We start from the raw sequence: 72,089 nt of genomic DNA, 5'->3' as shown, positions 1-72,089 counted from the left end.
TTTTCAGTCGCCCTGAAAATATCAGTGCCTGCCCAGCCTGGCTTCATCTGAATATCACTGTGAGCTGAATGCCATCAAAGTGATTGCTGAGATTGGCGGAAGCAATAGTGGCACCTGGTCAACCTCCAGCTTTAAAAATGAATGAGTAGCAGAATAATTACACTTTATTGTACCTGCTAATTTATCCTGGAAAATGCCTTAATAAATTGATTGTATGTTTCAAGTAAACCTGTAATGAGAGGATTATTTACAAAGGCCACACAGAAGCTGTTATTAAAAAGCAATCAGAAGGAGAGAGGAACAATGTCAGGAGGACTCAGTGGGGAAACCTGAATAGTGGGGGGTTTGGTATTTGATTTGTATTATCTTGCTGACATTTTAATTAAAATGTATTTCTCTCATTTCATTACTGTCTCACACTTCATCTGAATTAACTTTCACACTTGGTTAAAGAGGAAGACTTTCCTTACACATTAAGACGAGGCGGTACCAATAGCTATGCTTTCATTTCTCAGACCAGAGCCTGGAAAATCCTAATTTTCAGATCTGGATTCTGTTGACAATGAATATGAAAGTGCTGGGTGAAAGGTTTTCATCGGGGATCTGCAAACAGCAGGATCCAGCAAAGGAGCACCTCTATTGCTTGTCAAATGGATCTTGCAATACTGAAGGAAATGGAGACATCTGCAGACCCAGAGCAGTGCCTTTTAGTTGATCTAAGATGCTAACAGCATGTAGAAGGCAACCAAATTTTTCAGCCCTGTTTTGTTTTAAATACTGAAATTTTTAAAGGGTAACTGAAATAAACTTTAGGCTAAACAAAAATGGTATATTATGCCAAATTACCCTCCCCTCCCCTTCCAATTTGGAAGTAAGTTTTAAAAACAAACAAAAAATTAGTTAGCTGGAGAAATGTGAAAAAAGGATTAAATAAATTAAAGACATATAATTAGTTAGCCTATGTTTGCACTGGCCCAGTAAACCCAAGCACTGTGTAACTGCAATAGTTAGGGGGAAGGAGGTCCAAATAATAAAGATGACAGGGTTTAAGATCATCTTATCACTATATGAAGAATTTAAAATCCAAGAAGTATACAGGATATGAGAAATGTTTCCAGGAGAAAACAGCAGAAGGTCTGGAGCTCGAACCCAGTGTAGATGCCAGGCAGGCTGGAAGCTGCTTCCCCAGGCAGCTATCTCACTTTACCCTGCAGTGCTGCCACCAGATGGGCAATGATAGATTACCCTGGTCTGAATTGTAGAACTACCAAAAGGGATTTTCCGAATTCTTCTCAATTAGTATTTGTAGAATTCACTAAGAAAACTCTTACAAGACATTTTGCTATTGTTTGAGATTAGTTCCATGATGGGAGGAAGTGCCGAACAAGGAGTGTTTTAACTGTGATGCATCGTTGCATTATCTCATGGGAGCTGCAGATTAGTTGTGTCCTGTTTGTGTCCATGCACAGGGCATGCAGGTCAGATGCTTGCTAGGATAGGTCACCAAGATGAGCAATTGCCAAGTCTTCACTCAAGGAAGGAGACAACAGAACATCACAGGAAAGGTGCACAACCACCTGTGTCCACTCACAAATAGTGATCACAAGATCCACAGATACAGTCTGGGACATGATGACTTTCCTGCAGAGTATGTCAGCCTGTGTTAAGATCTCTTTCAAGACAAATAATGATATTACCTGAGTCATTTCAAAAGAGACTGGTATAGCACTCTGTTTGTCACCATCAGGACCACCATCACTCTAACAATTATCCATTTCAAAGTTTGTATCATATTGTTTGTGATGAAAAAAAAAAAAAACAAAAAAAAGTAAAGTATGAGGCCCATAAAGTGAAAGGGAGAGAGCTGATCTTGCTGTGTGTAATAAGACTACACAATAAAACTCATTCTGTGAAGCATTCTTCAACGTAACTGTTGTCTAAAATGATTTGGGATTAAAAATTGAGAGACAACAGTAAGCATAACATATAGGCTGCATTAAACCAGGCTATAAAGTGAAAAATTAACACAGCTTTCTCTTATGAGTCTAATAAGAGATTGAAGAAAATGAGAACTAGGAGGATGATTAGGCACACTCCTTGGAGAGCCTCAAAATATGATAAAGACACAGTGATGTGAAGAGAGGAGGGACCTTCTGGGCAGCAAAAAAGAGGGAGAAGCCCTGGAGGATTGCTGCAGCAAATTGCTGGAGGACAGATTTTTGCAGGAACTAACAGCAGACAAGTGCTGCTTCCCAGTCCCAAGCTCCTTTTGCAGTGCCAGATCTGAGTTATAGCAGCAAATCTGCCAGGTATTCAGAGATACAGTAGGATCAAAGCCAATCTGCAATCTTTTTGCAGCTGTTTGACAAGACTCTGGGTAGACTAAGTCTTGAGACATTAGAATCTTGGCAACAAAATAAAACTGAAGATTGAACTCAATGAAGATCACCAGCTCTGGCTCTTTTGATGCAGCTTTTCCCTACAGTATATCTGCAAGCGTATTTCCTAGTTACTTTCCTATTTTTCATTGCTATTCTTTAAGGTGAAAACAAATTTCACTCCAAGGCAAATGTCACTCCCACTTGCATGAGTTCCCTTCTCACTAACAGCAGTTTTTCCAACAGCCTATAAATCCTCAGAGAAACTCAATGTGACAAAACCTTATATTTGGCAGTTTTCTTATAAAACGTACAGGCTTCTGGCAACTAATATAGTAGGAAATGATCATCATTTCTACACTGCTTAGTTTTATGGTATGTTAAACTACTGATATACTGATTCAAAAAAAAAGCCCTCAGCACATCTCTCTGTGCTGACGGATTCTTAAAAAAGCTGATGGTACCAAGGAGCTGTAATACTGCACAGTAAGCTGTAATCTTTACTCATATTAGAATCCATTTTCTTTACTGTAGTATCTAGGCATTCTTTATCATACCAAATGCGTAGCAATTTTTCAAAGACGCGTGATCTCTATCGTTCCACACATACTATTGTATGTAAGCGTGCTAATCACTGTGAAACATCTCCTCTCCCTAAAACCTAGAGGAATGGATCGCAGGATATTAAGCCAAATCATTGTAAGTCCACACTGCTGCCTGACACTTCAAGAGAAAATCTATTTAGTGGTCAGTGCAGTTTGCTGAGCACTGATATAATCTGCTTGACACGGAAAAAGCAATTTTGATTTTTGGGGAGCTTCTATCCAGGCTAAAAGTTCCCAGTTTGTTTCAGAAGCAGCAGAAAAGTAATGAATTAGTCCATGTTTAAAATGTCAAATGTTTGGTTCTCTGGGAGATCTCCAACAGGAAACAGGGTGTTCTAGATGTTTTCTGAGCATCAAATAAAATCATTGCCCTGACAAGCCACTGATTCTTGCCTAACAAACAGCAAATGAAAGGCAGGATCATGAAACAGGTGAAGAAATGTAAGCATCCCAGCATCCCCCTCTAGACACATTGTCTTCATTAGAAGTGGCAGAACTACAAGTTTTCAGGTTTTCACGTTTTCACAACACGACTACTCCTCCTCTTCTCCATCCAGTCTGTGTATCTGTACCGACCTGGCATGCCGCACATTTGCAAGGATTTACAATCAGTTCTTTTCAAAAGAGGAGCTAATAAAACAGATACTGATGAGTAGTGTGGAAACACAGTCCATGGCACTTCTGCTAGCAAGGCTGTCCACAGCTTTGTCCACAAGGCTTTGTACTGAACACAGATCTACTGAGCCTGACCAGACTTGTAGCAAACACCTTACCTCCTTCCCTTCTACAAACACTAAGAGCCAAGCTGCCGCTCCCCTCTCCTCAGGCCTCAGAAAAGAAAGATTAGCCATTCAGGTATGCTGGAAGGATAAAATAAGTGCCAGCAGAGGAGCAAGAATCCACCCAGAATTATTTCACTGTCATCTCTTTCCTTGCTGTGACATGGGAAGCTTCAATTATTTCCCTCCACATTCATAACTAGCAAACTCAAATACCGTCTGTTGTCTCTTCTGTATTTTAAAAGACTACAAAATGGTCTTTAATCATGCCGGGTAGGTATGTATTTCAGTTTGTGGTAGTCTTCAATTCTGAATGCAACACTGCCTGTGAATTCAGCGCATATTTATTTGTTAAATAAAAATGCATGCACAGATGCAAATATATGTGTAGATACATGGATCTGGATGCGTGCATGCACTTTTGTAAGTTGCATGTATACGTACATGTCCAATCAGGAGCATATCTATTCACATAATGGTAGATTATCAAAGTGACCAGCAGTTTTGGGCTACCTCTGATAAAAGTTGCATCAGGGAAGGCTCAGGTTGGATATTAGGAAAAATTTATTCTCTGAAAGAGCAGGCTGCCCAGGGAGGTGGTGGAGTCACTCTCCCAGGAGGTGTTCAAGAACTCTTTGAAAGTGGCACTGAAGGACATGGTTAGTGGGCATGGTGGGGTGTGCTGAGGTTGGGTAAGATGATCTTAGAGGTCTTTCCAACCTTTCCAATGATTCTGTGATTCATTTGCACCCTTGTTTAAAGTACCTGGAATTTCTGGTCAATGATCCTTCAAAAAACTTCCAAAGTTGACATTTAAACAGATATAAGTAGGATATCAATATCCAAAGCATCTATCAAATGTTTTGTCTAATAAATGTTTACTCACATGCAATGATGTTTGTGTGGGTTCACATGCTAGTATATGCATATATGAATATTATTGTGTGTCTATGATACAAATAATCTAACGATATAACCTTTTAACCCAGTAGGAAGATGAATGCATTTCACTTCCCTGTTTTAATGGTAAGACAGTTGTGACTTAAAGTGCACTCAGCACAACACTGCTCAGACCTGCATCACTTGTGAGTGACTTTATAGTACAGCTAGTTGGACGTGCAAGTGAAATGATCAGTAATGAAATTTGAGGTTTACACCAGCATAGAGGAAATACACAGAAAGTCCTGGACTCAAAATGGTCAACCACTCAACTTTGTTTAAGCAGGTAACTTGCTGTAGTGTCAACACATCACAGCAGCTATGGTTACCTCTACAAAGATAACATCGCATCATTTGGGAACTGTTTTGTTTTGACTTTTTTTTTTTCTTCCCTATTCCATTTACCTGTATTAACAGTTGCTTCTTTAGGGACACCTGCAGCTTCACTCTTCTGTGATAATGCATAGGCATGTGTGGCTTTGAGAGCTATTTATGTAATATTTCCATTAACAAGCTGTAATTAAACCATCTAATTAAAAAAGCAGTAATCTATTTAACAGCATTTTAATTTTTTTTATAGAATGCCTAGCAGAACAGTGATTAAGTTCCTCTGTTAGATGAGCATTATGGCTTTTCATAAGGCTCCTAATTATTCAACACAAAATGTTAAATAAATTAAATTAAAGACATAATTTTATTTTTCTGGAAAAATAAAGAAAGAAACAAAGAAAAAAGGAACAACAAAACACACAAGAGTAAAAAGCTGCTCCAATATATCCATTAATATAGTAGGGATTATTTTTAATGTGTTGTGCATTTGAACCTAGACAAAAACTGATTAGCAATGTAAAATAAGTGAATAAAATCACAGTTACTAGACAAACAAGTAGGTAGCTGTACTTTTATTCCCAAGAAGCACCTACTAAGTGAAGCATAGGAACAGCCCTTTTGTCTTGGAGCAGTGATCCCGCAGCCCAGCACTCTGCTCCCAGCTGGGACTAAAGGAGAGGCTGTCCAGGGAGATGCATAGCCCTGGTCTCTTCCCTCTCTCTGTTTCTCTTGCATTCACCTCTACTGGATTGGGATTCTAGAATGTTCATTCCACCTACTCCCTTTAGCAGCCATTTACGGATCAGTCAGCTGGGGATTTTTCTAAGTCCCATGTTGAGCAGGATTCAGCTCTCTTCTTCTGGAGCCTGCGGGGCTAGCAGCTTCCAGAATTTCCCTATCCTCTGAGTAGAGGTGTGCTTGCTTTCTGTTTTAAAACTGTTGCCTACTAGTTTTTGGCCAGTGCTTTTTGTTTCTATTATTGCAGAATTTACTGAATAACAACACTGCATTCACCTTATCTGTGATCTCTATCTTATCATAACCCTATTAGAAATACTAATTTTCTTTCACTTCTGAAATGAAATTCTGTTACGTGCTAACATCAGCCATACACTTCTTATCTCCATTCCTTGTATTTCAAACTGAAAGACCATGAAAGGACTTCTATCTACAGCAAAAAAAGCACATCCTTTAATGTGTTTGCTCAAGTTTCATTTCCATCTCTGAATTTAAGTGAACATCCTAGAAGTGTGGGGTTGTGGTACACATAAGCAGAGGCAACAGTGTTATAAAACTGCATACACACATAAGGAAAGGTGCCAGATACACTGAATTTCTTCAGGGAACAGAAACCAAATTCTTCATGCCTTTTAAGATTTTCTAGGGACCATCACACGAACATTGCTAGCTGTTAAAAATAATAGAAAATAACAGCAACAAAAAGCTCAACAAAACAAAATTACAGCCAAAGTCCCTATAACTGTTGTAATTTAATGCAAGGGACTCACACTGACTTCTAAGTGTTACTTCTAATTCTGACAGCACTGTTTAGGATGAAGACTGTAGAATTCCTCCTGTTAAGAACACCATGCTACAGTTTCCAGTTACTTTTCCTAAACATGACCACCCTCACCAGTTTTTCCCAGGTTGATTCTCTCCACCCTCATTCATTCACTTTCACTAAGACTAAAGTTTGTGAGTGCAAAAGTCAATCAGTAAAAATGGGGTGGTATTCCAAAGAAGGAAATTATGACTTTGCTCAGGCTAAGCAGAATAAACTTGTACTCTGTGGAGACACTTCCGTACCTCCAAGTTTGGGGTTTTGGCTTCGTTTTGCAAAATTTGATAGAAATTAAATGTCATACAGGAGAGCTACCTGTCAAAATTTCTTAGTCTGGTCACATCATTCCTGATTTGGTGGAGCTAGCTGTTTTCATTTGAACAGGTTCTTACTTGGGCTGCCTCTCCCAGGAGGTCCAGCCATAGGCTTATCTGGGGCTCTGGATGCTGTGGTTAGAAGAGAGCTAAACAACAGCTAAAAGCTGTTGCAAGGCACAGTATCACAGCATACACACGGTCTGAGAGCCAACAATCTCTCCCACATTTTCCAGTCTGCCCTGCATTTGACACACAAACAGCATGGAGAAGGTGAAGGGGTAAGCCTAATCTGAGTGCAAATCAGAGGGGGGAGAAAGAAAATGGAGAAATAGGCACTAAAAAGAGGGGATTTGTGGGAGTGAAGCACAATTCCCCATTTCAAGTATATTTATAGACCTGTTTGGTTTGGACCCAAATCTTTTGCTGTGTTGTGTTTTCCTGACTGCCAAGCCCAACAATAACAAACAAATTAGGCCAAAGGAGGATATTTGCTGCTCAGTCTGAACACAGGGCAGTGATATGTAAAATGAGATTCTACGTATTTAATCTTAGCCAAATTAAACTGTCAGATGTTTGTTTCTCCAACTTGCCTCAGCATTTCATGAGAAAATTCTCCCTAAGTGTAAAGCACAAGTTAGTGAAATGAGAAAACAGGAATGAAAATATTTATCATTTTATTTGTCATTAGCATTCCTCAATCAAAAGCCAGAATGTAGCGCTTGTGCCTCCTCCATCTCTGGAAGTGGTCTGGCTCCCCTGTTGCTCTTTCCACAGGCAGGAGATGTTCGAGCCTGTCACGTGGAAGTTCTCAAGTGGTGTAGGATAGGATGCCAGGGAAATCATAAAATAATTAAGGGTGGAAAAACCAATATGTTTATCCTGCCCAATGCCTGTGACCCTTCTAGACCACGTCCTTCAGATCCACATCTACCTTTCTCTTGAAAACCTCCAGGGATGGTGACTCCACTACTTCCCTGGGCAGATTGCTCCAATACCTCACCAGAGCCTGTGACACACATCCAGACCCCCAGGAGCTGTTTCATGTGCATCACCCAGGCAGCAGGTTAGGTTGTGGATGAAAAGTTCAGCTCCCAAACAGATTTGGAGATCTTGGGCTAATCAGCAAGGGTCTGGAAAAACATCAGGCTCTTGAGTGGTTCTTTAAGACCAGCCAAAGCAAACAGCACAACAACAGATGCTTACGTACAGCTCAAACTGAAGAAGTTGAGTCTTTCAATGCTGAACTTGTTTGAGCATTTGGAATTAAGGATGCAAATGTAATTATTGACAGATATATTCTCCTTCACAAAATAACAGCACACTTTAAATAAGACTGATTCACCTGTTTGGACATAAAACCCTAGGCATAAAGTCATATTTCTCAACATGGGCTCCCTGATACCAAATGAGTGGCAGGTTAGTTTCTGGTTCATCCTAGCTCTTGATGCACGTTGCAATCTCTATAGAAAGACTTTTTCCTGGACATCTCCTGCACAAAGGGATCTCACATTTCATATATGAATAGAACCAAGGAAGCCACATGCAAAGCTTCACAACTGCTTTGTGTGAGCATTTACTTGCTCCTCCAGGGAAACAGGTTTGGTATGAAACCACAGAAGATATGGCTCACCCAGCACTGCCCTGTGCTCTGCTCCTAGACAGCACTGAATTGATTGCAGTAGGGAGTGTTCGCAAGAGGCATGGATCTGCTGTCAGCTGCTGCTTAGGCAGCTCTAACAAAATCCACTGAGAAGTGACCAGCATACCAACAATAAGGACTTCTGCAGGCAGAGCTGCCGTATCTGAAAAAGGGAATGTTTCCTTGGATTGGAAGGTCATGATCTCCAAAGTCTCCAAATTCTCTTTTATCTTTTTTATTTCCTTTTTCTTACCAGAACAAAATTAAATCATATATTTGGTGAAATAAATAAAATCAGAAACGGAGTTTACTTTTTCCTTATATATATATATATATATATATATAAAATTATATGATATATATATATATATTTAGAAGATAAACTTAGTCCAGTTTTCTGGGTTAACAAACCAACAAAAACCTAACCAAGACTACCAAATCATAATATGACAGTATCAGCTACTCCAAATTTTCCAAGATATCTCAAGGCCAAGAGTACATAGTACCTCCTTATGTCAGAGATGTGTTCATACAGCCCACACACTTACAAATGTAATCTCAGAAATTACTTGCAAGAGCAGTTCCTTGTTGTGGCATTAGCCTTATCCACGTCCCACTGAGAGATGATTGTGTTCAACGTGGTACTGCTTCCTCTAACACTACTGGAAAGATCTTAAAAGATAATGGTCTACTTCTTACCTTGTGATGATTTACATTGTTGACTTCAATTAAGTTGCTGCGGTTTAAATTGATGTGATGTGAAGTTAGGTCAGAACTGCTTCCCAATAAGGACATTTAGACACAATACAGTGAAAGGAATTGAGGTTACACACCAGGAAATAACTTTATAACAGCAAAAACACTCTATAGGAACAGCCTGCCTGTGAAGAAAGGCTGTGAAATATCCAACTGTGGAAACTTTTAAGCATGGATTAGAAAATATTTTTCATGTATAGGATAGGATAGAGATTTTGCATTGAGGCAAAAAGAGCAATTGTATTTCCAAGGTCCTTTCCAGCCCTGCTTTTTGTGATTAGCAGTTTGTGTTAACCATATTTAAATAAGTTGGGTAAAAATTTTAGGAGTATATCAAATGTCATGTTTGTCATTTGAAATTTGATTTATTACACTAGTAGGTTGATTTGCTCTAATTTTTCCTGCACTGCTTCAATGGCCTAAATCTCACAGACTTGTATACAGATCTGATTTATTAATTAATTTCTTTTCAGAATCCCAGGGAGTTATAATTTTAAGACCCAGCAGCAACATTTGATTTACTTCATGAAACTTCCTTTTTTTTTTTCTAGTAGCAGGCAATGAAAATATGTCAGCAGTTTCACATCAAAGAGAATATCAAGGGGAAAAAATGTCCATACAATTAGCTGGATCTTTCACAATCTCATTCATATACTCGGGTGAAAAAAAAAGGCCAAGGAAGGATTTTTTAGATGAAAACTAAAAGTTACATAACTCTGGAAGAAAATGAGATATAATGAAGCTTTTATGCGGTCAGACAAAGTCAGGAACCCTCATAGAAGGCAGGGATGAGTTTGGAAGTTGTAATTATATCACTATATTGCTGAATATGAAGCCTTCCTTTTCAAATATGCTGGTATTAAATGCACCGGAAACAGGAAATGAAACAGGTGGCACACAGAGAGTGAAATGGATTTGTCAGGTTTCATTGTGCAAAAATGTGAACTACAAAATGAGGAAAGGAGAAGACCTAAAATAGTAATGAAACATCAACAGCGGTAGAGAAAGAGTTTGCTTGCTCTTTTCTTTCTTTTTTTTCTTTCAGAAAATGTAATTTTTTACATTAATAGCTACATTAATAGGTGTATTAATTTTATTATACATGGTTTCAGGCTATTACTTTAGAACACTATTATTTTTGAAGACAGATTTTAAGGTAGTTTATTAAATTCCTGTGTTGTTGTTGACATTATTTCTTCAAAGGAAATTAAACCTTATACGTGAATTTCAGCTACTTGTTTAGAATAAAAACACAAGATAAAAATCAAATCAATTTTGCTCCTAGAAACTCTGGAGAAATCCAAATATGTGTTACTGTTGCAGACTTAAAATAACTGAGTGCTCTGAACATGAAAAGGGAACAGCCAACATTTTGCTTCTATCACAAAAGTTTGTGGATTACAAGATGTTTTCAGTCTGACCTAGAGACTTGAGAGAAGGGTAGAGTGAGCACTGAGTTCTGCTTGCTTGGGGAAATGAATGGAGGAAAAAAAAAAGAAAAAAAAAACAAGAAAGAAAGAAAGGGGGAGAAACTGTCAAACCTACACACTTACTTGTTTTTTGAAGAGTACTGCGTATACAAAGAATTAGACATGTAAAACCAGAGAAGACTGTATGAAGGTGCAGGAATCAGAGCAACATCTTTCTCCTTATTTTCTCAGAGCTGACACAACAGAGCTTTATGCTTGGACACTACTAAATGAAAAATCCATTTCCCCTCAGATTAATGACACAGAAAATACTTCAGGCTGGAGCCTAAAACATAAATAGGACTTTATTCTATATGCACTCAGAAAGAAAATAATTGTAACATCAGCAGCACAGCTAATAGCCACCTCACAATACTAATGCCTTCGCCTATGCAAGATCTGCATTACTGATTTTGTTGTTATTGCTTTTCTAGGATTTGAGACGCTGTAGAGAACTACAGAAGTATCTTACTTTGGTTATTTTGGAGGTGCTATATGTTTCATAAATAGCTGACGTCTGAAGCAAGGAAGCTTTGAGGGCAAGAATGATTCTTCTGCAATGTCTGCATAGGATCTGGCACAGAGGGTCCAGGGTTCAATTAGATTGCTCGGAGGTACAGAAATACTGCATAGAGTGTTAAGAATGATGTGTGAGTGACACCCACGATATTATTCAAACGCAGATTGATCACTGAGTTTCATCAGTGTTAACTGTTGCTACCTACAGAGAAAAATTTATTACCTCAAGCCAATTATCTTTTATTTACATCTTTGAAAAATAATAATGACGGAAAGTACTGAAGTAAAACACAGTAGTAAGTATGTGACTTATGTGTGTTTTCAATCACAAACTGACTGACCTCTTCCACACAAAATGACAATTGTGTCTGAAGATGACAGAAATGAAAAATTAAAAAAAAAGAAGCCTGCAACACAGAATGTACAAAATTGCGACGTTCCCCTTGCTTCATACTCCAAAATCACACTGTGCCACATTCCAGTATTTCTCCTGAGTCCATAGCTCAGCAACTTTTTTATATTCAGCTACTACAGCTGAAGCAGAAGGAAGCCTGTGATTTGAGCCTGGACATAAGTCATAGATGAGAAATACCTAGCCAATGACCTATTTATTTAAAAACATACATGGCAGGTAGCAGAAGGGCCAGTATATATATATATTTTTTTTTCCACTTGGCCAAGGAATTCCAACACACTACGATAAAACTAATTTTACTCATGACAGAGAAGTGGTTAAAAAAAAAAGTCAATTGAAAACATTCCTTATAATCTTAATGAAGTAAGAGGAGATAATAAAGAATGCATCCTTATCAGAATAACACAATTAAGCAAATTCAGCTTGCAGCAGTATGTTATTTTGCATTTCGAATTATTTTTAAACAGGCTCCTCTCCTGCCTAAGGTGAGTATGAGTTGATAAGTAAATGGTCATTTCATATGTTATTGTGAGAATAACAGAGTGAATAATGGAAAAGTTTTAGACCCTTCATTTTCTGCCTGAAAATTGGTTCCTGTCTTTGATAACTTAGTGGTCTTAGAGAGGCCTATTTTCTAGTATCGTACAATGTATCTACCATAAATTGTCAGTTCTTTGGAAGGCCCCACTACCTTCATTAAATACAAAACGTACTTCTGATGTTTCTGATTTTTCATTGCATTGGAAGTCAAGCGAAGTAACTCACTGCTTGTAAAATTTTGAGCAGTTAATCTTAGTTTTTAATAACGGTAGACAAACATGCATATTGCCTTTTTTTTTAATATATAACTATGTAGGGAGACATATATAATTATATAGGGAGACACCCATAAGGTTAGCTAAATGGAACTAGTATAAATCTGGAACATCAGCATTTCCCTGCATAAATTTACAACAAGCTCTGACTCCAAAAGGTTAACAATATGGCAGATGGATATCACAATGTGTGAAGCTCAGAAAAGACAGGGTTTGGTTCCAAAAGCAGTTAATTTTTTTTTTTATTTTTTTATTTTTTTTATTTCCACAGTCCTCTTGAGTAGGCTTTCTTACTAAAGAAAACCACCTGCTGCTTCAGTCAAGCCAAAAACATCACATATGTCTTTTGCATTACTTCTGCTCTTCATCTCATTGAGAATCTTAATGTATGAAAGCAAAAATGCACAGATGTGAGTTACTCAACTAAAACATATAATTGTCAGCCTCTGGAAAAAGTTAATGTCCAGTCTGGTTTGAGGTTTAGGCCAAGTGTTCTCTCATTTTATGCTGAGATTTTCTCTTGGAGAAACAGGTTTTCAGTACCAGAAAGACTGTATTCCAGCCTTCCTGTGCAAAAGCTTTCCTTGCATCCTCACACCTGATTTCACACTGTGCAACTTTTATTCCCATGGATGCTCTCCTTTCACATGGTCAGCCTGAACAAAATGTAGAGAACTGGAAAAATCTCAAACTAAAGAAAAATACACTTTTTTTCCTCACCTTCCTGTCTTTTTAATATTTTATATTGCTCTCATTTGAAATTATCATCAGGAAAAGCAAGAATAATTCTCTATTACCTTGGGTAAATAATTATTGTTAATATGTATACACAGCATAAAGCTATACTTTGCAGATGTCAAGGAAGATTGGAATTAATGAAAATAAGTGGTCTAGCTGTACTCCTGACCTCCATTTATCTAGGTCTTTACTTGTTCATGAAGCTGAGCAAGATTAATATCTCAAACCCTGTGGAGAAGGGAAATCTACCCTGAGAAAAGGGCTAATCCTTCTTAGACATTTACCTTTTCTACAGAGTAGGTTTATTAATACACTTAAGATTTTCCACTTCAAAAAGCAAAAAATTTCACTCCTCCTCCTCAGTATGGTGTTGTGTCTCCCTCTGATGGTATCTAGTCCACACTTTCAGGCAAATCAACAAGCTAAAGTCTCGCATAACAGAGGAGGTCTTAACTCACCACATGGATATAGATTAGAGGTCCTACATTTACAGCCTATTACTCTATCAAAACACAATAGAGTAAGACAGAGCAGTAATAATCATCACATAGTTACAATATTTAGTGGCTTAGGATCTGGTGATAAGGATGAAACAATCATTTCTTGTTACAGGTATCATCACCTGTATGTCCTCAAAAAATGAAAATAAATTAAAGGAAAACATCAGCAGGACAGTCATGGATTTCAGCAAAGGTAGTTAGTGTTTTTTTGATGTTTGAAGGAGTACTGAGCTTCAGAAAGAACAACTTACACCTGCTGTCTCTAGGCTTGAAATCCTTCCATCATATCTGAATCAGCACTATTCCTAATTAAAAAAAAAATCACCAAAAAATAAGTTATAACACAAAAGACTGATATTAGTTAGAAAAGATTGGAATGCTAGAAATGTCTCTGCAGGCATCAAGACCAGTGCCCTTTTATTCTTCCAGGAATAGTGATATAGAAATTCACAGGAAACTGTCTAATCAAAAGTAAATGGCTTTTCTGTAGAGCATTCTTTTTGTTTCTCTAAGTGATGTGCTTGTGGAAGGGTGACTGCCTGGTGCTGATGGTTAGTCCCAGGGGGCTCAGTCTCTTCATTTGTGTGCCCATACAAATTTATCAGTGAAGGCGGAGCCTGTTTTAGAAAGTTCACTTACAGATTGCTACAAGGGTCTATTAATCTACTTCTCTTTGTCAGTTTACACATGCCCCATAGAATTAGTTCATTGATTACTTTACTGAAAAGCACTCTGATGGAGAATGTTTTTTAGATTTTGCGGGTGACATAAGCTTATTTTGACCTTTCTATGAGGGATAGGAATTCTCAGAATTGTTATTCAGAGCTAGCTGTCAGCTAAGTGACTGTAGCTACCACAGAGGTTAGTGCCAGCTGGTGAAGTCTGTTGGCAACCTATGGGTCTAAGGCACTGTGTTTAAACATGGTGTCCTGACTGATACAAAGAATGGGCAGAGCAAGCCAATACTTGCCAGCAAAACATGAGAGTTATTTACTTTCATCATCCCACCACTGACTATGCGTCTTCCACTCTGGCTTCAACTAGTACTGATTTCAGCTGCCTATGAGTTAAATCCTGCAACTAGATGTTCCCAACAGCCTGATCACCTCTGCGTTTCTGGCAAATGGCACCGGTCTCTATATACAAAACTGGAGATATCTGCAGTTGGAACTGTAGATTTACCTCTTGGTTTGAGATCTCCTTCATGAAGACTATGGGTTCTTAACGGGAGAATGTTTCTTTGGCAAGGGTTAGCCCAGTGGGTCTTCACCTAAGCCAGTGGCTTTTAGTTCTGGGAATTGCATCAAAGACCTTGATTCCCTCCCTGGGTGGGCTGCCAGTTTGGACTCTTCTCAGAAATATCCGAACTTCAGCTAATGATGACAGTATTTATTCTATGGTTTAGATAAACTTTTATCCAGATATAATCCATGTTCTCCCCTCTCTATATTGAAAAGGCTTCATTTTATCTTCTGTATGGCAGGCAATAGTCATATTAACTTGTGAATGAATTTGTGGTGATCAGACACTTATATTTGGAAATGTAGGACACAGATGATGACAAGCAGTGAAAATGAGCTTGTTCTAGGAGGGCAACAATATAAGTATTTTATGTCTTCCAGTTATTTGATTTGGAAAAGGTGAAAATACAGGAGTCTCATATAGGGCATGGCTGGGGATTTCTTGAACATTAGCATTTGCCAGGTTACCAAACCCTGTCTGAAAAATATATTGCATTCAAGTTGTAAAGAGCCAAGGTACATACGGCCATGAAAAGAATAGCTGCAAAAAGCTGAGCGCCCTGGCATTTGAGATGAGCTGATTTAGTTTGGACAGACAAAAGGTTATGAAATACTGAAGCAGGTAGCTAGTGGGTGAAGGGATTGGCTAGGAACTATAGGACCAAATTTAAATGGAATATTTTGGGTCAAATTCCAGCGAACATTTTCAGACAGAGACATAGAGAATTAGCCTGCCAAACTGGATCTCAGCTCCTCTACTTACAGCACACCTTCTGATTTTAGTCAGAACGGCTTTTGCCAGAACTCAAGGGGAACGTGCATCCCCACTGGAGACCTGCAGGAGTTCACTCAGTGCACACAAATGCAAATGTACCCTGTTGCTTTCTATGCTGCCATCTCTTTTTTTCCCCACACACTCACTCACTCATAAAAGTAACACATAATTACCTCAGCTTTTGAATATAAACTGTATGATACCACAGGATAGAAATGGGTTCTGATGAACAATGTCTTTAACAGCACAGCTGGTAAGAGCAAAGAATTATTCTGCTCATGGAAGCCATTAAGCCATAGGAAGGTGCGCATATGGGGAGGACTGGGCACTTACACATTTGGAAAGAGAAATATGTACAGGCTGGCTCCAAAGTAAAAGCAAAGAAAGTAAACTCTAGAAATATAATGTGGTAACTTCCTATTGGTCCTTCAAGCCGCAGAGCCCAAGAGACCACAATTGCTATAGCATATAATGGCACTGCTGCTTTCACAAGTAACAACTGAGATGTACCCCAATCTACATAAGAAACCTTGAGTTACGGTGCATTGTCACAGCATCAGTGCCTAGCCAATCCACCCACTCACCCTTTATAGATTGTAGAGGAACAAGGAATACTTCAGTCTGTTTCAAACCCCTGAACAGTTAATCTAAATGAGGTTTTTAAGGTTTTAGCAGGTCCTTTTAATAGCTGCCATGGTAGTATACAGTTAACCTCTATTGCAGTAAGGGCCCTATTAAGAATGAGTTATGTTCATCTCCTTTAAGGAAGAAAGTATTATGCTTCCAGATGTGCTGATACGCTTGACATATGCCCCGTGATTACTGGAGCTCTCGGGCACCAAAAGAGTGTTGTTTTCACAAACCCGTAATTTTTGTTAATACCCTGCATGCACATGCTTGTAATAGTAATTTGTGTATGGCGCTCAGGAACTGAGTGATGAAACTCCATAGAGAGAGATTGACTAAGGTAGTTAGATGCACTATATGCAACTCCACATACTGAAAACCCACTCTCACAAACTTAGACTATGTAGAAGTGGTTTCCTTTTGCTTGTTTCAATCAGAATATCCATAAACATTTTCAGTTGTTGCTATCATCACATCAGTTTGAACACATAGAATAGCTTGATTTGTAAGTATATGCAATTATATTTCTAAATGAAAGCATTGAATGTGGTTCATTTGTTCAACTAGTAGATGCACATTGTGTCTTGCTGTTCACCATTCAGAAAGCAGCAAGGCAATTGCACGACTGTTGATGTTGCAGTTGTTACCACTAATAATCACTCATCCAGAAAACCATACCCAAGCCACTGTTTTTTTGGTTTTTTTTTAGCTCACTCAAGAAAAAAAAAATCATCTTTCCCTCTATGAGAGCAGTGATATTGGCTACATCTACTTTCTAGGCTGAAGAGTTTGGGAGTGACCTGAAACCCAAAGTCTTGATATCTCACCTCCTTATGTTTTCTGTAGGAAACATAAAATAAACCCAGTTTTATCTTGCTAACATATTCCACCCTGCTATGCTTCACCATTGGTTCTTGCACTTGATATCAATCACCTGACACCAACAAAGGACAGCTGAGATTTATAGTGCTGAATGAAACATGGGATACTAAGTACCATTCACCAAGGAAGAACATAGCACATACCTTGTTTCTGATGTGGTAGGACCAGAGGGAAGGCTTTCACAAGGGTTGTCACTAAATTAATTGTGAGATTCAAGTGAGTGGATATAGATTTGATCTCTTGACTGGTCTTTCCAAGTCATTTCTCTGGAACACGGCAGATGCAACCAATGGGACCTCACTGACCAATATAAAACATTACCTGGCTAATAAATAATACGTTTTGCAGACAATCTGTTCTTCAGCTGGCTACATGTCCCAGTGCAAAACAATTTTCAGACAAATAGCAAATATGCTTTCAAAAATCTGAATCAGCCCACAAACAATTCACTAAATAAAAGAAGGGGCAGGAGATAAACATGTTATGAACACATTTTTGACAATACCTGATCAGCTGAGACAAATAAGCCACACAATAAGAACAATGATGGCAGCCCTTTGTGTGAAAATTATGGTCCTCTTTCAGTACTGTATTTCTATTTATATTTCCTCCTGCTTACTTAATTTTATCTCTTCCATACTTGTACATTCTCATTTAGTTTTTAGTCTATGCAGACAGAACACCTGTGCTCCTCCAAACTGACACTGCACTACATAATAATACATGGAAAACAAGTCCTACTTGAAGTGGCAGAATCAACAGGACCTGCTGAAGGTGTGCTTCCATCAGCCTCTAATGTGCCTGAGTAAGAACATTTACCCAGCAGCCCAACCAGGTGATAATGCCATTCCTCAAGAGTTCTGGACTCTTACTTCATGCTTGACAAGGTTAGCAAAAGGGAAAAGACAACTGCGTGATAAACAGAAGAACAAAATGAATTCATGCCACCAAGGATGCCTATTGAAGAGAAAGCATGAAGAGAAATGTTTCCCCGATGTACTCAACCTTTTTCAGGTGTTCATAATTTCACTTTCGTAGTGTCAGCCTTGTTGGAACAGTAATGCAGCAAGATAGTACTGATAATATTTTATGGCGTATTTTGAAAACAAAACAACTAACTGACATCAGGAATAGCATCATAAGGCCTGCAGGTTGCCTTCACAAATCAATGACATCAATCACAACTGCTGTGCCAGGGTTTCAAACCATGCAAATGCAAAACAGCTCTGACTTAAAGGCTTTGCAGAAAGGTTATCCAGCATGTTATCCCAACTGAAAAGCTCTACTGTCTTACAAAGTACACCTATCCAGAGCAAGATCATTACCATTTCTCTGCCTAGATTTGTCTCCAGAGTACCTCTGGAGCATAAAGTTGGCTTGTAGAATCAAAGGTAAAGATCTGAAACTCAAAGTACAGTGCTGCACTGTAGAAATGCTGCACAAACAAATCACTTAGGCTGTCTGTAAGTTCTCATCAACAGGAACTAAGGACCTCTATTTTCCTCTATGCATAGGTATAAATAACTTTATGTCATTAATCATATAATAATTTCAAGCAGAAGAGACCTCTGGAGATCCCCATACGGAATCCTATTTGTCATACATACATAATTAATTAACAACTCCCACCCCCATTGTGTTTTTTGTTTTTTGTTGTTGTTGTTGTTGTTTTTTTGTTTGTTTGTTTTAAACATACAAGCTTACCAGAGACAAAAATATATTTACTACCCTGGCACATGAAAACCCAGATCTTAGTTACATTATTACTACAAGTAGTGAATAATAAGAGCAAGAAACCAGAAGGGATTCTGCTCAGAGACTGTTTTTACTTTTCCAACATATTTCCCCACCCCCAAACCCTACTAATTTTGTTTCATTTAGAAGGTTATTACATGCCAATACATTATCTGTGATTGTAGCATAGGGCAAAGATCCCCTACTTTATTGAGCCTGACCTGAGAAATCCCAACAAACTGGAAAAGGCTGAATAACACACTTCACAAATAGCAACACTTGACTGCTGTATTAACTGAGACTATGTTTGAAAATTATTACAATAGAGTTATGTTTATAACTTCTTAATACGAAGAATAAGTATTCAACATGTCATTTCACAGCAAACTTCAGAGAAAGTGCCATCCAGATGGGAAAACAAAAGGAATTGAAGGCTGTTTAATTGAAATCACCTTCTGAAATCAATGCAAAAAGCCCTCCCAATTCATTTTATTTCAAAGCAGCTAAAAGCTAGGGATTGGAACTGCAGCAGTTCTGTCATCTTCCAGTCAAAGACAAGCATTTCTCAGCTGCGATCCCTGGCCTTGCAGCAGTCCCTCCACTCAGAGGCATATAACACTAGATCTAATCCCACAAGGGATCAAAATATGTGAAAGAACACAAGGAAGTATTCAGACAAAAAAAAAAAACTATAAGAATTTAATGATTCTGCATTATACCCATGGAAAGGTCATTGGCATTTTAGTGACTCATCAAAGGATTACATATATCAATCACCAGTTGTCTAAGGAATCTGAACTCTGCTGATTACAAGATAGCTGTGAATGGTGTAAATGAGTAAAGAATACGTGCTCAGAAATGCTGTTTTTGCTTATCCTTTATTCTAAGCTTGACTTCAGATGACAGCACTGGCTGATATCCTTTGCTGTACTTTAAGTCTTGCAACATTTGTGTCTTTTTTCCCTGGAGGTCAAGAATTGTACAAAGAATAGCCCGAGTAGTTAGAGTTGTATCTGATTGTTAAATACAAAGACATCCTCTCTGCTCAAAAACTCCCTGGGACTGCAGGTCTGGGAATGCATACCAACCTTGTTTTATGATCACACTTTGCTGCATCTGCCACAGGTATCTGAAAGGTGCCACTGATGTAGATAGTTATCTAAAGATGATTTTGTTGTGGCCAAGCTCTGGATTCTGTTGGCAGTTTTGGCTGGGTCAGTTTCTCTGAAAAGTTAGAAGCAGATTTAAGTCCTACTGAGAAAGTTTTGGATCCTGATTTGAAACAATGGCTGTTAAGAACTGGCCCCATTCTGTCTCTTCCTCTCCGAACTGCGTCTGCAAGTCCTGCTTCTTCCACGGTGCCTTCCAGGGAGACCACATTAAGGTGCATCTTGATATGAGTGGCTGCCTAAAGCAGAACACAACATGCATGTGTGCCCCCTACATTTGTCTACAGCTTTTTACCACTTACGCTGTTTTTGAAACCTAAGACAGAAATCAACCACTTAAGTACTTGCAGTGTGATCAGCTGAGGCATAAAATACAGTAGCATACATACCAAGTAACTATGAATGCTAATAATTCCATCAAACTCCAGTCCAATCATTTCTCTCACTTCAGCAAGCTCTCAAGTGTCTTTCAGATGTTAGAGTGAGCATTATTGATTTGTTGAATAGAAATCAGTTTAAAGCATGTACTAATGTACTCCTGACAAATGACCATCACAGGTATTTCATATGATAGTCATGGGTGATGTTTGTTTGAGAGGTTTTTTGTGGGTTTTTGTTATTTTCTGGGGAAAAAAAAAGAAAAAAAAAGATAAAACAAGCATGGTGAAGCTCTCCCCAGAGATCAGAGATTTTGGGTAATTTTAAGTACAAACCTCACTGTTTTCATCTGAATATACTGTAATATTTTTTCCACTTCAACACAGTTATACAATATTTTGCTTTATTGTTGAGAAACTTGCTCTAATTTTTTTCTTTAATGTAGACTTTAAAATGAAAAAAGATGCTCAAAGTAAAAAGGAAAAGATATTTAGAAAATGAAGATGTATATGAAATTTCTATCCTTGCTTTTTTGTCACATGGACTTGCTGCTTATGTTGCAGCTGTCATCATGCAAGTTATTGAGATTCAAACAAATAGCATGCAGTAAAAACGCAAAGCGACTGTTGCGATCACTCACCAAGTAGTGGCTAGCTGGTGAGAAATATGCTGCCGAAACACTTGCACACCAACCATTGATTTGATCATTCCAAACAATGAGAAAAGCCTGTTTGTAAACATACTTAAAAAGAGTGCCTAATCCATCAAACAAATTGTTTGCTGCAGATGGTTCCCCACCGATATCTATAGTTGTGCAAATAAAAATAGATGACCACATAAGTATGGCATGCAGACCTACTGGGTTATCTTGTCTACACGTTTATCATCAGTCACAGTGTCCCAGCATCCACATGTGAGCCAGGAGTGCTCACTGACTTCTGATTGATTCTGGCGAGGTTTAACTTTAATCTTTTCTGCAGGGTTTTTTCTTATCCTGTGGGGTCCAGTACTTACTTATAGCCTCAGAATCTGTATCATGAAATGATAAAGTGCTAGAAAAAGTAAAAATAATGTTTTTTTTAAGATTATGGTTTCAAAAAAAGAAAAAAATGTAGGGCAGAATCTGGGAAAAAACAGTGTATCACTAGCTGACTGCAAACCATCTAATAGTAATATCCAGTACTAATCTTAAGAGACAGAATTCTAACGAATTTAAGACAAAAAAGCTCTTCAAGAAGCTGCTAAATATTGTGCTTTAGGATGCCCATGAACACAAACCCCGCAGAACTAACAACAGAATATAAACCTACTGGTAAACCTTACAAAGTCTCTAATTCCCTTATAGAAGCATATTAGCTTCAGCTGGGACAGAACTGTTTTCTTCAGAGTGTCTGGTACAATGTATTTTTGGTTCTAGAAGAAAGTGTTCATTACACACCAGCGTCTCTAGTTGCTGTTAAGCAATGAGGTACACAGCCAGGCCAGGCTTAGCAAAGGACACAAGGAGCTGGGAGGAAACAGAATTAGAACAACTGACTTACACTGGGCAAAGGGATATTCCATTCCATATGACATCACGCAGAAGGAGTTTTGAAGGGAGTGGGAGTTCATCACTCTCTCTCTCCCATTGCTTGGGGGGTTGGGAAGCTAGCTGGGCATCAATCAGTGGGTGATAAGCAATTCCTTGTGCAACACTTGTTATATACATTTTTATTTAATTCACGACTATTATCCTTTTTTCTATCTTAGTAAATAGTTTTTATTTCAACCCATAAGCTCTAGTTTTCTCTCCCCCACCCCACTGGAAAGAGGGAGAATGAATTAATGCCTGCATGGTACTTAGCCACCTGCTTGGTTAAGTCACAAAAAGTGAAATAAAAGGTGGACAATGAAAGTAAAAACCAAAGATAGGATGGCAGGATGTGGCCATTTTAAATCCTGGTGGCAGGATTTAAAAGCTGGCTGGCTTTGTATTGTTAGTGTGCGTGGTCACTGTGCTTGACGCAGCATCTTGAGGCTCTGTCAGACTAGTTATCATAGAATCCTTAGAGTTGGAAGGTACCTTTACAGGTCATCTAGATAAATGAACAGGGACGTGCACGGCTAACTCAGTTGCCCAGGCCCTGATCCAACCTCAACTTGGAAGTCTCCAAGGATGGAGTATCAACCAGATCTCTGGGCATCCTGCTCCAGTGCCTCACTGCCCTCATTATAAAAGACTTGTTTTCCTTATATCTAACCTAAATGTACCCCTATTTGAGCTTGAAACCATTTTCATTTGTTCCACCACAATAGACCCTACTAAAGAGTTTATCTCCTTCTCTCCTGTAGCTCCCCCTTAGACATTGAAAGGCCTCTGTCAGGTCTCCCCAGAGCCTTCTCCTCTCCAGGCTGCACAGCCCCAGCTGCCTCAGCCTTCCCTCAAAGGAGAGATATTCTACCCCCTGGATCATTTTTGTGGGCCTGTTGGATGTACCCCAGCAGATCTCTCTCTCTCTCTCCTATACTGACAACTCCATTTCTCGACACAGCACTCCAGATGAGACCTCACCAGCACAGAGGTAGAGGGGCAGGATCACCTTGCTTGACCTGCTGGCCACACTTCTTTTGATGCAACCCAGGATACAGGTGGCTTTCTAGGCTGCGAGGGCACATTGCTGGCTTATGTTCAGCTGGCCATCTACCAGTACCTCCAAGTCTTTTTCAGCAGGACTGCTCTCAGTTCTTTCCTCCTACAAATTATATTGGTAGTGGGGATTGATAACACTTTGAACACAGGTGTCACCAATGAAAAGGCTACAGATGTTAAAAAGAAAAAGTCCAGATACACTGCAGTAAGCCAAGGCTTTCATCATCATTGAAGAATTATAGATCTGGCCATAGGGTGCTCCAGTCTACCTACAGTCTGAAGTACCTTCCTGAAGTTCCCTTGTTTCTCTGTACATAGTCCACTAGAGCAACTGCATCCCTCAGTTAGGTATCTAAAATTAGATAGGCTAAGTGCAGGCTTCTGAGCTGAAATAAAAGAGTTAAGGCTTTGCATTAAGAAAACTTAAAACACCAAAAAACCTCAATGTTGAGATATATTCTAGCAAAATGATATATTAGTCAGAGGTAATCAGGAAGAACTTAAAAATTACACTTGGAAAATCCTTTCCAGGTTTGCTATGAGTCAAGACAATCAAGACCAATCAATCTTGAGCATCAGCCTTGCTGGCCACACAATAGAGAGCATTGGCTGCCTCCCTGTCGTTGGAACAGCGGCTTCAGAAACATGGCAATGATTGAACAGGTGAGAAAACCTTGGGGGCCAGACAGTGCAACTCCAAAAACTGTGAGGGAAAGGCAAAGCAAGTGTGTATGCTGGGGACACCATTCAAGCAGCAAATGGTCCTCAGTGACAAACAGGTACTGTGAAGAAAGGCTCTTATTTCCCTGCACACCCAGCACAACGAAAGCACCTTTTTGTGTCCACTGTGGCGATGGCACGTTTATTCAAGATGAGGGACAAGAATGATCTTAATGTTTATCCCATGCAGCTACATCTCCAAAATATTCAGTCTGCAGCCAGCACAGTATGCTGCAACCCAACAGGTTGCATAGTAGGAGCAGTTTAGACTTGCTCCATGCATTTCATTGACCTCTAGTAAGCTTCCAAGGTGACCATTTTAACCTACAAATCCATCAGTGCTTTGGGGCATTTTCTTGCTTAGAAATGCTTTTTCTGTCCACATCATATGCTGTTGTCGTCTCTCAGGGGAGATGTACCCACACGGTGTGTCAGAACCCTCCACCGTTTTTGCTATTGTTCTGTGCAAGCCATCACTTCTCTCCAAAGCTACACTGAGCAGCAGTGGATCTATTTACAGGTACACCCCTTATTTAGCCCATTACTCATAACCGATTGTTCTGTGCCCCAGGCATCTTAACAAGCTCCAACACATATTCTAAAAAGAACAGAAGATGAATAAAAGAACAGTTGTCTTCTACTTTTGCAATTAATTATCCACATGCTTACTTTCATCTCCCCCTCCCAAGCACCTATTCAAGGTCTAAGCTCTCATGTCAGATGCCAGCTATTTGTGCACAGTGTGGCACTGAGGTGCTGCACCAACACACGTTCACCTACATTCCCTTCTTCTACACCCATCATGCTCAAAAGTTGACATTAAGCACCCAGTGAAGCAGAGAGATGTTGATTCCTTCAACTGCTTTCTTAAATATCCCCAGCATGCTCCTTCTGTTCATCTAGTCTCCATATGACTTTCTGTCACTTGCCAAACTAGAATCTCTTCAGCACTTGCTTACAGGTCTCCTACGGGCTATACCATTTTTCTTTTGTTGGCAGAGTTTTTAGTGCCTCTGACCCCAGCCCAAGCTGCGAGCAAAATGATAGCCATGGAGCTGAGTGTTAGAGAGAAACTCACAAAGCCAGGTTATTTGTGCACACATTGATTTGTGGTACCACGTTAGGACCAGACTGCTTCACTATTACATGAACAGATGCCTTTTGAAAGAACAAGAAGAGGATTTAAGCCAGCAATTTAAACACCAAACCAATAGGTACTTTAGAAATGAGATAGAGGGAGAATGCTATCTTCTATAGCTGTTGTAAAGCCCAGTTCTCTCAATATTTTGAGTTTATAAGAATGGCAGGTTGATAGCTCCCTTTCCATGCATTCAGAAGTGCAGGCAGAGCTGGCAGATGCTTTGCCTTTTTGTTAGGATACAGTGTGCTGACTTTCTGTAGATCTTACTAAAGCAATCACTAGCCTGGAGACCTCCAACCAGCTGGTTATGCAGCTGTCTAATAACTATCAGATGGCTTCCTGCTAGAAGAGAAAGGGAGCTGAGGAAGATGGAGTGAGACTAATTAAAAAAGAAAAACATTGAATATGTTGCTTTTAACTTCCCGCAGCTTGGTAATTCAACTTCCTAAATTAGCACAAGATAATGGAAAAACCCAGGAAGTGATCAGGGGCAATCAGTGAAATAGCATCAGAAATCTACCCAGTGTCCATATCTTCCATACCTTTCATTGCTGTCATGATCGTTATGGTATTTTCAATCTTTCTGAAGTTAGTTCTCCTAAAACAAATGATTGGCAGTGAAAGAAACAAACAAAGTTTCTTTCTTCTTGAAGTTCCTCAGAACTCTACACAGAGTGGAGATGAAGATATATTAGAGCAGAGAGTGTGTTGGAATGAAGAGAGGAACACTTCATTAGCACTTAGAGTTGGAATGGGAGGGATTACATCTAAGTTTGTGCAGAGATGCTGAGTTTTGATCTATGGTTGAAGCAGAAAACATCTCATGGCAAGCATTTTTCTGAACATTGAAGTTACAATACTTTTTATTCCAGTGTGAAAGTATAGCATTTGGAAACACAACTGATTAAATGGAGGAGTAGCTTCAGAAAGTGAATGAAAAAAAGGCAGTGTGTAGTACAGCACAGCTGTTATGCCATTGCGCTTGAATGGGATTGAAGCACCCACTAACAGTGTTCTAAACAAGGATTTCAACCAATGTCTCCTACTCACACAAGCTTGCTTCAACCACTGAGCCGAACAACAGTCAGAAACATTGCTATTTCACTCTTGTCTTTTGAAGCCAGGGTAACACTTCTGTAAATATGCACTGGCACAGAGACAAGTAACCACATAAATAGCCTTAATTTTGTAGTTAAATCAGTTTTTCCACTTTGTTACTATTTAAGGCAGACATGAAGTAGTTCCACTTCAAGCTTCAAAAGGACAGCTCAGTTCAGAACAGACAACAGCAAGCAGTTGGGTCACTCTCCTAAGGTATAGAAGGCTTAGTAAAGAACATACATCCTCAAAGAAGCATGGAGTGCTGTGAACAAGTCTTACAACCACTACAAGCCTATCCCAATATGTTTTTAAAAGGACAAAAGAACAGATCCTCTAATGTCATTTTTGAGAATGAGGCTTAAATGCATAAAGCGTTTGTCCAAAAGTATATAATGAAATATGCCTGAATTTATTATTAATTTTATATAGACTTAGTTTTCCTTTTTTTATTTAAAAAAAAAAAAAGGAATGAGAGTTGCATACATAAGCACCAGCACATGACTCTCCACCTTCAATTATATTAAGATCCCCAGAACCAAAGAATACCAGATATATGGAAAATTGAAAATAGAGTAGAAAATAGAATTCAGGTATAGTTAAGTATCAGGATAATACCTGCTCCTAGAAAGTTTCATGTCCTGATAGAAGACCCAAATACTTTAGAACTCTAATATATCAAAGTACAGTTAAAAAAATAAATGTAGAAGGGAAAAATATAAAGGGCAATTAACTTATTTCAAGATCAGTTGATATCAGGAAATAACTGGTAAATCCACCGATTATGAAACCTCAGCAGACTAAAACTTAGCCCAGAACTTCAGTCTACTGATGTCACAGATGCCATCTCAAGCAGAAACTCCAGCCATGCACTCTGTGTAAAACCTCTTCTATACAAGAGAAAAGGGCCTGCAGGAAGCTTACTAAGGGCTTTGCATTAGGACAGCTCACTTGCTACTTATGTAGGAGGAGGAAAATAAGGACCAGAGGCAAGTAAGGACCAGACCAATATCACAGAGGGAAAAATCATGAAAAGTAAAAATGAATTTGTGCAGCATCTTAGAGCATTTTATGAGGGAGTCAGCAGAGCTGAATAAAGTTACCTATGGCTAAGTTTAATCATAAAATACGCTGCCTGACCTTTCTCTCATCCTTCAGAATAACAGAATAGATCAGCCTTCTACTTCAATGTAAACAGCACTGAGCAAACTCATTGCAAAGCTGCTCAGAATGAAAGGCTCCACAAAGATAGATTCTCAGAAATAGAGCAGAATAGAAAGTAAAGGGAAATGAAAACAATGCTTACCAATCTCCTGTTCCAGGAAGGTGTAGAGAAGGCCTCTCTTTTAGTAATATCTGAATCCCAAGGAATGTTAGAAGAAAGAAAGGTGCCTGGAGATAGGGAGCAGGTCGGTCACCAGCTCCAGTGAAGACTTCTCAGGACTCAATAGATAAAAATACATCCAGAATTCAAGATGTAAGAGTTACTCATACTGTTGCTCTGGAAAACTGGGGCTGAACCTTGGCAACATTTCAGCCCTAAGCAGTATATACAGTAAGATATCGTGAACCAAGACACACAACATCCATGAGAGTTAGTCCTTAGAAGCAATGAAACTGCTTCTGATAATTTCTTTGCATTATCAAGCAAAGCATCTTCAAGAAAATCAATGATCACATATAAAAAAACGTTGACCCACCCAAGTGTTAAAGAAGGTCTCTAGCTATAGAACACTCCTCCTCGTGAAGTAACCTTCAATTAGGAGATATTCTCCCTTTAGAGACTAATCCTTAAATGAGCCTGGAGAGCTCTGGTCACATGGGAAACACAGGTGAATTGCCTGCACCTGAGTTTCCAGGGCCAGCCACTCCCTCCACCAGGTGCTCAATCATCAGTTCAAGCTGTGACATAAGTTTCCCTACAACAAAATTAAAAATATTTTCTAAAAGAGGCTTTTTCCTGCTATTTTTTCTACCTTTGGGACATACAAACCCGGATTGCACTTTTTAGTTTTCCTCTATAAGTGTGAACTGTAAGGAGTCCTCTATTGAATTATTCATTTTTAACCAAGAACAGATATTTCTGCAGCAGTTCCACCTACACTCTCCAGCTCTCTCTCCATTACTATACTGCCAAATATCATGACTTCAAGATTTGCTTTTAATTTTCTAGGATACTATTCATCCTTCCTCAGCAGCAAGCTAGGGCATTTCTTCTTCTCTGTGGGTTTGCCTCAAACTATCCCAGCTCCCTCTTACATACAACTGACTTCCTATTGCTTCCATTACTTCTAAGACTAAATCACAATACTAGAAGGATAACTATTAATAGAAAATAAAAAGAATCTCAAAACAACTGGAACTTCTTTGATGGTTATTTTTCTTGCTGAGCAAGAGTTTTGTGGGATTCAATTTTTTTCTGCTAGTATAAATACAAAATACAGCCACTGAGAAAGAATAATAATGAAAGGTTTCTCTCTGAGTGCCTGAAAACCTTTATGAAATTAGATCACCAAAGTCCAAATTCTCCTTATCTCCTAGCTGATTGCTCCTTTGAATCTGCTGGTGCTGCGTGTATTTACACTAGCTTTGAATCTACCTAACAACACTGACATAATGGCCAGGCAGTGAACCACAGTGGAGCGGCAGTGTTCTGGTTACAAAGTAGGTGATTGGGATTTTAAATTGTCCCAACCTTCTGTTCTCCAATCTTCTTTCCTTCGACCAGTAGCTGTGACATCTGATCTCAGAGTTGAAGATGAAAGGAAGACTTAATTGTGGCTCCTGATGTTCTTCCTTGTTATTTTATTTACTCCCTACCTACTCCTGTCACAGGAATTTGTTGCTCCTGTCAGGACGCATGGCATGGGAAGAAGCTCATGAAATCTGGTGCAGGAGAAGAAACGGGAATGGAGAAAAACATCCAACGCAGAGTGATCAGTGTACTCCTGGGTATTGAATATTTGATGAGGCTGCCTGTTCAAAAGAAGAATCAGCTTCACTTTTTTCAGCCTATAAAAGTGCTTTAATGGGTAGAGAATAATTTGTGCTGAGATCCTCACTCTGTGATAATGCACTACCAGGAAGAGATCTGCATTTTCGCTCTATTCTTGCTCACTCCCTCACACATACATAGCTGTTTAACAGCTGCCATTCCTACTACAGTACTTCTGGATGACTTCCTTGTATGGATATTTCAAGCACAGATAATTTGAGAGATGTTCAAAAAATGCAAAGAGTGATTGCAACAATATTGCAGAGTGCAATAATTTTTTCTGTAGAACAAGGAAACACTCATTAAATCATTTCTTCTTAAAAGTGAGACAGTTACCGTCATTAGCTCTATCAGTGGTAGTTTCTCCTTCATCTCCAGTTTTCATAAAATTTCCAGCATGTAAAAACACCATTTACAAGTTCACTAGCAAGACCTAGTGGGGAATGCATTCTATCTATTTGTGTCTAACTGAGAAACGTAGTGTAATAGAGTGACATCAAGCAAGAACATAAAAAACAAAAAAAGTCCTTCATCTCTATATTAAACATAAGTTTCAAGTTTTGTTTAAGTGTTCTGGAGGAGACTTCAGGGTAGAATTTTCAGTTGTAATGTTCTCACAGCATTCCTAAGCCAAACTTTTTTTTTCTTAATTAGGTTGGAAATATTTGTGCTTAGAATCATAGAATGGCTTAGATTGGAACAGTCCTGAAGGATCATCCAGCTCCAACTCCTCAGCTGTACGCAGCACTGTCAACCTCCACATTTAACACTAGACCAGGCTGCCCAGGGCCCCATCCCACCTAGCCTTGAACACCTCCACAGACAGGGCATCATGCTTCTTCATTATCTGTGTGAATCTCAGTGTTGTAAAAAGAAACTCCAGTTGCTTTAGCTACTTTTCAGTAGTGGCGTCCTTGGACATTTCCATCTAAGAAAACCCTAATAGTTTCCATAGAAATTTCATGACACAATCTGAAGCTGAAGAAAGCATGTTCTAAAAAAGAACATGTCAAGGTAGTCCTTCTTCCATGGAAATATGAATTCCCAGTGGCTTATGGTGATATCCTAAATCTTGTCAGTGATAAATTTTATTCACTTTTTCCTCCTAGTAGCTCAGGGATAATCCATATACAAGACAAAGCACAGAAAACTATCTGACTCATGTATCATCAGCAGAATTATTAGCTGAGATTCAGCTGCAATGCCAAGCTTCCCTCGAAGTCAGACCTGTGAAAACCTTCTGAGAAAATGGGCAATTATAGGGGACAGAGGACAGAACTCCATGCTGGAGAGCTAACACAAAGCAGAATTTGCCTTGTACAATTCACATTACTTCAAGGGAGTGGGTAGAAAAGCTGTTTGTTCAGCTATGAATCAGACAGCCTTGGGGTGAGTATCTGTACAAGAGTCTGACTGTAGGACCTCAGAAGACTACAAATAGTTTGAAATTTAAACCAAGCACCAGCTTTTCCTTTCTCTTCAGTGAATAAATGTAACAACAGATGCTGATCTAACTGGGCTGGGTTGCCAGGAAACACGTGTTGCAAGGACACTGGGCAATCATATCACTGGAGCAGGTGTCTCAACTTCCCAGGAAGCAAAAGGCAAAAAAAAAACAAAACAAAACAAACACAACAGAACCTATGTCCTACTCCATATTTCTACCACTCAGGATAATTCTGCCTGTATATGCTACAGCTGGAATTGTAATAGCTGTACAGTAGTTATTGCTGTTGAAACAGTCACACAGGAGCTTCTTGATCAGGGCCTCATCGTGCCTCCTTCCTAGAAGCAGTCTCTGAAAATAAAAGGACAGTATAAATTCGAGGACAGACCTAGTAAGTAGGATCACTACCAGAATTAGAGGAGAATTAATAGGATTTTAGTGCATTTCTATGTATATTTCTTCTACATACTATTTCATCCAGTCATTATGAAGGTAAAATCTTCCAAGCATATTTTTCAATTGCAGATTTTCTTTTTTGGTAAAACAAACAGAGAAAATACCTCAGTTTTGGGGAAAAGACAGAGTCTGGAACGTTAAACCTTTAGAAGACAATGTACCAGACTCCTGACTGACACAAAGACCAGATGAGGTGTACTCACAAGAAATCTCAGAGTATTCCCTCAGTATAGAGGGAAGCAGGTGAAAGCAGAGATTTGGTCAGTGTAGCTCTTGCTTTGATGGAATTAAACAATTCTGAGATCAAAGTCAGTGGTTAATGCCTTCAGGGAAGCACCTGGACATCAAATAGATGTGGGTAGAGATGGACACTACAGATGAAAAATGAGTTGAATAGGCTGGGTCTGTGAAAAGATTTAGCATTTGTCAGCCTGTCCTCCGTTTTATCCACTGCAGTCAGTCTCATGCTCCCATAAGCAGTAAGATCATTTGCAACTACTTTATAAACAGAGGAAGCCATTAAAAATTATACCTTCACATGAGAATTGTTCTGACTCTTGTATCCAGCGTATGGTACCTTCTGTTTTGCAGCCCAGACCCTGGGCTTAATGAGCAAATCACCCTAGTATGAGATACTATTTAACCAGTCTATATAGGCAGTATTGTAATGAGTGTAATTAAAACACCTTATGGCATATATGTTTCTCAAACAAAAGGCACATCTGAGATATGTGTAGGCTGCTGGCAGAACAGAGAAGCAACCTGCCTCTTTGTGAGATTAATCTGATGGAGAACAGAGTGTAGAGATAAAAAGAACTCTGATAGCCTGATCTGATCTTCTGAGGCGCCAAGAAAATATGAGCCTGACAAAACTGGTAAGGACTTGTATGCTGCTACCACAACCTGCGGGGACCTGGCATTCTAATCAATGAGATCCTTATTTTGTGTAACCTGATCTCACACTAAAGAACATTGTTATTTGCCTCTTGCATATATCTGGCAGAGAAGATTATTTATGCATCTCATCTTTGTAGACAGGAACTTTCTTCTCCTCTTTCTGCTTCCAGATGGATCTATGGAATCACCATGGCAGGCTGCCTAGCTTGGCCAAGAAGATGAGTTGAAAAGATGGCACTCACAAAAAACAACCTCCATCCACCCCTCAAGATTTTTTATTTTTTAAAGAAGAAAGCAAAAACCCTACTGGCAAGCGCTCTAAATCTAGACTCAGTCCAATTAAATGAAAATCAACAAGGGACTGGGTGGCATATGGACTGGGTAATGGTTTACAGAGCCCTTCTTCTCCAGGGGATTGGGTTTAAGGAGTAAGAGAATGACTCACCCTGGTTTCTACTTAAAAGTCACACACAGAAGTCACAAATAGAGCTCAAAATGGAAAATAGCTACAACATGCACAGCTGTTTTTCTCTGCAACAGCGTCAGGGAGAAAAAGAAGATACAATTTCCACTGAAACTTGAAAAGCTATGATCACTCCCTAGACTTTAACTCTATTCTTGCCAGCTAGGTGTGGACAGGAAGAGTCAAGACACAAAGGAAAACAAAATGCAAGAACACTGTGTTGTTACATGATAAGGTTACAAGGTGCTTTAGTTATAAACCATCCAGGATGTTAAATATGTTGCTGGTAAACCTTGCTGCTTGTGTCCAACACAGGGCTTTGAGTAGCTTGTGTATCTCAGACCTCCTGCTACTTCTAAGAGATGATGGTTCAGGCTATCCAAACGGAAACAGCTGACAAATTTCATCCCCCCCACTGGAAGTTCTTTGCAGGAATGACACCAATCAGACCTACCAATTGTTTCCCAGAGGGTGTCTGCCTTTGCCTTTTCTATCTAGAATACATGGAGAGGTTTCTTGGACAATGACAGAAAACAACCTTTCCACACTTCAAAGGACTGCTCACTGTATGTCAGGCATGGTGCAGATGCAGCCCCTGGTAAAAACCACACCAGCAATGAGGGAACTGGCAGAAATACGAGAGAAAAGGAGTTATCAGTGCCGTGACCCAAAAAAAACAAGTTACTAAGGAACAAAATGATAATCCCTGCTCAAAGATCACACTCCCTCCAGGATCTCATGCATCATGAGTGGAGAGCAGAAGGCAGTATGCTTAAACAGATGAGTGACAGTGATGCACTTCTCCTATATTGTTGGGCTCAGAAAACATTAAGGAAACACATACATCTCAAATTTTCAAACTCACTGCAAGCAACCCAGCAGAAGCAGTTTGCAGTGCTGCAAGTGTGCATTTCACATACATGCACGTGTAAGGGTTTTACTAAGGGTAATACATTTATTATCTTTAAAAATCTGTATGAAGAAAAAAAGTCACTATGCATGAACCTGTATCTTACATACTTCCATGATTTAAGCTAAACACATTTTTAATGATGGGCTGGAGATCACAGTGTTGAATACCCTGCAAAAACATTACAGTAATTATCCTGCAACCATTGAATATATTTTGCCTTTCAAGTCTGTAAATAAGAACAGTGGTTGGGGAACACTAAAATAGGTAACATTTTAAGACACTGAAAAAATGGACCCAATATGGCAATGATTATTCATGTGAGCATGTTGAATAAGGAATAATAATCAATAAGCAGGACAGATAAGTTTGCTGGTCTGTACACTGCAAAATGGAAGACTGATAAAAGTAGAAAAGAAGTGCTAAAACTAGTATACTTTTATGCAGCAGCCTTTAGAAGCATATTGTTGTGTAGCACAGTCAGCAGATGAAGTTTCAGCTTCCTACTCTACCTGGGTGGTAGGAAGGAATGAACTCTGATGTCAAAGGCAAAAAAATATTTTAAGCCTTTGCTGCTGCTACTGAGAACTATCATGGAGCTCTGGTATAAATATTATTTAGAATGATTCCATTAACACTGTAGAAATAATAAATGATATGGACTGTATAAGTATTATCTACTGTAACTCCTTACAGACAAACACTACCAGTAAACCATTTTTCAGGTCAGATGAGCAACTGCCCACAGTGTGTACCGCTGTTTCTGATCTCCAGCTGGAAAATACACACCACTGAAGAGGTGGAAAGCTTTAATAAATCAAAGTAGCCATAGTTAGTCAAGAACAAATATCACTACAGTATCTAACTCGTATATTCATAGATACAGAGATTAACACCAGAAAGGGACAATATCTCAGTTTATCTGACCTTCTGCCTAGAACAGGCCACATTATTTCACCCAGTTACCCCTGGATTAAGCCAGATAACTCACTTAACTGGAGTGTATCTTTGAGGTGATCACACCGAGATACTGAGTTGCCTCTTCCTATATGGATCCAACTTTGTCTTGGACAGGGAATACTCCTAGCTGATCCAGTGGAAGCTGATTGCCCCATGTGGCTAACAAGTCATTGTTTTTGCCACTCAGTGGTTCATCTTTTATGATTTTATTATTATTTACTGTCACATAGTAGATGAAAATGTTGAATAGAACTGGATTTAATACTGAATCCTCTGGTTACCCATTTAGAAACGTTTTCATTTATTGATGTTTCCTTACTAACAGATAGCATTTAAATTTGTCAGACAGTCAGCTTTTATCTATTCAATGTTCACTTCATAATATTGCATAGAGATTTTTGTTAAAATAATTTCATGTGGTACTGAGTGAAATGCCACACAAAAGTCTATTATGTCTTTGCAGTTTCTCTCATCGACCAAACTTATAATCTCATCAAAGAATTAAATTAGGTTTCCTTGACAAGATCTTTTTTCCATGAAAAAAAAAAAATATTGACTAGTATTAATTCTATTACCACACTTAATCTTGTATCAGCTGATTCTTCTATCAATTTCTTCATTTTTTTTTGCCAAGGAACCTTATCAGGTTAATTGCTCTATGCTTATCTTAGCTATCACACTTGCCCTTTCTAAACTCTGGAACAGTGTTAATAAGCATCCGCACTTTGGGAATTCTACTGATATTCTTACATTTAGGAAGAAAATGTAATAGATCTAGTTAGTTCCTCAGCCAGTTTTTTGAGAAATTTTACGTAAAATGTATCACCATTGATGACTCTAAGTTCATAGAATCATAGAATCACCAAGGTTGGAAAAGATCTTCCAGATCATCCAGCCCAACTGTCCACATAAATTACTATTATGCATATTTTTTTTTCATTTCTACTTGGATATCCACACAAGCAGATGAAAACAATCATATCACAGAGATAGTCTAAATCATTCTTAGTACACCCCTTGTTGAAGTTGACTCCACAAAATTAGGTTGGCTATTTAATATATTAAGTTAATATATAACTTAAGAAGGGTATAGTTACTTACACTGACTCGAAGTGGTACTCCCTATACCACCAGGAGCAGAAACCTGTGGGATTTCTCACACAAAGATAAGTTAAGCTTTTAGCCAAGGTGATGGATTGAGAGCTGCACTTGGAAGGCACTTCATGGAACCCCTCTTTCCATGTAAAGCTTTGTTTGTCTACAGTCAACAGCCAGTGAATAGACCAGGCTGCAAGCACCGCTCATGGAACTGACAGTCCATCCAACCACTACTCTGCATCAGTATTCATTTCACTCCTTCCTTTTCCCCCTTTTCAATAACTCTCTCAGAGGTGATATAAACCCTCCTGGTATTGTAGGCTGATGATGGATTCACAGAAGACATGCTTTCTAAGCAATGTACTTTTTAAAAATAACCAGTAGATGCATTCAGGCTGCTTCCCATCAGTCCTTCCCAAGGGTAGAAACTGAATTTGTCTTTATTGAGATCCCCATCCCAACTGTAGCACCTCCTGGGGACTTCAGTGCAGAGGTGTACAATACCAACTTTCTTTCCACTGATTTTTTTTTAAATAGCTTTAGTTTGTGGACTGAAATCATTTCACATACAATCTGGTATGATAATCACCTGCCTGGCACCTGAAGAAGTAGGATTCTGCACACCTCTGGTTTGCTTCTTGCAATCCAGCAAGAGGCACCCAGTGAGTGCTCTTCCAGTGTGCTGGCCGCACTCACAGCTTTAGGCCTACAGCTATCTCTGCAAAGTCTGCTTATTTTGGGATTCACAGATCCTAGCATTACTGAACTTATTGAGACACCAATTTCTTGATGGTCTGGACAAATTAAATTTGTTGTCAATTGTCTGTTTCTAAAGTTGCGCAGGAAGATGGAGATACAACTAAAATTGAAGTAACAGAACATAAACACAAAAACGCATAGAAACTGCTCAGATAACACTAGATAACAGATAAATCAAAACCCATTGCTTGTTTATACAAGCAATTTCCATTCCTCCAGCAAATTCCAATCCTCCAGCACTGTAAAAAATCACTTAAGTCCTCATTAAGATGAGATAGAGTTAGGAAGTAAAGAGTAGAAAATGGTTATGATTTTTCTGATGTCAAATCAATAATATTCTTCAGACTTCAGATTTGGATTTCCTCAGCTGTGAAATGCAGGACTGCTACATTCTTTTCTTTGTTCTCCCACACATCTTCTGCACGCTAGGAAAGCAATGAGTACACATCCATATCCACGTGAGTATGTAAACTTTTTTCCAGGTCAGGCATGTTTAGGTCAAGTGACTGGATTTAAGTCTTTCTGAAGAGAGGAACTGTTCATCTAGATCAGGTCTGAATCCAACCAGGATTTTCAGTTTTCAAGTATGTATCAACACAACCTATTCTGATACAACTACGTCTTACTTAACAAAACACAACCAGAACTGAAAAATGGAGGTTGCAACTGAAAAGAAAACAGAAATACAGAAATATTTCTCATTATAAAACTTGCAGTGGAGCCAATTTCTTCTCCTCAAGCATGACAGCAGTATTGAATGTCTAACTGATCAACACTGGATTTATTTTTTCTTCCACTATTCTCTCACACCACCAGAAAACAGCAGGCTCTGGATGGAAGTAAGTCAGCTTTTAACTGCAATCTTAGAAAAGGGTCAAATTAAGCACTAAATGAACCTATGAACATTTATCTGTCAGATGCTCAGTATAAGCTTTTCCTTAACCAGTACCTGCATCTTCTCTCCTGCTTTCATGACCAAAGTAACATATTACTGTATTATGAGAGACTGTTTTTTGTCTTTTTAAGGTGAGCTTAAGCTAACATAATATTATTTTCTGCTGTGAAATGCTCTATGGGCAGCTAGGGGGAAAAGGTTTATTGCGGCTTTATTAACATATATTAAATAAATTGAAGACAAGCTATCCAGCCAGCTGATTGAGGCAGTGACTCCCTGTAGATATTTTGGTTGCATATTAAGAAAGTTGTCACAAGTAATTTGGACTGGAGCGTGAAGTTATAGACTGCCAAATGTTGATTAATTAAGTCGATGTTTGGATTAGTTCTGCTAGATTGTTTCATTAGGGAAAATAACTGAAAATATGGAATAGAGCAGTCCGAGAGAATCCAGGAAGGATTTACATGTGAGATTTCCAGCAAAGAGCAAGGGATGAGACCAACCTGTACGTGTCTTACAATATCATATGACCCTTCTCCCTGACCAGGGCACGAATAGAATCATAGACACATTACTGTTGGAAAGACCTCTTAGAACATCTAGTCCATCTATCAACCTATGCCTGTGACTGCTCTAGACACTTCACTTCAAAAAATATCTACCCTTTTCTTGAAAACCTCCAGCAATAGTGACTCTATCACCTCCCTGTTCCTATAGCACCAGGAAAGCCAACTTGTGTCTGTTGTAGCAGTGACTGATGTCATAGTGGTCATTCCCAATAGCATAGAAATGGAGTTCTTTCTTTGTTGTGTGATGCTTCAACTTCAGTTGGCAACTAATTGGCAATTAATGTTATACCCATAATATCAGCCTAAAAGTGTGAAACAGTGTATGATCATAAAAGACAATGATTGCATATTTATTTATATTAGTATCAGCTTTTGGCTCTGTATGATTCTTCTTCTGTAGTATTGTAGAAGAAAATGCCTTGATGAGCAGACCTCCTGCATTGAGAAATCATTTTCTTATTTTCTTGGGCTCCTGTAATTTGCCTATAAATGCACTGCCATGAGACTTCACTGAATTTATCTGGATTCTAAAAATAGTGACATAGTAAGAAAAAATTACAGCGTGCCAAATTAAATTAAAACAAAATAATCCATGAGTTTCAGAGGTGAAACACGCTGTTATCTGTATGAAGTAAATAATATCTCACTCTTAGAGCAGCCCAGTGAGAGAAAAACATTTTTCTCCAACACATTCAGCTCTAAGAATAGGGAGAGAGAGGTGGGAATTTGATCTGGCCCCAGCCAGAAATCTGGCCCAGCTCAAAGACCTTGGGGGCAGAGAGGAATCTGCCATAGAACGGAGGCCAAAAACCAAATTTCAGGAAAGACAAGCAAGCATGGCAGGAGCTGAGTGCAAGTGTGTCTCAGTCGGAGGAGGTGATGTTGCAGGTGCCCAGCATACTGCCCGCGGAGCTGTAAGATCTCAAAATAGAGCAGCACATTGCTGAGCCACTGACACCTTAATAAGGAGCTTGTACTGCATAAGAGAAGTTATAACACAGAAAGCAAACTTATCATGCTTGTCATGATTCATAATGCAAAGTCTTCTGCCTGCTTCTAACTGCATTTCTCAGCCTTTGTGCTCCTGCTCAACTATAAGGACACAGCCACAGCTGACAGGGTAAGCTCCAGTATCAACACCAAGGAAGCAGAAGGTGTCAGGCCACCAACATTTTGCCTACCCTGGTCTACAGGCCTGATTGATGGGTGAGGTACATCACAGGTTCTCAGCTGTTCACTTTGAGATAAGTCATGATTAAATATGTAACTGGGGTATTTGTCTGTTTTTTTTATTAAAATGAAGGAAAAGAAGCTATGAAAACTACTAATTCTCAAAGAATTTAAAAAAAAAGAAAAAGAAAAACAAACAAAGAAAACAATATCACAACCCAGAGTCGTTTTCAGAGTCAGTTCAAATAGTCGAAGTCCTTGTTCACTCAGGAGAATATAGATTCTCTTCCTTCCAATCTTGTTTCTACTTCAGCTTTGATCAGAATACTGAAAATTTAAAAGAAAATTCTAACTCTAGTCTTATATAGTCATCTCTATATACCAAACTTCCCACTTAGCCTAAATAACCTACTAGGACTTTCACCTCATTAAGTCCATTGTCATGTAGACCTTCACACATCAGGCTGGCATGGAGAACATCCGTGCGGCATTCAGGAGTGTTCAAAGTGGGTGGAAAAAGAAAACAGAACAACATACATTCTCATCTCTGAAGGTTAAAGACTACAGTGGGTGCCCAATCTTTTGGCTTGCCTGGGCTGCATTGAGCAAAGAGGAACTGACATTCATTAACACTTGCTGAACATTTATGGAGACCAAATATAGTGGATGTGAGCACAGTGAGGTGCTCCTTAAAACTGTTGTGCAATATGTGTGAGCAATGTTATTTATGCAGCTAAGCTGGACTGCGTTTATCCTATTTTCTAAATTCAAGTTAAAAACAACACTAGTGAAAATTTCCAGATTCCTGTATTTATAGAAAATCACCCAAGTTTTTTGCTTATTAAACAAATTCTGTAATTACCATTCTTACTACTCACCAGAATTTGAAAATAAATAAAATGAAGAACAAGAGCAAAGATGTAATGTTTATTCCAACTCACCTCAAAGTATCCCCTAACCACTGTATTGCTGGTGACTCGATACAACAGAGGCTGCTACATTTGCAACCAAGGACAGAAATGTAGTGGGAAGCAGGGTGGTTTTAGCCAGAAGCCTAACGTAAAAGGAGGTAACTGATTCTGAATTCAAACTTATCTATACATCAGGGGAAAAGGAGAGGAGAGAAAAAGGAATTATTCAGAATCACTTCTTAATATCTGCCCAAACTGTTCATGCATCTTCTGTTAAATTATGTAACATATCATCTGGTCTAACACATCACTAATCTGGCCTTCTCCTCACTAATCAAATTGGATCAACAGCAGCTTAGATAATTTCTGAGAAAAGAGGCAGAAAGTGTGAAGGACAGAGCAAGGACAAATCACCACTGACTGCAAAAGAGATCTGCACTTTCCAAGTGATTTGCCTTCTCACATAACAAAGAATTGCTTATCCACACCTTGAACACATGCTTTAGGGTATGTAAAATTCAAATCTACTTTTGAAATTATGAGTCACTTCTCGTGAGGAGCTGGGTTTAATCAAGTGCTTAAACATGCTCAGTCTAGCAATTTTTCCAGCCCATATTAGTTGAAGGTCTTCTGCTGACCATACTTTCACATTTATATCATCAAGTCAAGGTAAGGGATTCTAAAGCACCTTATAAATTTCACGTATAGACACAGTCTGATTTGAGGAGAAGAGTTATCAACTACTGCTGTTTCTTGAACACTTCATCATGACAGCAGTGCAGACTCCCATTCCCAGGATTTCAGCCACCCAGATAACTTCTGGAAGAACAACACAGCAAGCTGCAAAAAAATCCAGGACATTCCTGGAAGCCATTGAGGATAACTGTCTGGTGCAGGTCTTACACAGACTATCCAGAGTTGAATGTTACTGGACCTGATGCTCACCAGCGTGGAGGAGATCAATAAAGAGGTAGTAGCAACCATGTCCTGGTGAAGTTCATGATCTCAAGGAATATCAGGCTGCCCAAAGAAGCTGTGGGTGCCCTGACTCTGGAAGTGCTCAAAGCCAGGTTGGAAGAGGCTCTGAGCAGCCTGAGCTAGTGGGTATCAACCCTCCCCACAACAAAGGTGTTGGAACTGTATGAGCTTTAATGCCCCTTCCAACCTAAACCATTCTATGGTATTCACACAAGAATCTCAGTAGATGACCCATTCATTTAGTGCACAGATAGAAAAAACAGCTGAAATGCCTGAAACTGTGGCAAGTGTCTGAGTACTGTATCAGAACTTAATTGTGCTTTCCACATATCCAGAAAGTAATGCGAAGTTACAACCTTACATTGGACCTCATATCCAAATAGCATTATTACCTTAGCTTGAGCCAGAATTCTGACACTGTGAAATGCCCAAAACTCAGCCAATATGGAGATTGTCTGACCTGCAGAGAATAGAAAAAATGATGTTCAGTAATTTCCATGCAGCTGCACAAGCAGGAATCTCAGAACACTTGGTTTAGCTGCTCATACAAAAAGCTGCTCAGTTCCCCTTTTCAAGGCATTTAGAAGAATACGAAAGAAATAAAGATCTGAAAATAGAGTTAGTGTACAGGCCTGGTGCCTTGTTATACTTCCTTTTGCCCATGATAACATTTTATTAGCTGCAGTGATAAAAGCAACTTAGAGGATTGGCAATGGTTGTAAATGGTCTTTTCCTCTCCCCCAGTACTGCTTTGGGGACCCACTCTGTTGGTGCTTCAGCACATAGCATTGATGTGCAATGATGGAGGGCAGTGGGAAATGGGAAAAGGAAGTGTTTCTGTGAAGTGCTGAAAGAGGCAGGAATTGCTGCAAGTGCTTTGAATGTACAGGAACGAAAAAAAGGGAAATCAACTCTCAACTTGAACTTCTGTGCATGTTTCACGGTGGTAACCGGCAATAACTCCTACAATCAGTGGTGATCATAATTCACCTACAGGACCTAAGATCTCCTGCCACACAAGAAGTTCCTTAAAACTTCTTGGGGAGAAGGGATAAAAGTCTCATTCTGTGTATCCTTAAAACCAGAATGGACCAATATGTGTGGTCCTGTTCCACTTCCACCCAGGGGCAAAGCAGAATCGATGTAATCTCAGGGGACATATTTAATTCTACATCTAGAATAACAATGAGACATAAGCATAAATTCACATTCTTTCCACATTTAGGAGCTGTGTACCCCCAAACTACATGTTGCACCTGTAGTTCAACAGATTTCAAAGCATCCTGCTCCTGAAACAAGTGCTGTCAGTGGTTGAAGATGTTGTTAGAGAATGCTAGCAGCAGCAAGAGATAAAATCAAAATATGGCAAGTAACCACAGCAAAACAAAACATTGAAGACAAAATCTGCAGTGATTAAGTGATAAATAATTTACACTTTTAGCCAGAATAAAGTCTTTCTCATCTTATTTCAGCACGTTGCATTTCTGGAAGAAAAATGGTAATTAGCAGCTTTCTGTCAATCATGAGATTGCCCTTCCCAATGAAGTACAGTCAACAGGTGTTTTGTATGAGAAGCAAGCAGGGAGGAAGGAGAGATGTGAAATTTTCTTCCACTCACTGATTTTTATTCCATGTAAAATGAGGCTTCATAGTACAGATGTCCATTCAACCAGACTCATTGACTTCTCAAGTCTATCACAGACATACTGTGCAGATGTATGTGCTATCAAGTCACAATTTTGGTTTCTGACTATGGATGTGCGGATACCTGTTTTATACTGTTTTATGTAAGTCTCAAAATGTCAAGAATTTCTTTCAGAGAAACATAACTATTTTTCTACTGAAAAGCTGCTTTAAAAATCTCATTTTAGGTTGAACCAAATCAACGTTTTTATTTATTTGTTTCAGAGATTTAAGTACTCCAGTTAAAACACAGAGGAGGATGTTAATACAGTTCTTAATGCAAATGCCAGAAAATTTAATTTTTAAGCTGTCAAAACAAAAATCAAACATTTTGATTTCCTCAGAAAGAAGTAGTATGTGTTTCTTTTGACATATCAAAATCTATGTAAAGGAAGCAGGAAAAATTTAGTTGTAAAATGAGTACAATTGACAGGAAAAAATATCACATTACCATTAAAAAAATATTTGATGACATTTGATTCTGTAGCACCTGTGAAGACCTAAAATAATAGAAATCCTGTTCTTTTAAACTGCTTCTATTTTCCTCAAAATCTACAAATTCTACTGCCAAAGATTAATATTAGACTGACATTGTCTGTCTCTCAAACCTGAGGACAACATACTTCAAACAAGAGGACAAACCCCTGTCCCAGCTCTCTGCCCTCTCAGTTTTTCATTTCAGAAACGTGTAACACAGTAAGGCTGGTGATGTTTAAGCTGTAAGAATAGGAGAGCTGCAGAGGAGCATCAATTATGCCCAACACAATCTAATTGTCATTGTAAACTACACCTTATGTCAAGAATACATATATGTATAATATGGTCCACCTTGAACATCATGTCCAGGGTTCAGAACCTCATAGATGGCAGCCCTGCTTAGTCTTGCCCTTGCACATTTAAGGTCACCTCTTGCATTACCAAACTCATTTTAAGGGGCTGAATTTAGCACAGCAGATGGCAAAGCACTCTGCTGCATAACATGCTTCAGTCCTGAGCTGGAGGCCACAGGGACCCTCCAGAGGCCATTTTCTCTGACTTTTGGGCTGCATGAGGGGGTCAAAAGCAGTCACATCTATCTCCACAGGCAGCAGAGAATTCCCTGGATGAGGTCATTGCCTTGCTGCAGAAACCTACCTGCCTGCACTGAGGAAAGGTTTTGCTCTCTTCCTCCTTCCTACTGACAGGCATTTTGGCTGACTGCTGCTCTCGCGTCAACAAACCTCAGAGGGATTGCAGGCTTTGGTCTGGAGGATTACCGAGGTGAAACCTCCTACCAGATGAGGATTACAGTGGTGCATTTGCCACTGTTTTCCTCCTGTTTAAAAACATGCTGTCTGCCAAATCGAGCTGGAGAAGGAAGTATCTCCCATGGGCTACCAGCTCCCAACACCATTAGCTTAAGAGCTGCTCTCTGCTCCTTTTGTGCCAGAGAAACAACAAAATTTTCCCAAATAGTTAAAGCAGCTCTGTGTGCAAACATCTTCTGTTTGGGTAATTACCTTCTAGCTCCCTTAATTCCCATGCACTTGCAACAGAAGATATTTTTTTCCTCTCTGCAAGTTTTCTTGCTTCATTATGCCCCAGAGATGGCTATATGTCATTGGTGGCTGAGCGATTCCATTATGCACAATCAGCAAAGAGCTTAGGGTCCTTTCAAGATGAAAAAATGCTGTCTAAATGTAAGTTATATATTTCAGTAATATACATTAAAGTGTAAATTCTGTTTAGCAAGGAACACTTAAGGTCTCCAGCAAGCTACTGGAGTTAATAAATTGACAGCAGAGGCAATCTCATACCGCGCTGATTTCAGAGCCTCCAACTTCTTGTAGGAAACTACACTTTGTTAGACAAAGAGCCTTGCTTGCTACAGTGCCTCACCATTATTGTAATGCTATTGACATCTTGCCTCTCCTGTTGCACTCAAACCCTATTATCAGCAGTGCAGTTTTAACATCCTCCAACTGCACCAGAGAAAATTAGCCCTTGTTTGCAAACGGATCATTCCTTCAGAGGCAGACACCACCACCACAATGGTCTGTGGGAAAGAGGTTTGCCAGCAGAAGTGGTCATAATTCATTTAACTGCTTGTAATGATCTGAGCAGCAGGCTTTTGTTTCTTTGCTTCATAGGCTCTTTCTCAGTGTTTGGAAGCAAAAAAAGCCCTCCTGACCTGAAAAAAAAATGCTCGAGGGATTTCTGTTAATAATCCAGTGGTGAAGCAGCTGCTCTGGAGAATCCCCAGGCTGGCTCATTTCCCTTCTCCCTTTATTTCTATTTTGTCAGAGTCTTACCCTACCTTTTCATTCAGAGACTGGGGATACTTCCAAAGCCTGTTTTTAAGCATGGTCTATACCAGTGGGACGAATGCTGGTTGCTGCCTGTCCCTGGACAGTAAATCTCAGAACTGAAGGAAACAAACAAAAACTGCTTCATCCCCCTAAGCTAGACAGCTGCTTGGTCAGCACATGTGGAGGTGGATTCCTGGCTAAGCAGCAAACTTAATATCTCGCTTGACAAGTATAATAGAGAAGAAGGAATCCTAGAAAAGAAAAAAAAATGGTTACTAGTGGTGGCAGCAAGGGTCATCCATTCTAATCCTGTGCAGTGTGATCTGGATGTGATCATTAAAGCCTAGTTTAACAGACAGACAAAGCAACAGGGCAAGTGGAGAGTTTATTTAAGGCAAAGAGTCATTTGCAGGAGATCTAGAAGTGCAGCTGTGCTCTATACCTAGGAATAACAGATTAGAACAAGCCTTTTTATTAATATTATTATTACTGAACATAAAAGTAAGTTATTTAATCCTCACTGTGAATCACACCTCACGTCAGGCTACATTTGTCATGAAATATTTTAAGCCTTTCTAGAAAGGCTTCCACAGCATAGGGAGAAGAGCTCATTTCATTTCCTTCATATGTATTTTAACATGTATTTCAACACAGCAGTAAATCTGTTGCTGCCTGCTATAAGTAAAAACAGACCTCACAACTGCACATCAGTTTATTCATAAGTTAGTGGTGAACTGTATCTCTATGAGGTGCAGAAGCCAATCCTTTGCCAGCCAGCACTAAGGGGACTGTAAGGTACAACTGAGCAACTCCACTTCCTCAAACTGGGATGAGAGAAGCCTCCAGCCACAGTACTGCTCTGGGCAGCGGATAGTGTTTTGCTGCAAATCAACACAAACTGCAAGTTGAAGGGAACCTTTCTGGCAAGAAAAGCAAGATGTTCCCTTAACCAAAATCTGTACTATACTTGAAACTCATCCAGTAGCACAGCAACTGCTTACTATGCTGCGCTGGATGTTGAGGAATCAACCAACGGCCCTCTGAATTTAGTCTTAGTGCCTCCATCAGATTTCGTGCCTTTGGATTAAGCTTTTTGCTTGATACTGCCTCATGTATTGGGCCCTTCAGTGAGCTTCACACCTCATTAACATCATCCTAATTTCCCTATGGGGCTGCCTCTGGAAAAATCCGTAAGTAGGTTGAAAAGAGAAGTAGGGTGTATGCCAGGAGATTCTCACCCAGCTGAGATCTACAAAACTGTAACTGTTTGCAATCTTGTGGCCAACAATTTCTCAGCTCTTATTTAGTTTTCCTCTGCAATGCTGCACTGGTATTGAAGTATCAAGCAAATTTTCCTCATGTTTTCTTTGTCTTTTCTTTATGAAATCCCCATCTGCTCTCAGGCCTTTGTTCTAAAGTTCTTTCTTCCCTCCTCAGTGATTTAATGATGTTCTTTAACTGTTCTGTAGGTCCAAGCCTAATGAGACTGTCTTTCTGTTCATTCACCAGTGTGAGCTAAAAACTCCCTTACCAGAGTGAATGGTCAGCAGCATGAAGCGCGATGGTGCAACTGTTATTTCCTCAGCTTAGGTTTCTTTATATTCATCCAGAAACCATTTTCCTCTCAGAATCTTTTATTCTCTTGCATAACTATGCATATTGTGCAAGTGTACAAAGGACATACACTCTGCTTCAGATGGAAAAAAAAAAAATCAAGGCCTCTTTTTCTCCACCAAGTGAAGGAATTAATTTTTTTTCCCCCCTCCTGCATTTCCTTCCTTTAATTTTTCCTCTGGATCTTTGCTTTCTACATTGCTAGATCAGCCTCAGTCTTCTAGGAGTACTGCAAGAGAGATGTTCGCAATCATCAGCTGACATTTATTACTACAGGCTTTTTGGCAGGCTCCTGCCTTACTGCCGAGCTTGGACTCAAAGTACATCTGACTGGAGCTGTGCGTAGCTGGCAATAACATGGACACATGTACATAAGCACGTGTGTACAGAGGCAGAAATAATAGAAAAAATATCAGTATGATCTAGTCCTCATACATTACTATCAAAAGAATAGGAAGTTAATCCTCCTCTTATATTTCCAAAGTTTGGCCCAGAACTAAAGACACTAGTTATGTCTATGAATAAAAACCAAGAACTCTGCTTTTTGTCCTGAGGCCAAATAGCATAGAGCAGCTGTGTGCATGTGTCCACACTTCATGGCACTTGACCTTGGGACACTTATACCCAGTGCTGCGTGGCGCTAATACAATTACTATTCTGTTTCCTTTTATTTTAGTTCAAAGCATTTCAAATGCAGAAAAATCTGTGTTACAACTTACCAGAAAACAGTTCAAGAAAATTTCTTGTATCAGAAAACCGGGGGATACATTTTACATGCCAGGTGGTGGCACAAAGGAATATGCAGAAGTTCGAAGGCAGTGAGCCTTCTGGAGAACCGTGGAAAGGTGGAAGGATCCAAATATGTCAGTGTTGTGCCCATATTACTGAAACACCATTTGTCAGTGTCCATCTCCAAAAATCCTAACTGGGTGTTATCTTAGAGACTGCAAGTTGGCACCAGCCAAAACTGCCAGGGCAGTGAAACAGTCTGGACAATCCTCAAGTTTAGCACTTAAGCACTTCTCGCTATACAAAGAGTGCCATGGAATACTTTTAAATACATATGTTAAGAATTTCCAGCATGTTTCCTTCACTCTTAGACACAAACATCCTAAGCTGGCTGTCAAAGTCACAGTCTCATCACTCTTGGAGCACGTTTTACTATCCAGTAGCTAATAGTGGTCAGAAGATAGTATTCTTCTGCCTTTTGGTTTGCCCCCACGTGAAACCATCAATACAGCCCTCCAGGCAAGTGGATCCTGGGACCACAACAGGCCAGACAACTCTTTTCAAGTGTCTATTCAGAAGAAAAAGTACTCAAACAAAATTCTTGTCCTACCACACTACACCTGTGTTTGGTGATCATGTTGCCCTTCTCTGCTCTATGTCCCCCCTTTCCTTATAGGATTTGTATTATGCTCCTCGTTTCCCTTTCTTCCTGATGTAGCTCTTCATTCTTTGGCAAATACAGCCTAATTTCAGCTGATCCTTCAGATGCAGACTATTGAAGACAGTTTTCAGGTAAGCAGTGGAAAAAAAAACTTGCGCAGCATTAATTTCTAATCAAATGCAGAAGTAAACATCTAGAGTGGAGTTCATTCAACGTACTTGAAGCAAAGTTCCATGAATAAGAGTAGAATAAAGTTGTGCAAAAAAGCAATAAAGCTGGTGGAATAATACAGAGATAAAAATCTATAATCAGAGAAGAAATTCAAAGACCTGTTTTAGAGACTACAACAATAAAAAATAATTTCAAAGGATGGAACGTGAAACAAGATGTTATTTGTGGATGATGTAATTTTTACCCAATTCAAGAAGATCAGTGTTCTGTTTAGAGGTACATAAATGTGTAAGACAATAATACATACCTCAAACAAATAAATTTGGGTATAAGCTCAGAGAATCAGTTATTTAGTTCTCTGATATTAAATTCAGGTAAAATTCCAGTCATTCATGGGTACCCAGAACGTTCTTCCTGCAAATTTGCACTAAAGTTAAATGAAGTACTTTCAGGAGAATTTAATCTTTTATTTTCAGAAAACATTACCTCCTCAAACAGGAGAGAGGTAAATTCTTCAGCTAACTGAAATTCACATCACTTCATTACAATTAGTGGTGATATTCTGATCTACACCACCTGGAAGCCTGGCATAAATTATTCTCCTTAGATTATTAGTCTGTTTTTCTTAAATAAATTAAATACATATACTAAAAAAAACCAACAACCAAACACAACAACAAAACACCACCAACAAAATCAGCTGTCAGCATCCTGGCATTGCAGCTGACACCAGTGATTTATTTTGTTCACTAAGATTGATTACTGTCCCTGATGTATACGCATCCAAGGGCAGAGACCGTCTCTTTTTGCATAGTAGAAAGCCATCCACTGCAACAAATTCCCAAACTGCTCTCATTGCAGAGTTATCCCATGCAGGTTTGCATATGGAAAAGCAGCCAGAAAGGATGGAGAGAAGAACTCACAGCAAATCTAGGCAGCAGAGGCCTGAAAAGACCAACCAGCAGAAATTGTACTAACACACACTCTGTCTTTATTTAACCCTTGTGCTAAAATAAACAAAGTATCTGTTTTCTTTTTGCTTGTTTCCATTGAATTCTCTAACATTTATAGTTTTAAAAATACATTTGGATCTCTTTCTGAAGAAAATACATAATTCAAGCATTAATTACCTCTTCTTTCTTCATTTCAGCTGTTAAATCTACCAGACAAATCTCTTTCTGGCCATCAAGCATATGAACTTAAGTTCACCAAGACAGCCTGAAAAGCATTATCAGTATCCACCTGACTACTAAGGAGCAGCACGAAAACTTCCTAATTAATGGAAAAAATCTCTGCCTAACACCATTACTATGAAGGGCTGCAAGTGCTGAAGGTGTTAACACACTATTCAGCTCTTCCTCTGCACCAAAAACATTAAACAGTTAATTATGGTTCAAAGATTCTGTGATAGGACACAGGCCTGTTTTTACCATAGCAACCATGTTATAGAAACCCTTTCTGACATTATCAAGCATAAATGAAATGCAAACAGAACAGAAACATTAGAACATTTTGAATTTGAAAGTTATTCTTTTCCCTCTTGATTTGGAAAGTCTCCTTTTTCTTTCATTTTGCATCCAGTAAAATCATTCAGAAGGAATAATACTTAAGATGACTGTCTTGGTAGCCTGGTACCAGAAGTTTTTCTTGTTAAACATAAGTTATTTTTATTTATGAGAACACAGTCTCTTCCCCATAAACAGAAGTGGCCCAAAGTCCATTTAACACCCACTTTAACAACCTCTTTGTTAAAATCCTTTAATGTATTTGTATGTCACATGCAATGAGCCTACTAGCAAATATTTATTGCTGAACCAAAATCCAATAATTAAATTCCATGCAGTAATTCCTGTTCACAAAACAAACTCAACAAAATAGAAGTACAGCAAAGCATGATGAACCCCATCTCACATGACCACCTCTGACCTGAAAAGGCACTGGGAACTCTTCAAACTAAATGAAGTCAATCTACACAGTGTCTGTGGCTGCAGTTTCATAGCCCTGTATGGGATCTGTTGAGTCACAGCCTGAACCACTGATTGAGCACCTGGGGAAAGGATCAGTTCAGCCATGGGAGCACAGGTGAAGGCAATTCAGCTGTGTGACCAGAAGGGGTGGAGCCTAGCTGCACCTCTCTTAGACCTCATTTAAAGGCTGACTGCCACTGGGGAAGGATCTCTAGTTAGGAGATCTCTCCCCTGTGGAGTTTTTCCTCCATGAGCCTAGATCCTTGGAGACAAGTGAGCATTCTGTTACTGTTTGTTCCTTTACCATTCTACTCCTGCATTGCCCTTCTACAATGCTAATCTTCCCGACTGTAACAAGCCCAAACTTAGAAGCTGAAAGCCACCTTATGAATCTGGAGTCTGACTTAAACAAGCTTTAAAATTTTATCCAGTTTTAGGGCAGGTGGTTGAATTACATATATTTTGGAAAGCTTTTCATGTAAAGAATTTATGCAATACTACTTAGATCAAGAACCGTGTAAGTTTTTTGTGGATAATGGAACTCAGCAAAAAAAAAGAAATAAAAATCCTACAAAGCTCTATCTTTTGTTTGAATTTGATTTGTTTTGGCTGTAGGTGTTTGTATGCATCCCTATGTTAGATTAAAATAATCCTCTACTGCACAGATCACCCCCTAAACTTATCTTGACCTCCTTAATATCACAAAAGTTAGTAATACCAAGTTCTTACTTCTGTTTAGGATTATGCTAGCTACAGTAGATATATTTGCTCTGTTACCAACCAGAAAACTGTTGGCTATTATGACTCATTTTTCTGAAGTCAGTTATCAACACTCCACTTTTTTTTTTTCTCCCCAATGGATAAATCTATATTTTGCTATTGTTATTAAAATTCCTATATCTCACACAACCCATAAGCAGGTCAAAGTATACAAGGTAAAAAGCAACTTTTTTATTGCTTTCATTTTGGGATTTTTGTACTCTCTTGGTTTTCCTAGAAGAAATTGCTAACAAGGGTAATGCAAAGTCCTCTTTAAACTGCTGGAAGAATTATGCTCAAGATCTTTTCCCCATTCTTTCAAAAGAATATAGGCTGGGTTGATATTAATACAGATTGCTAACAGAACTCTTCACAAAATGCAGAATGTTCTTAGTTCTTAATGAATTGCAAAACTTATCAGTCATTAGCATAAACTAAGCCTGGGAGCTTCTGGGTCAGTAGATGACAATATCCATCAATTTAAAAATAAGTATACAAGTAGCCATGTAAATCAAAGAAATATCTCACCAAGAGATGTTCATCATACTTAACTATCCAACTGTAGCTTGAGATATTTAATGCATATGAAGAGGAGACCAGGAAAAATATTAGGAATAGGAAAACAGATCAAATAGGCAGTTTCATCTGTTGCTACTAAACAAAGCGTAATACATCTACACCATCTTCTTACATGTTGTGTGAAGCCACATTCTTAGAGATAAGAGGCAGGGAAAAGAATGCTGCTCTCTTATGCTGATAGTCCAAGAAAAATTGTCTTACAAAAAAAAAAGTACGAGTGGCAAAGAAAATCATCCTGCGTGGACCTTTAAATTCACTTCATTCTTTCAGAATCTTTACAAGGAAGACAGGAATATTATGGGAGTGTAAGTAAACCAAACATTCCAGGAACAAAAAATACCACCTCAGCCAGTAGTACAAGAAGTAAAGAGAAAATGAGCAAATTAGCTTTAAGACTAATGCTGTTTTCCCTAAGCAGGGCACTTGCTGATATAAAATGATTTTCTACCATATATACAAGACCTTTTTCAATTTCAGAAAGATTGAATAGGAAGCTACTTTTTTGTACAGAACTGAGAAGATGTATTCTGAGAGAAGATACTGAATATATATGAGCAACTGCTGTAGAAACGCCTGACAGATTGACTCGGGACTGATTCACCACTTATGCTTTCTGTGGCCATCACCCTAAGTAGATGCATTGTTTATTCCTGAATCAATTGCATTTCAGCTCCATTTCATTCTAATCAGATAGTCAATAGCCCTTGGATAGCATTTGTCAGCTGAGAAACCACCAGCTCTTGATTTTTTTGTTCCTTCTTAATTGCTGTTTGGAAACTAGTGTTTTCAGGTTTTGTTAGTAAGACTTCTTAGGCTGCCTTTTTTTTTTTTTAAATACAACATGACATTGTCACATCAATTGCAGCAGAAAAAGCTGATAAAACAATCTTTTTCAAATATTTCTAGAATTTGTGCAAATCGGGAAATTTGCTGGTCTGACATCATTTAATGCTTACTGTAACAAGAGCTGATCAGGACAAAGTGCCAAAGGAATCTAGGCCCTGCAAGCTATCTTCCAAGGTGACAGACAGCCATGTGAGAAGTATGGCTGTAAATTTATTTTGAGTGCTGTTGCTGGGCATGTTTGCTGACAAGCGGCAAAAGTTGAAACTAGGGGTGTTGAAAGAATGAACCAGTAAACAACAGTCTATAGGAACGCTGAAGTGATTAATCTCCAGATTTTTAATGGTCAACTTTTGCTTTTTTTAATTCACAGAGAGATACTTCTTAAAGAATTAGGGACTAGCATTATCGCTTTTGCTTGTATGGGTGGCACTTACTCAAATGAGTGACCAAAATGACGTTTCAGAGTCAGCTTTTCTTATGCTTCCACAGCAGAAGCCTTAGAGAGCTGGTATCACTGAACAGATGGAGGTTGAATTCATGCAGTGAAATTCCTGCAGAGCACACAGCTTGTTCCTTGCTTTTGAGAAAAATGGGTAAGGCATAAAGGCAAAACACAGCTGCCTTCTTCCTCAGTTTCTCAGGCAAACAGAAATTGGCCAATACTATGCAACAAAGCCAAATGACATTTTCTGATTCATATTCAGAACTCCTCACTGCACAGCAGTTCTCCACTCTGAGTTAGCAGACTGGGCTTCTCATGTCAGTGAAGCAAACTGGATTTCAGATGAGTTTTGCCTCACCAAACCAAGGGACAGGAAAAGCCCACGAGGATAGTTATTTTAAACACAGAATTTCAACATTATTTCATGTTCAGTTAACTGAGTGGGCAACTACAGAAAAGTTACAGCAACAAAAGAGACCTCTAATGAAAGAAACTTCGTCATATGGGCCACAGAAGGGGATGTAATCCCAGTGAGATCCAGAAATTAAGGTTAGGACTGAGTGAAAAAGTGAGCTTAGGGGTGCCATTGGAGAATCTTTGTGGTGGGACATCTTAGTCTCAAGCCCAAGCAAGAAATTAGTCACAGCTGAGTGAAAGAGAGTGGGTGCTAGCTGAAATTTGGCAACCAAAGGTGAATTTGAGCAACAATAGTATCAGTACAGAGAGATCATTCTGGGCCAGATAAGGGCATCTTATAGCAAGCCTGAATTAAATTAGGGTTAATGAGCAGAAGACCAAACCTAGCAAAGTGTTACCTCCTCCAGAAGGTGATGGGCAGTTTTGGCTTTAGGCCAACCCTTTTCAGATAAGCTACCCATGGACTGTGCTCTCCATCCCTGCTAATCACTTCCCTCACCAGAATAGTTAGGCGAAAAACCTGAAGCATTTGTTTCCTTTCATCATAATATTAGAGTTAAGTGTGTTACACTGCCTCTGAAAGGTGTACATGTTCCCCCTTCGAATATTAGAAGGCCTAAATGCTTCATTTTGTTACCTAGGTGAGAAGATACTACTTAAATATTTTCAAAACCTTGAAAGCAGAAGTGAGTCCATTACTTCAGAACTGCAATATTTTCTTTTTTTCTAGTTACAACCCATATAAGCAATAAGCTGTCACAGATCCAAGCCCGTAAGCCCAATTATCCAGATACACAAAGCTATGCAGGTTCAGGCTCAGAATTAAGGGACGACTGCTTCTAAGGTCTTCGTTATAATCTTGAGAACAAGGGTACCCACTGTCAATTCACATGTAAACTGAATTTCAGTTCTGTGAACAATAGCTTGCCCTAAAGTTCAGCACTTATATTTGGAATATAAAATCAATAGAGGCAAAGCCCAGTCATCAAATTGATACCTTGCCTCAGCTCATGTTGGAACTCAAAACTAAGCTAATTTCCAGTAGCTACTCATTTAATACGTTTCAAAACATGCTTGTAAAAAATAACAAAATCATCTGATCATACTGCATCTCAGAACAGAACTATATTGGAAAATGTCACTTGAAGAAAAAAAAAAACAAAAACAGACCAGGGACTCTGCAAACAGCCACAGGCTCCTTATCGCACCCCACACATCTCAGTCATCCTCACAGGGTGCCCTTTCCCCACACCCTGCCCATCACTGTCGACAGTCATTCCCCTCAGCAGCCAGGCAGCGTAGGCTGGGGTACATGGACTCACAGTGCAGTAGTGACAAAAGAGCTGCACACAGGTTACTCCACACATTGGCATCAGTTATCACTCCACAGTGCAGAGAGCTTTTTCCTCCACTCTTCATCTCTGTTTGACGTCACTTTCTCAGATCTCAATAGATGAATAACACAAACACTATTTCATTACCCCCTCCTCAGACACCGGTCCTGGTACAAAGTATAGTGACATGCTTATTTTGAAGTATTACAAACATCAACTATGAAGTTTATTGAGGTAATGATGATCATGAGACACCCCTTTTCATGCAGGATAGTAAAGCCTAACATCTGATACTGCAAGAGGATTGAGAAAGAAGAACCAACAGATTTTGCTACCTTAACCCTTTCCTGAGGCTACTGACAAGCTATTATCTTTATTTTTTATTGCAGAAATCTGCCTTTTCAAGCTAATTTTTTTTTCTTCCTCTGTGCATTATATAGCTTAAATATGTGAACCAATATAAATACTTACATGTTCCTTTATTTTGCCAGCCTAAATAGCATGAAATATTTTACATTAGAACAGTAGATGTATACTGGTACCTATTCCCCAAACACACTTAATCTATTTTAATTTTAAACTAAGGTATATTCTTCTTGAAAGTAAAATTCTGGAGCTGGTTGAAAAAAATTACTTTGGATATTATAAAAAGCATCATTACATTAGGTTCTGCAGCTTAATCTTCATTCTATCTAAAACCCACCTGCCCACAAAGACTATATAGGAGTCTTCAAGTTGTTATTTTACTTTCTGGCAGATTCCACTAAATGGAGAACCTCCTCCAGGCACATATTTAGAAATCAACTAAACACTTCAATTTGAATTTTCATTTTTCGGTTGGGTGAATAATACCCTAAAATGAACTTACAGATTACTAAGAAGCAGTGCAGCTGTCTGCAAAATTTCACATCAGAGGAAAATGTTTTTCAAAATTTTGGACAAGAGAGGATGGGAGCCAGCACTCGTCCTGGTGCACTGGATGACCAATAGAAACAAGAAGAAAGAATTTTCTAATAGTCCAGATGAGCTGAATGCATGTTAAAAGGGCATTAACATCTGCCACGCATTCACATGAAGCTACTAAGTGGCTTACTCTTTCCTAGAAAAATTGTTTATTCCACTACAAAGCATCTTGAAGCAGGGACAAGATTTGCCTGAGACATGGAAACAAATTCACTGGAGCTATAGCACCCTGTTATCCTTTGAGCTGAGCTCGCTCTGTCAGCATCACTGGTGTCTAATCTCCAGGGCTATGTTGCTGTGGCCCACTGAATCCACTCATCCCCTTCCACTATCACTTTTCTCTGACAAGTACAAAATGGAAATATAGAGTTTTTGTTATCTCCATGGCTAAAACCTACCCAGCAAGGTGTTACATGGTCTTTATAAACAGTAAACCAGAACCAGATATTTTTATATCCAGGTTTAAATCAGAAATGGACAAGAATCAAAGTGTTATAATTTGATTCTATGAAGTAGCCCAAAGCGGTAGTAGATTCTTTTTTTTTTTTTTCGAGATAAGTAGAATGGCCAGAAAAGTTGCAGCAGTTTGTTCTTCTAGCAGATTCTGGGTACTACTTGAAGTTTCATGCATCAGAAATACTCAACCTTGGATTTTCTTCTTGACATTTCAGACTGGATGAAAAGAAGAAGAAACTTCCTTCAAAACCAAAGGAAACTTAAATTGAGTTTTAGAATGTTAGAAGCATTTCAGATTTGCTCAGAGAAAGGGCCAAAATGCTATTTATTTTTTCTGAAGCACTATACATCTCCCTGTGGCAATTCATCTTAAAAGACATGAATATTTCAAGTTAGCAAGAGAGTTGATGAATATGCAAAAGGCCAAACCAGCATTGTCATTTGTCTGGCTATAAACAGATACTGACAAGAGAAACTTTCTGACTCGTGCAGCCCTGCAAGGCATAGGTACTGCTACTACGCATCTCTGTGTCCCTCCCAGTGTGAGAGTTCTGCCCTACGTACAGTACAACAGAGATAAGCTTCCATTAAATGGTAGCTCAACACAGCCCCTTTTAAGACTTTCATTGGGTAAGTCAACTATATCTTCTTTCACATCTGTTTCCCTATGCCTTCTACTCTGTCACACCTCATTCAGTTCTGCAGAATGGGCTTAAAATACTGCAAATCAATTTTGGTATACGTTCACCATATTTAACAGCCTGCACCATCAACACTGCAACATGACCATATTTCAGTGCAATCCACAGGTATAAATCAGACCATGCTAGCCTCATGTGAACTAAGTTTACACATTCAGTCCAAGTCTCATAGTTTCTTTGTCTGGTGCCATTTCTCTCTGCCCAGCACATCCCTTTCCATAGAAAGGGCTCACGGACCAAATTAAGCCCTCAGCAAATTGCACTGAATCAGACTAAGGGAGAGTAACTGTTCTATTGTGCACAGAATGCACAATAGCTGCAGGAGATCTGTTCTGAGGGATCCTTGGCAAACCAGCACAGTTTCAGACACACAGATGTTTTCTGATTCAAGTCATCCCGTTTTTCTTTCTAGCCACGTGGTTATGGACAAGATCATTTGTCTGCTTCCATGACTTTCACCAGGTAGCACAAGGCAAGGAAAGTAACGGCCAAAGTATGTAAGTCTTATCCTCTTACAAGATGATAAAAATAACTGAGAAGTTGTTACTGCATGAGTCAATCCAGCATAATGCATCACAGACAGCAGGTGTCTGAAATATGTGGCACAGTATCTAAAATGCATGACAATTTAAAATATAAAAGGATATTACAAAATTGTACCATTTAGATGACAGATAAAATATATGATTTGACACACTGTATATTTTCATCTTTCCTCTCTAGGAAAATTGTAATCTGAATGCATTACTTGTAAGAGGGAACTGAACTACTCTGCTGTAGAGCTGTACAGTCTAGAGAAAGAAAGGGGAATGGGGGGGAAAAAGTGAAGAAAGGAAGTCAATATTTTGAGCTCACAAGTAAGAAAATTTCCTTAAAGCAAAATGAATTATTTCCTTCCCCTGACCCCCTCCCCCCCACTGCTACTGATGAGATTTGCATCTGGCACACATATCCTCTTAACGGCATATCAGACCCTCTGTACACTCCTGGTGCAGTATAAGAGGGCTCTTAAGCTCAGCAGTAAGTGCAGACTACTGCTTTCTCAGTCACATGGGCGTATGGAAATCAGAGAAGTCTCAGCTCTGGGGGGGGATGAGGGAGCAGAAGCAATGGAAGCTGGCTGGACTCTAAGCCCTATTTCTTTCTTGTTCCCTTACCTCGTACTATCTGACTAATACATTACACAAACTACTTGTGTTTTATTATTCAGACCTACATTTGAATATAGTTGTGTAGCCACATCAGGAGAACAAGCTAGAGAATGTGAAAAGGACTGCAAATTAAAAATCTTGTGTTTGACAAAAAAGCTATTTAAGTGCATTCTCCAGTAAAAAACAACCCCAACCTAGTTAAGCTTCAGAGGTCCTTCAACAGAGTGAGTCTCCAATGACATGGCCATATATCCCTACACAAAATCACTAATAGAGAGCTTGTTCCACACCAGTATACAATTAACAAAAGTACAGTTAGAAGAGTGGCATGATTAGAATGGTGTTCTACAGGTTTATAGTTAGAAAGATTATTGTGATAGAAAGAGACAATCAAAAAAACTAAATGCTCACCCACGTCCTAGGCTCACAGTAGAAAACTCCAAAAGGACGAATCTCTAAAAAGAGATCCTTCCCTAGTGGCAGTCACCCCTTGAATGGGGTCTAGGAGAAGTGCAGCCAGGCTCCACCCCCTTCCGGTCACACAGCTGAATTGCCTTCACCTGTGCTCCCAGGGCTGACTCAGTCCTAGCCTCAGGTGCTCAATCAGTGGTTCAGGCTGTGACTCAATAGTTCCCATAAAACTAGTAACCCAAGCTTTAAGAAGATTGTGAACATAGTCAAAGAATGAGAAGCTGGAAACACAGACAGTGAGGGACTGCAGTGTATATTCTTCTCAAACATTTTTAGCTCCGCTTCCATCCCATGCTGCAGTGACAAGCCTCCAAAAATAGTGGCAGAGTCCTGTGACACATTTAAGTCACCTGAAGTCTCAGAGGGGTATTGGACATGACAGCACAGTACCTCTAGGAAGCCAAAGCCCTCTCTTCAGTTTTTCATTCTCTCAGAGTGTGATTGCAAAAATAATATAAACGCAATAACATTTCCAAAAGCCTTTTGAAGAAAAAAATATAAGATTTACCTGAAAACTCGCAGACCATCTTGACGCACAACACAGAATTCCCTCAACTCAAAAACAATAACAATTAAAAAATTACAGGATAAAAAAATGACTCCAGAGAACTACTTATTTTCTCTAGTTACTGCTGCCTACATTGGTACCTTCTCATTATACTGGCTTACCTCTTCCTACAGGTGTCTTTAAGCTTCGTATACTCTTCACCAGGCACCTACCCCAGGCAAAGTGCAAGGGCTTGTCTTTTTTAAACACTGACCACGTCTAAAGAGAAATGCAAAGGAATTATTATAATCTTCATTTTCCTTCAGAAACAAAAGCAACACATTCATACTAACACCTAAGTTGTTGCTGTGAAGATACACCTCCACTTTACAAAGCATGAGTGATAAATGCCAGGTTGGAGATAGAATCCACACACCTGGAATGGGTCCCAGCTGATGTGTAGTAGTTGGAGATCACTTCTTCTGTCCACAGCCACTGTACAGTTTTCATGGTGTGAACCACACCTTAGTTGACCTGAATCATCTCTAGTGGCCTCTCTATCTCATTTTAACTTTTGAGGGAATTCGGGGCAAGAAAATTCCCAAAGTACGTGGCTTGAATAAATGCTTATAGTTAGGCAAAGTGAATCTTTGATGCACTCTTCTGTTTCAGAAGAGCCATTTTTCTTCATTGAAATGACTTTGCCTAATGGTATAAATGTTACCATGGAAATAAAGCACTATATATTAGCACTCATTAAGCACCTGCCCTCCCTTTTTCTATCACGGGTGAATGGTCTGAACAGTGTCTCCTCAAGCAGCTTTCACAGGCTCAGGAGTAGGAGAGATTGATTTGATTCAAAGTAAAGCTGTCTCTGGGATCTCAGATCATCCATTTCCCTCCATCCTCAGTCAGATGACCACAGCCTACGCAACCCTGACCACTTCAGTTAACCAGATGGATTCCCACAGTGACTGTTTCAGTCACTGTAAACCTTCCTTTGTCATTTTTTTCTTACTACATGCTAGAATAGCATAGGCGTGAGTGAGTTTTCTGAAGTGCAACTTTGCTCTTCTGTGCTTTTCTTCTCCCTTTATACCAAGGACATATTTATATCCTGATAATCTGGGTGTTGCGATGGAATTCAACATTTAAGAGATGTTTCAGCTCCTTGTGAAGGGAGTATAAGTGCTCGTGTACCTAGAGAAAAATTGCTGGTAAGGCAGTAAAAGAAAATGACCAACAGAGACTAAAGATGCAGTCAAGACAGGCCAATAGATATAGTAGAATGACCCACTGCAGCAGGCAAGTTCAGAAGCAGTAAAGGCAGAAAAAGGTGAGGGGTGCTTAGAAAGGTGAGAAAGAGTAATGTCTCTTCTAAACGTTTTCCAGACCTGATAGAGGAGATTAGCTGCTAATGAGAGGGTCAGGGAAGCCTTTTGAGTGTGGCCATTCAAGGAAGTTTATCCATTTATCTACTTGATTTCCCTCATAGTTACAAAGTGATTCCTTATGGGCACTTGTTTCCCAAGCATGTGTAAATTACACCTATCCTTAGGCTTACATAAACTGACCAGTGCCGGAAGAGATCCTAAATTCCTGGTTAATTCCTCAATTAAAAATTATATATGAAAATCTAGGCACCAAATGCAGGGTTCCTATATGCTAATGACATTGTCTTTCCTCTCTTTAAAAGGACATTGTTAAAAACAAAATTTATAATAGCTGAGGGACGCCAAAGAAAGAGCACATCCTCTTGTAAGATTCACAGGTGAGATGCTCTCAAGGACAAACGCACAAGTTTTTGGCCATGTAAATGACAGCCTAGGCTCACACAGCTGTTGAAAAATAGTGTGAGCCACACTCTGAGATCCCCCTTTGCCCAGGCAGCTCCCAGGTTGAAGTTGGGCTCTGTCTTCTGCTCACCCTTTCAGCTCACCGTGCAACAGCATCTGCATCAGGTTTTAGCATGAAAAAGCTGTCCTTTGCATATTCTTCCTTTCATAGCGACCAGTGACACGGAAATGCCAAGAAGTGGGTAAGCCACAGGTTTCCCGGAGAAGTACTGAACGTCTTTCCCTACTTGACTTTCAATACAGCTATTGAGTACAGCTATTGTTACCATGGGCCAGGACAAACACGTTTTCTCAGCAGAGCAAGATGAAAAGGTAGAAATATCCATAAAGTGCACACAGCAGGCAGTTGGCTGAGTAGAGAGATATGAAGGAGATGGATATTTGCAGACAATGCAGAAGTTATCGTGACAGCTGCAGATTGCAAGCCTTCTGTGGTAAATTCAGAGCTCAGCCAAGAGCTCAGGAAAAAGAAGGGAAAGGAACCCCTAAGAAAACTCTCCCAAGCCCAAAATATCATTCTGCTGAAAGGTGATTTGGGAGGTCTTGGTGAAAACTGACAGACAGTGGTTACTAACAGAGTACTGTACATCCTGGAGGGGGGAACAGGATAGCTGTGGGAAGAGATGGCGAGTTTTAACAGTTTTTAATTTTTTAAAACTTTTTTGTAATTTTACAAATGTTGTAGAGCTGCATACCCTTTGACAGTTTTGCCAGCACAACTCCCAAGATTGCACACAGATCATGCTTGAAACAGCAGAAAGTGATAATCCTCTGTTCTTCCAAGAGCTCTTCTACATACAGTGGATTAGAAGTTACCATGGTTTGGCTTTGGTATTAAAGTCAGAATCAGAGCAAATGCACTGAGTTTTAACATCTCTCTGAAGCAGTCCCACTTCACCACTGCTCTTTCAAATTCGTCTAAGAGCACACAAAACTAGCCAGTGACAATTTTGTTTCAATCTACTGGCTTTTTTAGGTACTGCCACAATTGCACTTCTATCAGCATTTTCAGCTTCAAGTAGACAACTTGTGGCCCATTACAGATGCTCAAGCTGGAAGCAGTTCTATCACATACAGCCACCTGTAACAGTCCACTTCAGTCTGGAAATGAAGCTAAAGCACGTTCCCTCAAGGAGCACCAGTTGGCAGCCACACATTGAATCAGCCACAGCTCCAAAGTGCCTACAGTAGAGCAGTTCCTCAGTCAGCAGCGTATTCCCTACAATAATTAATACCTGCATTATCAACTTAATCTCGTGAAATAACAGGAGGCAAAAACCCACTCAGATGACAAAGATATCAAACCACAAGTAGAAGATGACTGTCCCAGTCCACTTCTTGTTTCAGCACGCACCTTTTATTGTCCCCTTTGCTCAGATAAGGAGCCTCTGAAATGCTTGACAGCTAAAACTGAAATGGTAACAAGTATGGATGTGCTGCTGCAGGAAGCTGGCCCTCACTGCAGACCATCAGTCTGGCTTCAGTGAGCTGGGAGCACCTGTGGACCAGATCTTCTCTGCCTTGACACACGTATGCTGTTTATCCCAGACCGCTCTTAATTTCCTTGATTCCCCACCCTCCTTGCAAATCTCTTTTGTTCTGTACTACTAAGTATTCATTGTTCTTCCCCTTCATATATAATTTTTCCTTTTGATTCTGCCAGTACTTTGAGGGAGGAGGGTGTGGACAGAGGCGGGGAACATTCTGTAAGATAAAGCTGTGTTAGGTCACAGTGTTGCAACTGAGTTCTCTTCAAGGACAGTGTCGTGATCATACGTTAGTTGGAGAAAAAGAGTGGGAGAGGATCTGGGAGCGCTTTTCCTCTCTTCTGGTTTTATTTTCAGTTTCTAAGGAGGATATGTCATCCTGTAACTAAGGCAGCAGTGTGAACTGCAAAAGATCTGAATGCCATTCCCTGCTTTCTTTAGGTTTCTTCTGAAGATCATAGAATCACAGAATATCCCAAGTTGGAAGGGACCCATAAAGATCATTGAGTTCAACACAGCACCACCTGAGCTCCAGCTCCTGAGAAGATGATTTCTGAATAATTGGTTGTAAAATCTTTGCCTGATGGTCTTCTCTTTATGCTTTGTAGACACAGCCACTAGCAGATATTCTTGCTACAGATCACTTTGTTATCCAAAATTATTTGATGATATTTTTACAAGACTGCTTTTATCAGCAGTTTGCTATTCACAAGAGACCCGTGAAGTTATAACACAATTAGAGGTAGTGTTTCTATTCCTTATTTGTAGGAGTGTAAGCCTTAACCATCCAGTACAAATACTTTCAAAAGGTGAATTTAAAATTTACGTTCCCGTGATGAAAGGACACAGAATCTTCAAACTAATTTTTTGTGGGTGAATATACAATTATGTCTCTGTCTTGTTGGTGTTTGCTGACAACGATCCTGAAAGGCTTGTGTTTGCAGCCTGTATCAATTCATTTAGGAACTCAAAAAATCCACAGAAAGTTGCTCTTGGTGCCATTCAAATATCTCTAGTCTCTTCTGTTCACATCCTTCTTTTGTGAAGGAGACGGGAGCACCAGTTGAAAACCAGAAAGGAAGGTGTTAGCTCTCTATGTAGAATCTTCAGTTGCAGCAGCAGAAAAACATTACTTTTTTCAGACTCCAGCACTGCTATAAATAACCACCATTACTAAGAATAATCCTAGTTTAAGGAGGAAGTAGAGGCACCAAGTGATTAAATGATCAAGAACCAACAAAGTCTATGACAAAACCAATAATGCAGCAGAGTTCTCTGAATGAGCAAAGCATTTTTCTGAGAACAGCTTCCTGTTTTTCACTGTTCTCCCATTTGGAGATGTTCTACTCTGTTGGGCTTTTTCCTTATCTTGCGGGGTCTCTGCTGACATCTTCAGTAATAATCCTGCATTCGGAAGGAAGAAACAAAAAGTTAGAGGCAGTCTAGGCTCTGATGTAATGAATGAGACATAGCAGGGATGAGGTAAAAAAGGATAAATTGTACTATCTGGGAGAGGATAATCTAAGCAGGGAAACTACAGTACTCTTAAACTTCAAGGGAGTTACTACAGATAGCTAGAGGTAAGAAAGAGAAATTTAGATGTACAGAAAGTACATAACAAACATCTCATTTAGTATCACTTTTGATGCCTTACAAACCTGCTAGTCTTCACTAATCTTGTCAAGTTATGGCCAACCGGCCTGGAGAAGAAAAATGTTCTCCCTTAAGCAGAATTGGACATATAATTTGGCTTTAGTCTTCCCCTTTAAGGTAGCTCTATTTTCACATACGTAAATTATGCTGCTCTGGAGTAATAAATAATTTCTGTTCCAAGAGTTTTTATATCTATGAACACTGTAATATTATGCTATGGTATTGATCACTGTTTTTTCTTCAATTCAGACTCTTCAATTCTGTCTTCTTGTTTTCATTTTCAGTTCACAACTTTTATGATGCATCATGTTCATCTGTCAGGATACAGAAAAAGGAGAGACTGTCAGGCAAAACACAGGCTATTCTTTCTGTGAAGAGCTGTGTTACCCTTCAGATGATTTTCTCTTGAGCTTTTAGAATTTTCATAATCATCCTAAAGGAAAAAAAAGTGTGTACCACGAGTATATGAAAGGAAGCTAGGGGAGAAGGTAAAAAGGAGTTATCCTTTACTTTTTACTGATAGCTGAATGAAAGCAGATATGCATATGGCTGTATATTTCATCTTGCTAGTTATAGAGGTGATACAGTCTGATGGAGTTAGCACTAAACAAAAGTAGCTGCAGTATCAGTGTACATAGCTTTTCACCCTTCTCTCTTCTCCCATCAATACAATTAACAGCCTTTGGCTATTCAATAAAAAATGTTTGGGGACTTAATACTTTGCTGACATGCAATAGAAAGCTTCAGGTTCTGCTATGCATGATTCATTCTTCCCATGTGAGTAAAGGCTGAATGCAATACAAGTAAAGGTTGAATGTTTTGAAACTATTAGATGAAGCATGACCTTTGAGTGGTGAAATTATCACTGAAGCACTCTCTAGCAGGCTCTTAGAAGAGATTTCTCTCCCCAGATTTGAGTTGAGTTATATATCCCATGTAATCTCTTAAATTTCCCTATAATCAAAGTACAGAGATGGATGTCTTCAAATTGGCATCCATTTATTGAAATGTCTAGCACTGAGAGGATGACTTGTGGCTGGTTAACTTCTCTTTCTCTGGGAGCCTGAAGATTACCTTTATCAAGTTACCTAAGATTCAAACAGTGAAAGATAAGAAAGATGAATCCCACCTGAACTTAGAACTTGTTCTCAGCTGTGTTTGTTCCAAAATATTCCCTTTTATGTCTCAGAGCCCTTATCACCAAGTAAGGAGATTCATGAACTTCTGACCCCTTTAGGCTTGTCAACCTCAAACAGCCGTAGAAAAGGAAGCTAGGATTCAATGTGCTACATGAATTGTCAACAGAAGTTTAATGAAGCTCTGCTCCCTGAGCCTATTACTGGCAATGATTTTGGAGCCAGAAAGAATCCAACTAGATAATCAGGATGAGATTCCAGTGTATTTACTGAACGCTTCAGTGCTACTTATAAACAGAGTACGTTTGATAGAAAAGTCATCAAAGGACAATAAACACTGACTCAAGTAAACATTGACTCCAGCAACATTATGTTTATAGATCCATTTTTGTAATAATTCTAGCTCACTTCAGAGTGCTCAACTGAAATTATCCTCTCATTTGTTTACGCATTAAGCGAGACACTTTTTGATTTGACTATTACCTCTTTCCTCTGCCACTTGGCAGCATTGTGCTATAGCACAAGGAATTTCTGTGGATCAGTTTTAAAATGCTCAGGCCTTCAAGCTAGGTGACATGTCAGGGATTATATCTCTATCACTTCTTTGTTACCAATTTGCAGACCAGATCTCTGTTAAGATGCAGCTTTATTGACCCATGTTGAAAAATTTCATACACCATGGTATGAGGTATTGAGCTTTTTTTTGTCTTACTGTCAGATTTGAATCACAGATGTTCCTAAGGATCATTCTCTGACCTCAAGAAATCACCTTTAAGGCAAACTGGATCAGATACTGAGTAGAGGAGAGGTAGAGACTGATACTATAAACAAAAAGATAATGAGAGAAAGCCAATCACACTCTTACGTTCTTCCCATGGTGTGATATGCTTGGTTCCTGTTACACATCCCATCTTCACTGATGTCATCTGTGGTGTGATTTTTCAATACTCCTCAAAACAGCAAGACTTCCTATGCTACTGCAAACTGGAGAAGAGCAGACTCACAGCATTGTCCCACAGAAATGCAACTCTAGTTGCATTAGTTTCTAAATATGGTGCATGTATCCTGTGACAGCTAGTTTATGGGGAAGATACTGCCTTCAAGATGTTCCTTACTATCTACATCTATTTAAAAATAAGTAGGTAATGATTTTCCAACTTCTAGTCATACCATTTTTTCTCTAGTTTCTAAGGAGATCGCATATTTTCCTAGATGCCAGGGGACTTTAATGACAGATCTCTCAGTGATATTTTCTTAGCCTATTCAGGAAACTCTTCTTTCTTTTTTTTCCTTTTTTTCTTTTTTTTCTAATCAGTGTACTTTTTAGTTCACCTCTGTGAAATGCCTTCACTAATTAAATTCACTGCTCTCCCTTGCATCTACAGCCAATAAGTGCTTGCAGAATGTCACCACATTCTGTCCTTTTCTCAAGGCATGTTGTCAGCTAGTAGAGCAGTTCATGTTTATCTGACTTTTAGCCCACAGATAGGATGGTGCATACCAGCCTATGGAACAAGCCACAGTCTTCCCTCTCCAGTTCTTTAAGACTCTCCTCCACACCTATTTCATACTCTCCCTCTCTTCTTTCTTCTTGAACAGCCATTTCTCACATTTCTCTCTTGAATAGCCCTGTCTGCTTCTTGAGCTAGCTTTTGTATAAAATTTTGAGTTCACTTCTGAAACGGTTGCTAGGCAAAGAAGGAAAATGGGTGAGGTGTCTGACAGAAAATTCCACGTATCTGAGTTACATGGATTAGGAAGAAACTGTGGCTCACATTCAACATCTGCAGAGGGTGAAACAAGGTGAATATGAGATATGTAATCCTTGTAATTCCTTTGAAGGATTTACTGTGTGGATCTGCTGTTCAATTACCTATGGGACAGCAAGGAGATTATCAAGGAAAAGAATTTCCCCTGTGACATACAAAGGGACTTAAACCTGAAGTGCAAGTGAGAAGATTTTGCAGGCTGAGCACTGTCTTTTGTTAAAGGAGGAAAGGTGGACTTTTCCCCTGTAGATCCACAGGTTTGATTTTAATTATGTCCCCTACATTTTCAAAGTCTTGTATGAAGTGGGAAGTAGCCATATCACTCCTACCCTATCTTCTCTTCCATGTGAATCATGCAGCATAAAACTTCATACATCCACCGCAGAGACTAATGGGCTTTATCATTTGCTCAGGGCTTGATCTTGGGAGGTGCTGGGCTGAAATAGGAGATCAGAATGTCAGGATCTTGGAGGAATGCTATGGTCTGCTATTGTCTCCCATCAGAACAGGGGACGCTTCTAGTCTAGCAAGAGCCAAAGACTAGGCATCAAGTAAAAATTTCAGTTCATTTGTGGCAAATAAAATACATAGAGCTTCCCTGCTTCTTGTAGGAAGTGCACTGTTTGTAAAGCCCATAGATGGATAACCAGAATCATCTACCTGCCCCTTCCACAAATGACTACTATTCTGGTGGTACAAGCCTTCACTAGATCTCTGGGCATGTCCTTGCTCTATTCTCCTCAGCCTCAGGGGCAGAAGAGAATGTGCACATGAGAGCACAGGAATCGATTACAAACTTTTCTGCTTAAATAACTGAATTCAGTACTTCAAGAGTAACCATTCATGCTTGTGGAATGAACCAGAGATGGACTTGGTTCACCTATGCTAACACCGCACCCATGCACCAGGACCCCCTGCAACCTACTGCACAGTGACACAGAGGAGGAGGGCAGTACTCCAGCCTTGTGTCTTTGGCTGACTCCAGCTCCTTTCCACTTGGCTGCCTCTGGGTTTGTTTTAATAACTCAGCTGTCTGAGCATCATTAAAATGGCTCTAACTGGAGCCTGTGATAAGATAGCAATCAGTATATGAACCAAAGTGACTCACTCGACAAATAATATTTGCCTGTACTTTTATGAGAATAATGAAACCGCTACTCTAGGGCTCCGAGGAGCCAAGTGACAGGGACAAAGTGAAGTGAGAGGGGATGATTGTAAGTCTTCCTAGAAAAATGGATGGAAAGAGAGCTTGCAGGACTGACCATTTAGTACAGTACATTTTCCTCTTGGGCAGTTTTGCATACTAATACACATTGGAAGCTTCAAGCAAACACCGCATGGATTACAATTCCCTTAAAGGAAAATCAAAACCAGCACATCTGAATCGTGCTGAAGCACACTGCCCCACACTGTCACTCACCCACTCTCCCCCGGGCTGGATGGGGGAGAAATCAGAAGAGTAAAAGCACAATAAGATAGTTAAAAGGTAAAGCTAAAGCTTCACATTCAAGTAAAGCAAAATAAGGAATTCATTCACAGCTTCTCACTGACAGGGTGGTGTTCAGATATGTCCAGGAAAGCAGGGCTCATCATGCCTAATGGGGAAAAAAAATGTCATAACCCCAAACATCTCCCACTATTCCTCTTCTCTTTCTCCAGCTTTTATCGCTGAGAACAATGTCATATGGTGTGGAAAATGCCTTTGGTCAGCTTGGGTTCATCTGCCCTGGCTGTTGTGTTTCAATGCTGTTTTGGTCATGAATCCAAAATAAACCACCATACTAACTGCTATGAAGAAAATTAGCTCCATCCCAACCAGAAGCAGTACACACACAAATGTCCATAATGCATTACTACACGTATAATATGTTCTCAGAAGAGACTGAATCCCAGCATTGCAAAGAAAAACAAGAAGCAGACAGCACACAGGTTCTAGTTTAAGGGTGATGCTTAACAAGACAAGAATCCTTCCTATTCACAAATTCTCTGGCATTCCTAACTTTCTGTATCTCTAAATAACATGGTATGTAGTATCAGAGGAGTAACGGGGCTTTGAGCTGAAAACACTGCTGGTGATTCAGAGCACAGTGCAGCTGCTCTGGAGCTGAACACATTAGCACATGCTTGTGTAGAACAGGGCTAAAATGATGGGGGGGGAGGATGATGGGTCACATGGGCCAGGCTGGCCCAGCATTTACCTGTGCTGATTATGACTCTACCTGCTATTCCTCTTCATGAATACCAAACATAAATACTGGAGTACAGATCAAATAACAGAGGCATGCATTCCAGCTCTGCCTGTGAAGGGATGTCTCAGAACATCTTCATCCAAACAACGCAAATATAATTAATCAGTCCGTAATAGGAGAAAAGGATGTCTTCGTTGTTAACCACCTGCAATGTGCCAGCAGATGCTCTCAAGCTGCTAAGAAACCACTTTGAATCCTACTACAAACTGCAATCAAAGTAGGGGTATTTCTTTGCTCCTCCTAGCACAACTCTAATTGATATTCATCAGTTGTCCAGAAGTTTCATAGGTTGAGTTCAGAAAAATTGCCTAACATTTCTGGATTCCTACCAGTATTTCCTGACAGAATACCCAACTTTATTTTGCAGATATTTTTTGACACTTATCCTGCCATCATCACCAAAGACTTTCATATTCTATTTCTCTTCAGAAAAATATTCCCGTGGAGGATTCCAGACCATCTCCAGTTCTACTGATCCTGTACTTTTTTTATTTTTGATGGAGTCCTCTCTGGATCCTGTGCCTTTTCTCACTACTGTGATGCCAGAGATACTGATGCTGCATTGTTTTTACTATTAACTGGGGGAAACAGCTACATTTCACACATTTCTTCCTCCATGAGAGAATTGTTCTCAACCTCGTATCTTCTTTCTTCCTCTTTCTTTCGCTACCAAAAATTGTAGTCCTTCTCTCTTGCTGTTGTCACTGGCTTCAATACTTTCTAACTCCTTGCTTCTCCTTACTTAGGAAAGGAGCTGCAGCAATAGCATCAAAAACATTCCACAGATGTTCCAAGAGTAACCTTATGTGTAAACAACTGGGCTACTGCTAAGGATATGTAGAATCAGTTTCTTTTCCTTATGTGACCTTGGGTAAATTAATTCTGCTCAAATCTAAAAAAGAACATAAGCACTTAAAGTGGGACATAGGAAGATTTTGCAATGCTCAAAACTGCCACTCATCTGCTACTTCATATTGAGAGGTTTCTCAGTTTTCAATATTTAAATCTTCTCACTCCAACTCCCACTGCTTCTGATCTTGGTCAGAGATGACATGGTCCTGACAAGGCATACGTTCCACCAGAATCCAGAATCTTGACAGTCTTCTGTGTACCTGGCCAAAGCACCTGGCTTCAAAGAAGCACTGCAAAAACATTTACCAGAATAGCTTTGGAAAAGGAAAAGCAATTCACTTTCTTCCAGATGATGATGGGGAAGCTCTGCATTGAACACTCACCCAGCATGGGGAGTCTCTGCAAACAGCCTCAGAGCCACTTCTCCATAGCTCTAGGGCAACAACCAAAACAGAGACCAAGGATGCATCTGAGCTCTCTGCAGCCTTTCTGTTGAAGCTGCTCCTTTAGGCATGTATAAATAAAAGATTCCCAAGCCCAGAAAAGGAAGTATCAGTAAGACTGGCTTTTCCCAGCTAATGGCTTTCTTGAGAGGATTTAAGTCCCTCTTCCAAGCATGATTTCTGTATTGTACATCGAAGGGTTTGTGACTAGCGCCTATGAACTAGTATTAGGTGGGGCTGGGTCATTCCTACATAATTCTCCTAACATGTATGCTATACTCTTGCCTCCTTTCACCTTCTGGCCCAGTGAATCTTTTTTTCAGTGCATGGGAAGTAAGACAATTTTAGCAGACAACAGAAGAATGAAATTTGGAATGATCAACCAGCCTGGACCTCTGCACTGTTCCACCCCTCCACCACTTCCCTCCACACTAAGGCATTTCTCAGTGGATTTAAATCCACAAAGATAGACAATTACTCTGGAACTACTTCTTAGCTGTGGAACACAAAATCTGTGGGATAAGAAGAAAGACTATCTGTGACAGAGCTGGAACTGAAAGATATATGCTGCTTCCCAGTGAGACTTTATCTCCTTGAAGTCTTTCATCATGGAAAATGAAGATGGTTTTTTCTTTTCCTTGTTTCTTTATCGAATGTCTTACTTAGTGTCCTTGCTAATCCTGGTTGTTTTTTACCTCGCATTTGACTGAACCAACTCTGTTGGGGACTGATCTTGGCCAGCAGCAAGACAACAACTCCTCTCTCACTCCTCAACAGGGTGAGGTGAAAAAATAATTGTGGATCAAGGTCAAGATAGGGAGGTCAGTTACAAATAAACTCTGTGTGAAAAACAGATTTGACTTGGAAATAATTAATTTGTAAGTAATTTTAATAGATTTGGATAGTGAGAAATAAATACAAATTAAAACAATACTCTCAACACCCACTACCACTACTCTTTTCTTCCCATGCTCAGTTTCACTCTTTCAGCAACCAAATGTCTTGTGGTGTCAGAGCCTGCTCCCTCCAGCATGTCTGCATTACTCAGAAGACACGTTTGCCCTCAAGACCAAATTTCCCAGTTATCCGCACTCCCCACACATCATCAGAGAGAAAAATCCAGGGAGAGGAAAAGGATGATTCATCTGTGAGCTTCCTGCTGACCAGAGACATGAGTGCAAAAACCACAACCTCATGTATCATCTAATGCCTTCACACAGAGACAGGCTTGGTGTGGGCACAACTCATGGATCGCACCTTCCCAGTTTTGAAATAGAAATAAAATTATCCTCTCTATTTAGTGATACCATTCTAAATCATTTAGTTACTTCATGCAGTGTTTTGGTAGGGATTGCCTCCTACTGTGTGTAAGTATAATATCTAGCTTTGTGAATCGTGAATTATGTTGGAGTCCTAAAGTGTTCTGTAATATAAATAGAAAAGATGACTAAGTGAATTCACCTCATTTTCTTTCCCACCTGTTGTTCACAAGCAACTTCAGAGATAAGATTACTGGAGCAAACAGAGGAATGTGCATACATGTCAGAAGAGCATGGAATAGCAACACACAACATGTCTCCAATTAAAATATGCATGTAGTTGAAATTTTGCATCTTTCTGGCAAGCTGATCAGAGAAAAGATGCAGAAAAAAAGAATATTTAAAGGAATTATTCATCAGTAAACAAATGAAGGAAAAAAAATGTTGTCTGCGGGTAGTTCAGGAGCAGGAAAAGAAAAACCCAAATTCTAGATAAGGTTCATCTAATGAATTATTCACCGTGCATTAACTAAACACTGGTTTGTATTTCTACAGCATTTAGTAACGCAAAGTGATGTGTGAGCATTACCTTTATCTATGAAATAGATCTGAATGGATTAAATTGAGTCAGAGCTCAAAGATACAAACAGAATGTATCAGCTTACCCACATAAAATTGCAATTGTTTCTAAAGAATATATATAATTTTTCTAGTTTTTATTTCGAACATAAACACTGGATGGAAAATTACATCAATATATTGTCTTCCTGCCCATCTCCAGTGCAGATGTAAAGGGAAGCTATTGATGCAGAGTTTATGTATCCTTTGTAGGCTGTTATTAGAGTTCCCTCTGCTGCTGACTATGCAACTCTACTTGTGCAGCTCAGGTGCTGAGTACTAACAGAGGCAGGTTCAACAGTACATATTACTGAAGTGAATAATGCCTCAATTACAGACTGCTGGTCTCCAGAGATAGCACAGGAGCAGCAGGAATAAAAATTCTG

The 72,089-nt window shown here is 39.3% G+C and overlaps 1 long non-coding RNA gene across 1 annotated transcript; it reads right to left on the bottom strand.

The window, feature by feature from the left end:
- Positions 1 to 27,404: 27,404 nt before the first annotated feature.
- On the bottom strand, positions 27,405 to 57,919 carry LOC104909655. The gene is made up of 3 exons (XR_004158863.1): positions 57,835 to 57,919; positions 41,055 to 41,122; positions 27,405 to 29,130 (listed from the first exon to the last, which is right to left on the bottom strand). It is a non-coding gene; the product is annotated as an uncharacterized LOC104909655 (long non-coding RNA).
- Positions 57,920 to 72,089: the final 14,170 nt, after the last annotated feature.

This window comes from Meleagris gallopavo, chromosome 2 (assembly GCF_000146605.3).
Source record: "Meleagris gallopavo isolate NT-WF06-2002-E0010 breed Aviagen turkey brand Nicholas breeding stock chromosome 2, Turkey_5.1, whole genome shotgun sequence".
In the NCBI taxonomy this organism is placed as follows: Eukaryota; Metazoa; Chordata; class Aves; order Galliformes; family Phasianidae; genus Meleagris; species Meleagris gallopavo.
This window is presented reverse-complemented; position numbering and strand designations above follow the sequence as displayed.